This window comes from Pinus tabuliformis, chromosome Q (assembly GCF_031772625.1).
Source record: "Pinus tabuliformis cultivar Carrire ecotype Pingquan chromosome Q, CPIR1, whole genome shotgun sequence".
Classification (NCBI taxonomy): Eukaryota; Viridiplantae; Streptophyta; class Pinopsida; order Pinales; family Pinaceae; genus Pinus; species Pinus tabuliformis.
In genome coordinates this window covers 459,119,920-459,192,008 of record NC_142296.1, presented here as the reverse complement: position 1 = coordinate 459,192,008, position 72,089 = coordinate 459,119,920, and the positions used below count along the sequence as shown (strand labels likewise).

Below are 72,089 nucleotides of genomic sequence, written 5' to 3'. Positions count from 1 at the left end.
TGATAACCATAAAGTGCCATAAATGGGGTCATTTTTGTTGCTGTATGGAAGGAAGTGTTATAACACCATTCAGCTAGAGGCAACCATTTGACCCATTGTGTCTTATCATATACAAAGCAACGAAGATATCCTTCCAAACATTTGTTTACTATCTTAGTTTTCCCATCAGATTGAGTATGATAAGACGAGCTATGAGCTAACTGATTACCAAGACAAGAAAATAATTCTGTCCAAAAATTTCTAGTGAAAATGGGATCTCTGTCACTTACAATAATCTTTGGGTTTCCATGTAGCTTTTGAATTGTTTCCATAAATGCAGTAGAAATTGTACTGGCTTTAAATGGATGTGATAATGCACAAAAGTGTGCATACTTGGTAAGTCTATCAACTACCACCATGATGACACTTTTTCCCTCAGACTTGGGTAAACCTGTGATAAAATCCATTGAAACCTCCTCCCAACGTTGGCTTGGAATGGATAAAGGTTGTAGTAGACCCGGTGTCTTAATTGTTTCAACTTTATTTTGTTGGAAAACCAAACATTCCGCCACAAACTTTTGAATATCTGATTTAAGGCCATCCCAAAAAAATTCCTTCTTAACCCTGTGGTAAGTTTTTAAAAATCCTGAGTGCCCTCCTAAGGGAGAAGTGTGCAATTCCATAAGAATCTTTTGTTTTAGCTGGGAATTCTTACAGAGGTATAAGCGATCTTTGTACCATAACGAATCATTTTGCCAGCTAAATGTATCGGACGTACTGGAATCTTGTTGTAGCTTTCGAATAAGTGCCGAGACTTCTTCTTCATTCTTCCATTCCTCCCTTGCTTCACTTATCCAATCTGGTTGGATAATAGAAATGGCGCATAACAATGCTTCCACATCCTCATCCTTTCTTGAGAGTGCATCTGCCACCACATTTTGCTTCCCTTTTTTGTAGATGATTTCAAAGTCATAACCCAACATCTTTGTGACCCACTTTTGTTGCTCTTCAGAGGATAATCTTTGTTCTAAAAAGTATTTAAGGCTATCATGATCCGTTTTTACCTTGAAGTGTCTTCCCATTAGGTAGGGTCGCCATTTCTTAAGTGCATGGAGTATTGCCAACATTTCCTTCTCATAAATAGCTTTTCTTAAAAACTTTCCCTTGATTGGACGACTTTCAAAAGAAATGGGTCTTTCATCTTGCATTAGAACAGCACCAATTCCATTTCCTGAAGCATCACATTCCACAATAAAGGTTTTTGTGAAGTCCGGTGTAGCTAAGACCGGTGCTTGGCACATTGCCTCTTTAAGATGTTCAAAGGCCTTTGTTGCTTCCGAGTCCATGAAAATGCATCTTTCTTCAATAATGTTGTTAGAGGTGCTGCTATTCTCCCATAATTCTTAACAAACTTGCGATAATACCCTATCAACCCAAGAAATCCTCGCAGATGCTTTATGGATGTGGGGATTTTCCATTCCTTAATGGCTTTAATTTTGCTAGGGTCTACCTTAACTCCTTCATGAGATACAATATGACCCAAATATTCCACCTCTTGGACTCCAAAGAAACATTTGGATCTTTTTGCATATAATTGTTTCTCCTCCAATAGTTGTAGCACCCTGTCAACATGTTCAACATGATCCTTCCAAGACTTGCTGTAGATTAGTATATCAGCAAAAAATACTAGCACAAATTTTCAAAGGAATGGTTTGAAAATTGAATTCATCAAACCTTGAAATGTTGAAGTTGCATTGGTAAGGCCAAAAGGCATGACCAAAAATTCATAATGACCCTCATGAGTTCTAAATGTTGTTTTCGGAATGTCTTCAATCTTCAATCTGATTTGATGATATCCCGAACGAAGATCCAACTTGGTGAAGTAAATTGATCCATGCAATTCATCCAGTAATTCATCAATGACAGGAATGGGGAACTTATCTTTAATAGTGAGCTTGTTGAGCTCCCTATAATCCGGACACATGCGCCATGATCCATCCTTCTTGTGCACCAATACTACTGGAGCAGAGAAAGAACTTTGACTCGGTTGAATTATACCAGCCTCTAGCATTTCTGCAACCATACGTTCAATTTCACTTTTTTGGACATAGGGATATCTGTACGGCCTGATGTTTGGAGGAACACTTCCTGGAATCAGATGAATGGCATGATCATGATCACGCATAGGTGGGAGACCTTTGGGAGTCTCAAATACCCTGGAATGATTGTCCAGGACTTTTTGGAGATCTGGAGAAATAGATGATTCCGATGTGGAAACATCTAGCGAACATAATTGTGCAATTACACCTCTTTGCTCCTTTTTAGAAGCTTTGTCATACCATTAGAGCTGATTATCTTTCCTGGTTTCCCTGCAATACCCCTTAATTCAACTTCCTTTCCTTCTGTAGAAAATTTGATGAAAAGTTCTTGAAAATTAAAAGCTATTGTACCCAAGGATTGTAGCCATTGGACTCCTAGTACAACATTAGCACCTCCCATTGGAATGGAAAGGATTGGGCTAGTCAATACATATTCTCCCATGGATAACTTGATATTATGGCACCTTCCAGAGCAATTTATTGTTCCTCCATTTGCAATCATCACTTGACACTTTGGTACTGGATATAGGAAGCAATTCAATTCTTTGCTACCCTACAATGAATAAAATTGTGGGTGCTTCACGTGTTTTGAATGTAATTCAGAGTCTACAAAAAGACCAACTTCAGATCATATCTCTGAAAATATCGCGCGAAAAGCTCTGAAATTCGGACCCAAGGTTCAGTGTGATTTCTTCTCAAATGGGTTTTTTTTGCGACTTCTGAAACGTCATAGAAAATGCCACGATGACCTGTTTGGAGCAGCGAAACCCTCGAATCCAAAGCTCTGATACCAAATGTTATGAAACCAGCTCAAGAAAAGATAGATCAACGCCTTAGAATTCAGCCTCTTCGAGGGGGCAACCTCCTTTACATTACATAAATGAACAATTCTTGGATGATTCAAATGAAAAAACCTCCTTTCTATATATAGGAGTCTAAGGAGTCACAATATAATCTAGCCGACCTAACAATAATAATATAAAGCCACAAAAATAACAATAGAGGGATTCTATGGGGCATAGAAATAACAATATGGGGGTAATAGGGGCACAACAATATAAATAAGGGGTATAACTACAATATTAATGGGGTAATCACTAGTATTATAGGGACCCAACACTCTTCCTCTTCTTGTGTCTTGGGACACTGTTCAAGAGATAACCTCACACCTACAGGAATAGGAACCTTCGCTGGTTTACTATCCTACATATTAAACCTCTGCAATATTGTCTCAACATACTTCCTCTAGTTTAACTAGAGATTCCTCTTTGCCCGATCTCTTTTAATTTCCATTCCCAAAATATAGTTTGCAGCACCAAGATCTTTCATGTCGAATTTGGAGGAAAATTGGGTCTTCAAATCCTGGATAACTTCTTTGTCATTTCCAACCAACAACATATCATCCACATACAAGACCAGATAAATAACACAGTCACCAATTAATTTAAAATACACACAGTGATCTGCTTTGCTTCTGGTGAAGCCAATTCCCTGTATAAATGTATCAAATTTCTGATACCACATCCTTGGTGACTGTTTTAACCCATATAGAGACTTCTTTAACTTACATACCAATTCTTTCTTACCCTTCACCGCAAAGCCTTCAGGTTGCTTCATGTAGATCTCTTCTTCCAGATCCCCGTGAAGAAATGCTATCTTCACATCCATTTGTTCTACCTCAAAATCAAAAGCAGCAACAACAGATAAAAGTAATCTAATAGAAGTTACCTTGGCAATAGAAGAAAAAATATCACCAAAATCAATTCCCGGCACCTGGGAATAACCTTTTGCTACCGACCGAGCTTTGTATTTCCCCACTTTTCCTTCTGCATTTGTCTTCTTTTTGAATACCCATTTGCTACCAATGGGTTTCCTTCCAGCCAGCAACTCCACCAGATCCCAAGCCTCATTTTTGTGCAAAGATGCCATTTCATCAACCATGGCCTCTTTCCAGAGTTTTCCATCCTCTGAATCTACTGCTTCCTTCATAGTTCTGGGATCATCGTCAGTAATAGATAAAGCAAAATTTGAACAGAAAGCAGATGGACTATACCTTTCAGGCTGCCTTCTTTCTCGAACTGATCTTCTCACAACCGGAGTTTTTGGCTCTTCATCTTCTGATTCCTCCTCTGTTGTAGAGTCTGATTCTTCCTCCTTTAGCTCAAACTCTATCTTCTCAGGTTCCTTTCGTTGGACTTCATGTTTAATAACATATTTCACCTCTCTGAACACCACATCTCAGTTGTACACAACCTTCCGTGTGACTGGGTTCCAAAGCTTATAACCCTTTAAACCATCCTTATACCCAATAAAGATGCACTTTTCAGATTTACTATCCAACTTGGTTCGTTTCTCCTTTGGAACATGTACATATGCATCACATCCAAATACCCTCAGATGGGAAAGAGAGGCTTTCTTACCAGTCCATACCTCTTGTGGAGTCTTATCCTCCAATGCTGATGAAGGTGACCTGTTGACCAGGTAACATGTAGTATGCACTGCCTCTGCCTAGAATTCATGTCCTAACTCAGCATCACTGAGCATGCTTCTTTTCCTTTCCATCAATGTCTTATTCATTCTTTCTGCAACTCCATTTTGCTGAGGTGTATATGGAGTAGTCTTCTGCTGTGCTATACCACACTTCTTACAGAATTATTCAAATTCCTTTCTGCAAAACTCTCCACCGTTATCTGTCCTCAGCACCTTTATCTTCTTCTCTGTCTGGTTTTCCACCAGAGCCTTAAATTCTTTAAACCTGTCAAAGACTTCAGATTTCTTCTTAAGGAAATATATCCATGTATTCCTTGAGAAGTCATCTATAAATGATACATAGTACACAAACTTACCTAGTGATGGAACCTTCACAGGTCCAAACACATCACTGTGCACAAGTTCTAATATCTGTTTCGCCCTCTTACTACCAGAGGGGAAACTCACCCGATTCTGCTTCCCATATACACAATTTTCACAGAAATCAAAATCCAGAGAGCTATTACTCATACCTTCTACCATACCTTTACCATGAAGTATCCAAAGGCCCTTTTCTCCAATATGTCCAAGCCTTTGATGCCACAACATGGTCTTCTCTCTAGAGACCACTAGATTTTCAGCTCCACTTTCAAGAACCAGAGAACTATTGCACCCATCAATAACAATGCTACCTTGCAGCTTGTAGAGAGTTCCATTTTGAACTCCCTGCATCAATACTAATGCTCCCTGAACCATCTTGTAGGTATCCTTCTCGAACACTATTTTTACACCTACATCATCCAACTTGCTTACAGAAATCAGATTTCTGGCCAATGCAGGAATATGAAAAACACCTGGAAGTGTTCTAACCCTTCCAGCTTGCAAATTCAACTTAAATTTTCCACATCCAACAGTTTTTGCCTTCTTGTCATCCCCTAAGAAGACATCACCACCGTCATATTTCTCATACTCACAGAACCACTATCTATGGGGAGTGAAGTGAAAGGAGGCACCTGAGTCAATCAACCATGCCTCATGATCTACATGTGTACTTGAAGAAGCCAAGTACACATCCCCACCTTCATCTGAGGTGGTTTTCGCCTCTGTAGAAGGAGCCTCATCAGATCCCTTTCTTTTGTCAGGAGCTTTAGATTTACAATCCTATTGAAGTGGCCTTCCTTTCCACATTTCCAGCACACCACCTTTACAGGTTTTCCTGGAGATTTATATCTCCCTCTAGATTTAGATCTCCCACTCGATGACTTATTTTTGTTTCTGTTCAAGCACCATCCTCGTACAGACAAGGCATCACCATTTTGGCTCACCATATTTTTCCGTCTCATCTCCTCCGTCAGCAAGGCTGAGACTATTTCATCAAATTACAAAGTAGTTGCATTGCTACCTATTGCAATAACCAGACTATCCCACGAATCTGGTAGAGAACACAACAAACTAATGCACTTATCTTCATCTAAAATTTTAATATTAACAGATGCTAATTGACTTACCACAGTATTAAATGAATTCAGATGCTTTGTCACCGAGTCTCCATCTTTCATCCTCAGGTTATATAGTTTTTTCCACAAGAACAATTTATTCACCAGAGACTTAGATTGGTACAAAGTCCCTAACTTGTCCCACAAAGCCTTCACCGTAGCTTCCCCTGATACATTCAGCAATACCGAATTTGAGACACAATCATATTGTGCTCTTTGCCTTCCAATCCAACTTCTTCCATTCTTCATCAGACACTCCCGTTGGTTTAGTACCCGGATCTACCGCGATCCACTGATCTTTATCCACCAACGTATCCTCCATCTTGAGTTTCCACAACTCAAAACTTTGACCATTAAATTTCTCGATCTCTATATTTCCACTTCTTGCCATATTCTTTCACCACTAGAATCGATCTTGCAGATCTCCCACTGAATAGGGTCTACCATAGGCCCGAGTGAAACGCCTTAGCAAAAAAGGCGTCCCCTTGAAGCCAAAACTACTCTGATACTAAATGTAGGTTTTAACCCCGTACAGAAATTACCTGCATACAAATTCTAAAATGCAGAAAATAAATAATGCGAGAGCAGAACACATAAAACACATATACACAGAGATTTTCCCCTGGATTCCAAAACTGGGACTACCAGCTTCATTTTTCATTATGTTCATTTCAATGTTATAATACATATTTATATATGCAGAAGCATCCAATACCATGGACCAAAAACCATCGCGTCCAATACCATGGACAGAAAACCATCACATCCAATACCATGGACAGTAAAACCATCGTGTCCAAAAAACATGTGCGAAAATCATGCACAAAACCATAGGTGGGTCCGCCCAACCTAACATATGGTCCAAAACCAAAATTTTCCGGGGCGCTGCCTTGGACCCCATAAAGTGGGGTTATGGGTGCCACTCAAACCCCCTGTTAACTACGTGGAAAGAATATAACACAACCCAATAGCCGGTTGGGCGAACATCCGTGCAAAACAGTTTCATGCATGCGACAGCAGTGAGATAGCAACAAAAATTGAAACAGAGCTAGGACAAGCTAGTATATATGAAAACGACAACAAGCGTTCAAAGAAATCAAGCATACAATCCTCGCACAAGTGAAAACACAAAAAGAGACAAAATTGCAGCACAAGGCATGGGAACCGGGCTTACCCCAAAACCTCTGAGCTGAATGTGCCAACTGCTCCTAGATGTGATGTGGGATGTCAGAGTTGCAAGGTTGTGTGAGGAATGAGCTCTGCAGCATCCAGTTGATGAGTTTTGATAACATCGAGGTTGTGACACGCATGCCACGAATCTAGGGGAAGCGACCCTCGGTGGGAGGTTTTAGAATTGCTCCTTGCATGTAACCTCCAACTACTAAACATAGATCCCTGAAACAAGGGATGTCTTTGCATGCTTTTGTTTAGTCAATTTAGTATGTCCTAAATTGCTACATTAATTATCAATCCGGGAGTCATAAACTGATGAAGTGTGGTGCACTATATGTGCAAGACAGCCTTTTTCTTACTTTTTATCGATTTTATCTTGTTTTTGGGGGTTTTATCTTGGTTTGTCTCCTAATGCAAATGATAATCCTATTTCTAAGTTTTAAGAATACTTTTAGAAGGCAAGTTTGGGTATAGATTTTAAGGCAATTATGTCCTCTATAATGATTTCCAGAACTTAACACCTCAGAAGGTCTTAAAACATACTAGTGATGAAGTTAATACTTGAACAAGAATGAAATGTGCTGCTATTCAAATCAAACAAATAATGAAGTACTGATCATGAAATCATTATCTCTGCTACTTATCTAAATATAGAAAGAAAAATGAGTTAAGCTACTGCACTCAAACAAATCAAAAACTGCAAACTACTAAAAGTAAAATCAATTCACTTCATTTATAGTCCGATAGCTCACTAAGTAGTCTAAGCTATGGCTCTGGAGATAACATCAATAATATGAGGAATTGATATCTAATTGTAGAAAAGTAAAGCTAAAATCAAATCACATCATTCATAGTCCGATAGCTCGCCAAGTAGTCTAAGCTATGGCTCTGGAGATAATGTCAATGATATGAGGAATTTGATATCTAATTGCAGAAAAATAAAGCTAAAATCAAATCACATCATTTATAGTCCAATAGCTCACCAAGTAGTCTAAGCTATGGCTCTGGAGATAACGTCAATGATATGAAGAATTTGATATCTAAACTAACTGACAAAGCAAATGAATAAAACTGAAACCAAAGCATAACTGAAATTGAAAAGCTAAGAAAAGAAAAATCAGCAGAGAGGCTAATCTCATGTCACTAGTTATCATAAAAATTGTATGAAAATACCCGGGCCTAGACTATCCTGAAACACACACTGATTAGTGTTAGAAACAATATACAATTCTTGAAAAATCATGTACAGGACAGTAATGTTAACATCATAACTACCTTATGAAATATACACGGGTGAACAAATTATGAAATATGTACAATGGAAACAAGGAAACAATACATAAAAACTTTACAACAATAAAGAAAACAAAACCTTAGCCTACAGGGGCCCTCTGCATGGCCTTGCTCAACACACTACTAGTCTAGAATTACGCTCACACAGTCATATAAAACAAAGTCTTGTTATATTGCAAAACAGAGGAAGACTCCTCTCGTTACAACAGCAAGTCCAGTTCACGGCACAATACAACGAATAACAGCAAAATGACATCAAAACTAACTAACTCTACGTGTTTGCAAACACGTTATTTATAAGGGAAATTACATAATTGTTTTCTTATGAAACACCTTCAATAGAGGACACGTAAAAAGACAGCATCCGTGAGTTTAGCATGATGGTTGCCGAGATCATTCAATATATCAAAATATGGCTGTTGGATTTGCGTCTTGGAGGCAATCTACAACTATCAAAATGAACCCAGGGATCTAGGAATGGCCTCAGACCCTTCACGTGTTGAAAAACAGAGACCTGTTGCCATAGGACTCCTTCGTTTGACCACCGTTTGACCACGACTTTCCTTTATGAATCTGGCTAAACCAATAGGACCTGATCCATGTCCAGATCATTCTTGAACTACCCACGTGCCTCGTTTTGCTTGATGACACCTGTAATATAGAGATCAACAAAAACAGCTGCGGAAAGTTGAATCAGTTGCGGAAAGTGGCTGCATTCCGCAGCTAATGAGCAAAATCTAATTCAAATAGCAAACACAAAAACATAGTTAGAAAACCACTTAAATGCTCTTTTAGAATCAATATGCAATGATCTTTGATAGCTTATGAGGTACTGGTGAGGGGAAAAAGTCTAGGAAAATGTGTAGGAGAGATGTAGTTTCAGAGCTCAACATACCCCCACTGTGAAGGTGTTGCATGTCCCCATGCAACCAAAACTTTGACCATCCTCCTTTCAGTTCATGTGTTCTGAGACCTCTACCAACACATCCAACCTTCTTTTCTTCTTTCTTGGGACCACTGTCATCCTCGGTTTCCTCATTAGGCACTTGAATTTGAGGTTGATGAGAGCTATGCTCAACCTCCTGCTGTTTTTCTTCAATTTTCTATTTTTCTTCTGCCACAACCCAAGATGAAACATGGTGTTGTCGTGAATAATCTTATCCAACCTGCTCTGTTCTCTCAATGTTTCATTTTCTCTTTTGATGTGTCTATTTAGGACCTCCAGCTCAAAAACTTCCTGTTTTAGTGATTGGATTAGAGCTTCCTGGGCTGTATTAGGCTGGGCAGATGACGTGCCTTTATCTGTGGCATTTTTCTCCAACGTTTCAATATAATCATACATTTCTTGCTGGGTTGGATCTATTTCAGGTGTAGTCTTCCTTGGGCTGTCCCCAAAATCTGGTTGAGAAGCACTGATCTCAAGATCTGGCTGAGAAGGACTAATCTCAGAATCTGGCTGAGGAATAGGAGTATGGTGTGGGCCACGGCCATGAGGGATTGTTGGAGGTTTTTTTGATGTTTCCCCTCCTAAATCAATGAAGCGGGGCCCTTTAGTTTGTACTTTCCTCAGTTTTCCTTTAAGTCTGGAGCTCCTCCTTAAATTTTGTGAGCTAGTGTGTTCTTTCTCCACACTCTGTTTTTCTTTCCCTTTCCTCTTTGCTGTAGCTGATTGTTTCTGAAGATAAACTAGTCTTTCAGAAAGTATTTGGTGGTCCTCTTCTGATGAAGGTTCTGGGGTTTGACAGACAGCTTCAATGTTTCTTTTCCCCTTTAATTTTCTTTGTTTCCTATCCTCAGTTCTTTCCTTCCTACTTTCTGGCAGCTTTTCTTCCTTATTAGTTTCTTTAGCTATGTTAGTAGGAGTGTCCTGAATTCTCACACTTGTTTTCTTTCTCCTACTTTTCCTTGCTGAGCTGCTCTCGGGTGTTTCAGGTGGATCTTGAAAGAAGTTTCTAACCAAAAATTGTTCCCAGGTGTCCTTCTTTTCCTTCAACTGTTTTTCAATCAAAATTTTCACAAGCTCGTGATGGTACAAGTGGGGTTCTATGTCCTCCAGATTCTTTTGGACAGTTATGGACATCTTTTTCAGACTATTCAATAAAAAGTAAGGCAAATTAATAGTTTGATTTTCTAGAAAATTCATTAGCAACCGGGTGTGGTACATATACATGGACCCAAACCATCCCTCACATGTAATAAACTTCTGGATTATCAATAATAGACTAGCCCACTTTTCTTCTAAAGCAGAGACAGGGATTCCACGTTTGAAAATGGTTATATCCATACCTGGATTGCGTAAGATAACCCTCCAGGCCCTCTCGTCAAAGCTTTTGTTTTTGAACCACCGTTCCCTCTGTTGCTGAAAATTTAAGGTCTCCAACCTCAACTTCCACGCCATTAAAACACCTCGCAAATGTCTTCGTAACTTCTTTGTTGTAGCCTCTGAATTTCTGGATGAACTGTAGCCATCGTGCCTTCCTTAGTATGTTTTTCAAGTAGGGATACCCCTCCATGAATTTGGGCCCTTCCGGTTCTGATCTTAGCAAAAGACCCATTCCTACCTTCTGCCTTAAAATACGTCTGAGTGAATAATGGATTGACGGGGGTGAAACGGCTGTGTTAGCAAGGAATGGCAAAGGTTTGTGGAGAAAAACCAGTAATCGTAAAAGAAAGAGTAGAGAACAGGTAATGAGAATGAGTTCACGGGAATGTAAACAGGCTGGAAATAACAATCGGGATAGTATGGGAATAGAGTGAGCTTAGCCTTTGAGATAGACAGCTATAGAATAAGCGTGAACACGTTCTCAAAATGGCCGCGGAATGTGTAGCGGGACAGAGCCGTGATCAAATAGATCATGTCCTCATAATTACCCGGTTCAACAGGTGGAATGCCAACGTACAAATAAACACGAGTTAAATTCGGAGGCGGATCATGAGGCCGTTAAAAATTAATGCAAGGTTCGTGGAAAAATCATGTGAAGGTCATGGAGTGGTTATGGAAGCTATCAATGCTAATCATTACATATAATGGAGCTGTGGTTTCATAACTATATAGAATGTGCTTTTTTAAACTGCTATTTGAAATAAATCTTGCTCATACCTTGGAATTTTTGCCACTTTCGTCCATTAACCTTTGATTAGCTGCTTCCTGTTGGTGCTTTAGGTGCTTTATACTTCAAAATATTTTCCTCTGTCATACCTTCACTTGGTTCTCATCATCATTTGGCTAACATCTGACTGTCAGTGCTGAATAACAAAGTGTTAGTTGCGGAATCAATCAACTGGTTGCGGAATCAGTTTCTAGTTGCGGAAACTGAATTCAGCTACGGAAACTGAAACAGTGAACATATGACTAAATAGAGATGGATGGAAATGAATAATGACTGAGTGAATGATATAGGAAAACTGGTCATGAAAGGAATTTTATTGGCGAAATAAGATGATGAAATGAAATGAAATGAAATGGAGTGAAGTGAAATGAAGTGAAATGACATGAAACTATGAATACAATGAAGAAAGATTTTTTTTTTTTGGAAAATATAGGGCATCAGAAGTTTCTATTTTTCGCCCTGTATTTTCTGCATAAGACTGCCAATCAGTGATTGGTTTTCAGGCTTATACAAATTATTATTATTATTATTATTATTATTTTTTCTAAAATAGAAAAGAACAAGGACTAGACTGGTGGAGAAGAAGGATTCTTCTTCACCAGCCTTATTGCAGAATTATCTTGAAAGATTTTGACAAATTCCTCCTTTGAGAGTGGCTTATGATAGATCTTTAATCTGTGGCCATTCATAATAAGAGGAGTTCGATGTTCATCAATGGTTTTGATTCTTACTGCTCCATTGCTAAAGATTTTGTCAATCTCATATGGCCCAAGCCAATGAGTCTGAAATTTTCCTTTGAAATCTTTAAACTTGGAATCAAATAGCAATGCCAAATCTCCTTCTTGAAACTTTTTCTCCTTGGTGTATTTGTCATGCCACTTAGCTCTTTGATATTGAACTAGATCAGTTCTTAGGATTGCTTCTTGTATGATCTCATCTAGATCATTCAACTGCTCCATTCTATGCTTTTGGGCTTCTGATAGATCCATTCCCCACTGAACTACCATCTTGAAAGTTTTGACTTGGAACCCAATGGGGAGTAGGACTTCTTTCCCATAAACAAGTTCATAGGGAGAATGTCCTGTTGTATTCCTCCATGTAGTTTTGTAGGCCCATAAGGCTTCAGGAAGCCTTTTTGCCCAATACAGCCCCTAGAGCTGTATCTGAAGCATCTGTAGAAATATGGAAAGGGAGTTTTCAATTTGGTCCTCTCAAGATAGGCGCTTCAGATATTCTTGTTTTCAAAGTTTCAAATGCTGATTGGCAATCAGGACCCCATTTGAATTCACAGTCTTTTGTAAGTAGTTTGAAGAGTGGAGAAGCTATTTTGGTGAAGTTTTCTATAAATATTCTATAATATCCAGTAAATCCCATAAAACTTCTAACATCTTTTTGACAATTTGGAATAGGCAACTTGGAGATGACTTCAAAATTTGATCTATCAACTTTAATCCCATCCCCTGAAATAGGATGTCCCAAAACAATACCTTCAGTAAACATCATAAAACATTTTTCATGGCTTAGTGAAAGGTTTGTTTCTTTACGTCTTATAAGAACTTTTTCCAAATTTTCTAATGCCTCTTCAAACGAATCAGCATAAACTGTAAAATCATCCATATAAACCTCTACACAATCATGGATTAGATCAGAAAAAATTCCTAGTACTGCTCTTTGGAATATTGTGGTTGCATTAAATAATCTAAAAGGAAGCACTCGATAAGCAAAAGTTCCCCATGGACAGGTAAATGTGGTCTTATCCTGATCTTCAGGTGCTACCTGAATTTGATTATAACCACTAAAACCATTCAGAAATGAAAAGTACTTTTTGCCTGCTAATCTATCTAATACTTGATCGATAAAGGGCAAGGGAAAGTGATCCTTCAAAGTTTCTTTGTTCAATTCCTTGTGATCAATGCATACCCTCCATTTACCATTCTTTTTGGGTACTATAACCAAAGGAGAAACCCATCGGCTATCTGAAATTGGGTAAATGAAATTTACATTGAGTAGTTTTTGGAGCTCTTCTCTCACTATCTCCCTAAGATTTGGATTCATCCTTCTCTGAGGTTGTCTGATTGGTCTACTATTTTCCTCGATATAGATATGATGGATGCAAGTCTTAGGGTCAATACCTTTCATATCAGTATACTCCCATGCAAATGCAGTAGAATGTTTTTGCAAGATTTTGGTTAGCTCTTCCTGTTGTGACTTTTCCAAATTTTTGTTGATATTCAGTGATTTTCCTCGAAAAATCTCAATGGTAGAGCTACCAAACTCTTCCATAGAGTAAAGAGACATTTGTCTTGATGACAGATATTCAATATCAGAATCTAACTGAAATTGTGTGTGGTCATATTCTGAAGATATTTCAAAATTTTCTAATGTGTTCAAAATTTGACTATCTTCACTAATTTCAGAGATAGTAAAGACAGGTTGTGTAATATCTTCATCATCGACCCATTCATTGTCTCCTAATTTTGTAATTGTCTTTGCTGGAGGATACAAATTGAATTTGTTTGTTGAACTACCATCAGAAATGTACATATCTCCAGATCTACAACTAATGAAAGCATCAGCTGTGGCTAGCCAAGGTCTTCCTAAGATGAGTGGATGCCCTCCTAAATTACTCTTGGGAGTCAAAATCATGAAATCTACTGGATATTCCCAAGAATTTAAGGAAACTGAAATATCTTATAGTACACCATCTGGTTTGATTATTGATCTATCTGCAAGTTGCAGTAAGGTGGGTGTAAAAATAAGATTAGGAGGTTTAAGTTGTTCCATAGTCTGTCTACTCATAATGTTGATAGCAGCCCCTAAGTCAATCAAAGTGTTCAGAATTTCTATCCCGTTTATATGTGTCTTGACAATTGGACTACCTAGATCTACATACTTCTGCATGGTAATTTTTCCCATCATGATATCTACAATTTTTCCTACCAGGTGGATTCTTCTTGTGTCCCTTGGTTTCCTTCCTGGTCTTTTAAGACTCAACTCCTTTATTGTTTTCGCTAGAATATGAATCTCTCGAATGGCTTGTAGCAAGGGAATCTTGATACAGGCATTCTTCAATTCATCTAGAAAATCATAGTCAGGTAACAAGATTTGTTTTTCCACCCCTTTTATCAATTTGTAATCTTTCAGGGAAAGGAGGCATGGATGAAGATGTAGGTTTCTCAACTATAGGAATTGTGGGGATTGACTCTTTTTCTTTTTCTTTTTGAATGATTGGGTTTTGAGGAGATGCTTCCTCATAACCTTTATTGACTTTAAGAGAATCCTCCTGAGAAGTACCTTGCTCTTGAACATCTATAGAAGGTTTTATTAAAACTCTACCAGATCTGAGTTGAACATCATTAAGAGGAACAATCATATAGGTAGGAAATTGTTGTCCTTCTACCATGTAAGCATTCTGAGGATTTTTGTTGTTGGGATTTGGTAATGGCTGGGCTGGTAGTGGATTTGTCTTTTGTTGAAATGGAAGCAAGAGTTGAGAATTTGGATTTTGTTGAGAAGGTTGTTGTTGTGGGAATGGTAATGAAAGTTGTGGGTTTTGATTTGGAATTAGTAGATTTTGTTGATTTGGAAAAGATGGAGGATATTGATAAAATTGAGCAAATCTTCCATAAGGATTTGTGTCCCTTGTGCCCATGATTGGTATGGATTTTGAGGTTGGGACCAAGGTTGTTGCCAATAATTCCAATTTGGCGGAAGCTGAAAGTTCATAGGATTGTTAAACCCTTGATTTTGTGGCCCCTGCCATGGTCTTCTTGAAACAAAACAAAGGGACTCTACTGAATTTGGATCTTCCTGAAAGACAGCTTTGAGTCCAGGAATTTAAGGACAATCCTTGGTCTCATGGATTTCTGAGCAAATCATACATGTTTCTGCAACTTTTGCATCCAAGGGGCATTCCCTTCGAGCATGTTTCTTTCTACATTTTGGACAAAAGATGGCCAAGGCATCAGCTTCTGCTTTCTGCTTGTTTTTTATTTTAAGCGTGTCTAGTTGTTCACTAAGGCTCCCTAGAATATCAGTTTTGAACTCATCAAGCATATTGCCAATCTCTACCCTACTTACTCATCCAGTTGCAGATTTGTTTACTCTAATAAGAGAACGATCTCTCGGCCCTTTTCTAGTTTTAGATTTTCCTCTTGAGAGATGGACTGCTATGTCATGAAGTGGAAGTTGAGAAATATCTCCCTTCCCCATCATGTTTAAAATATCTATCCATTCATCTCTAATGGCTTTCAATAGAAGGGCCTTCAAGGTTTCCTCATCTAAATTACTCATTTTTGCTCTCTTTAAGTTGTATTGAAATCTTTCAAGTAAATCCTCCAAGTTTTCATCTTCTCTTTGCATCGACCCCCTCCTCCAATTTCATTTACTACTTCCTCTATCATGATAGTTTCCTCAGAGTCCTCTGGTTCTTCTATTAATGGTGAAAAAGGAAGAATTTCTCCCTCCTCTTCTTCAGGTGATTCTACTTCTTTGATTACAATATGTTCCCCTGTAGAAGTGAAGAAAGGTTCTTCTCCTAGATCAGATTTAATAGATAATGTGGGAGAGTCTCCTAATTCGGCTGTTGCCCCTTGAATTCCAGGAATCCTAAGGCTGGGAGTATGAGTCGGAGATGATGGAGGTGTATCTTTTCTATGCCTTGAATTAGTTGGAGTTGTGAAAATCGAAATTTTGGCCCTAGCTATAAACCTTCCCCTAGAATCTCTTGCTCTATGCATGTCATTTTTTTATCCCTTTTTTTTTTTTAATTTTTAAGTCGAGCTATTAATTCTCTTTCTGATCTTCCAGGTCACACTAGGTGCAAGAAGAGATCATAATCAAGAAATTATTGAACTAATAACTCTCTTTTCTGATCCTCCAGATCATGCTAGGTGCAAGAGGAGAGCATACTTCAAGAAGTTATCAGTTTTTCCCTTTTTTGTTGTAAGAGATTAGCTACCTAGTTACACTTCCCTGACAACGGTGCCAAAATGTTTAGTCAATTTAGTATGTCCTAAATTGCTACATTAATTATCAATCTGGGAGTCGTAAATTGATGAAGTGTGGTGCACTATATGTGCAAGACAACCTCTTTCTTACTTTTTATCGATTTTATCTTGTTTTGGGGGGTTTTATCTTGGTTTGTCTCCTAATGCAAATGATAATCCTATTCCTAAGTTTTAAGAATACATTTAGAAGGAAAGTTTGGGTATAGATTTTAAGGCAATTATGTCCTCTATAATGATTTCCAGAACTTAACACCTCAGAAGGTCTTAAAACATACTAGTGATGAAATTAATACTTGAACAAGAACGAAATGTGTTGCTATTCAAATCAAACAAATAATGAACTACTGAGCATGAAATCACTATCTCCACTGGTTATCTAAATACAGAAAGAACAATGAGTTAAGCTACTGCACTCAAACAAATCAAAAACTACAAACTACTAAAAGTAAAATCAATTCACTTCATTTATAGTCCGATAGCTCGCCAAATAGTCTAAGCTATGGCTCTGGAGATAACGTCAATAATATGAGGAATTGATATCTAATTGCAGAAAAATAAATCTAAAATCAAATCACATCATTCATAGTCCGATAGCTCGCCAAGTAGTCTAAGCTATGGCTCTGGAGATAATGTCAATGATATGAGGAATTTGATATCTAATTGCAGAAAAATAAAGCTAAAATCAAATCACATCATTTATAGTCCGATAGCTTGCCAAGTAGTCTAAGTTGTGGCTCTGGAGATAACATCAATGATATGAAGAGTTTGATATCTAAACTAACTGATAAAGCAAATGAATAAAACTGAAATCAAAGCATAACTGAAATTGAAAAGCTAAGAAAATCAAAGTCAGGAGAGAGGCTAATCTCATGTCACTAGTTATCATAAAAATTGTATGAAAGCCTAGCCTATCCTGAAACACACACTGATCAATGTTAGCAACAATATACAATGCTTGAAAAATCATGTACAGGACTATAATGTTAACATCATAACTACCTTATGAAATATACACAGGTGAACAAATTATGAAATATGTACAATGGAAACAAGGAAACAATACATAAAAACTTTACAGCAATAAAGAAAACAAAACCTTCGCGTGCAGGGGCCCTCTGCACGGCCTTGGTCAACATGCTATCAGTCTGGAATTATGCTCACACAGTCATATAAAACGAGTCTTTTTATATTGCAAAACAGAGGAAGAGTCCTCTCATTACAACAACAGGTCTAGTTCACGGCATAGTACAATGACTAACAGAAAAACGACATCAAAACTAACTGACTCTATGCATTTGCAAACGTGTTATTTATAAGGGAAATTACATAACTATTTTCTTATGAAACACCTTCAATAGAGGACACGTAAAAAGACAACATCCGTGAGTTTAGCATGATGGTTGCCAAGATCATTCAATCTATCAAAAAATGGCTGTTGGATTTGCGTCGTGGAGGCAGTCTACAAATGTCAAAATGAACCCAGGGATCTAGGAACGGCCTCAGAACCTTCACGTGTTGAAAAACATAGACCTGTTGCCGTAGGACTCCTTCATTTGACCACCGTTTGACCACAACTTTCCTTTATGAATCCGGCTAAACCAATAGGACCTGATCCATGTCCAGATCATTCTTGAACTACTCACGTGCCTCGTTTTGCTTGATGACACCTGTAATATAGAGATCAACAAAAACAGCTGCGGAAAGTTGAATCGGTTGCGGAAAGTGGCCGCATTCCGCAGCTAGTGAGCAAAATCTAATTCAAATAGCAAACACAAAAACATAGTTAGAAAACCACTTAAATGCTCTTTTAGAATCAATATGCAATGATCTTTGATAGCTTATGAGGTACTGGTGAGCGGAAAAAGTCTAGGAAAATGTGTAGGAGAGATGTAGTTTCAGAGCTCAACAGCTGCCTTGGGAGAAGGAACCCATGCATGAAAGTTTATTTTTCTCAGTCCTGGAGGGAACTGGTCAACTCAACTACACATGAAAGAGACTGTTCAACTGCCGGAGAAAATTGTGCATTTCTAGTTGGGAGCTAGGGTGGCTGCCCAGGAGATTTACACAATTCCTGGGTAGAGTAGCTGTCTACTGCCCAGATTTGCGCAAATTTTGGGCTGAGCAGCCTTGCTAGGGAAATTTGCGCAAATCCTGCTGGGAGTTTTGTCAGGTAGGATACGCAATCCTGGATCCTAGTAGGCTACCAGAGAGGATTACACAATTTCTGGAGGGAAGGCTGGTTTCCCTCCATAAATGCGTAATTTTAAAGGGGAAGTTGCTCAGCCTGCAACTGGACCAAGTCTGGGTGAACAACTTGTGAGAGGAATGGATCAAGTTGTGACCGACGGGATGCCTTTGTGTACGAAAGACACTGAAGCTTTTGAACTTGATGAAGCAAGGCAAACTGCTATGAAGGTTGGAAGGGAGGCTCCAAAATGAGGCTAAGGAAAAATTTTGGAGCGTGGTTGTAGCTGCTACAACACTTGGCGACACACTAGTAGAACTCCAGCTCTCTAAATGGACCTTGTTCGTGAAAAGCAAGTTCAGGAAGTATTGTTCAGTTTTCAGCTCATCTTGGTTTCACACTAACTTGATTGTAAGAAGTAGCATCTGCCAAACCCTTGGTCGATTGACACACATTCCAAGCCAAGGCAAAACATTTGTTTCGATTGGGGTTGAGGGGTATATAGGTGCACAAGCAGTATAGTTGTTAGAGTCTTAGTTTCATCTCTAGTGTTGCTGCACTTCCAGTAGGCCTAGACAATACCCTAGTGGAGTCACATAGGAACACAAGCATGGCTCTACTGCCAACGAGCTTGGTTAGTACACCGATGGAGTTACTTGCATCACCTCCCTACGCAAGAAGCATTTCTCTTCTTTCGCCTTATTCATTTTTCATTTTTCATTTTTGACTTTTCATTTTTTCATTTTTTCACTGTGCATAACACTTATTCATTTCAAAGGCAAAAGAGGGATCCCGAATTATTGAGAGCAGAAGAGGTTGTTCCAGTAGAGAAGTATTTTATTGTATCTCTGATGTGCATGTTAAGGTTTTCCCCCTTACCTTACTCTACTTGACTGAGCTGACAAGGGTTAATCCAAAAACAATCAAATAGAGAAGGTGACACTAGTTAGCATGCAAGCATTGTGTTTACACCAAGGTTCACTTCGAACAATATGTATTTTCCTTTGACATATCATGGACTAAAAGCAACAAGCTTATCATACAAAGGCAAGATGATAGATAACCAAGTAGTGATAGCTGTACAAGGCCTCTTGTACTTTACCCAGCTCACTTCAAGAGTCATACATGGTTTCATGCAAAACTAACCTATGAACTAAACAGTCGAATGAACTAACAATCAACAAAGAAAAGCGAGAGTAGAAGCAAAAATTAAAGCAAAGCAAGTAAACAAAAAAGAAAGCAAACAAAGCACGCAAGCAAACAACTAAAAGAAAACAATACTCCTACTCCTACACTAATGGTACATGGACCTGATCACGTGAAGTGATACTTCCAATGCAGCCACCGACACATTGGTAGACCCATGTTGGTGAAGGCTTGGCCTGCGAGCAACCCATTAGTGTGAACTAGCAAGTAAGAAAGATATAACAATGAAGACAACCACACTTTGTGATTCAAAGTGCCCACGGGACATAAGTGAGTGCATGTACATGATGGTAGTCCACGGACTTATCATGGTGTTGTGTGACACTACGTGAAACTTTGAAGCATAAGCACACTCTTGACTGTGACGTGCAAGCAAACGAAAGAAACAAAGATAACTTGTGTCACACACGAGTGCTTGCAATGTAAGACTCTCCAATGCATAAGAAATGGGATCGTGTAGTTCGAGTGGAGGAAGTAAAATCTGAGCATTATATTGATCTTGAGTGCATACAGATGAGCGATGAGGAGCCTAGAGTGTTTGAACAATTTCCTGATCAGAAGTGAAACCAACCACAGGACAACGATGGCCTAACATAACCATCAGCTCAAGTTGTAGTGCCTAGATGGTCTATGGGGTTTCGACTTCGTTAACGGATGGATCTTCGTAGACTAGTGGCTTAGATGGATTAAGAATGAGTGAATCAACATCGTGATTGGATGATGAGGTGAAGAGATCACAACAACCAAGATCATAAAATTCAGGATGTTCGTCATCATCCTCATGGTTTGATGTATCACACAGAGAGGTAGATGAGGAGGAAGGATGTTCACCCTCTATGTTTTCGGAAAAAGCAGATGAAAGATCAAGTGGATTTCCAATGAATGATTGGTCCTATCCGTTGTTGGATGATAGGCTAACATACGGAGTGTCCTGCGAAAGATCAACAATGGGTGCATCCGTGGATGAAGACACACATGCGAAATCATGGATGGCAGGTTCACCAACAATGTTAGGAAAGAAAGGAGGGGGCTCAGACGGAAGGGGGTCATCCTTTGTCGAGTGTTGATGCTCAAGCTCCCACTCATACTCTTCATGAATGTGTTATAGACATTTTTGGGCACTGCAACCCCAAGCATAAATTTCCATAAACCAAGGGTTCCTAAGTCCCTAAAGGTGTTGTTCCAACCCATAAAAGAAAAAGGTCAACTGATTACAGCATCTCCCAGAAGTTCTCCATGAAAAACTACTCAGAACTGGTCAAAACTGGACCATTTCACCTGCTCCATAGACAATGTGTGTTGCATCCCACCTAAATACACACAGTAGGTGTGTTGCATGTCAAAAAGCCCTTCTATGGGGTGCGATGGGCGAGAAGGGACAAATGGCAAGGTCAATCCGCAAGGTGGAGAAGCATGGAATCTTCCAAAAACTTCTCCTGTGACACTTGCCTCTCTGAATTCGACCAGGGATGAGTAAGAGATCATCAATCTCCAAGTGGAATCAAGAACTATCAGAGGGGAGACACTAATCAAATCTCAAAAGCTGACTCACCTCCCTTGCAGACATCTATATATGGATCCCTCATCCCAGAGATCTAGAGGCTGGAATTTTGTATCTTGTAAAGAAGTGCTGCTGGTTTATTGGTGCAATATCATAGTGTTGGGTGATCTAAGCTTTTCATGAGGTGAAGAAGGGCTTCTTGCTGAGAGGATGATGCTCGGTCAGAACAATTGGTTGTAGTTCTCTTGGCTCTTTCTTGATTATCAATAAAGCTATTCAAGTTTTCCTCCATACTCTTGTATGATTTATGTTCTATGCATTTGTATGGTCAACTTACATATGATCCTATATTGTTTATGATAATAGATCTATGTTCTCGTATAGTGTTATGCTGCTTTGATTCTACAGGTACTCTGTGAAGCTGAGTACACAAGAAAGCAAGTAGCAAAGGACTATCAGAAGAGAGAGGAATCGAGCAAGGAACCAAGCGCAAGACAGAGGTTGGTCTCCTTTATTCTTCTCTCATCTATCTCTCATAAAGGAAAACGAAAGTAGTTTTAGTTTTGCTTGTTTCTAAGGTAGCTACCAGCCTTAGTGGGATTAGCAGCTCTGCATAGACACTATACTGGCGACTCTGCTGGGGAGCGAGCAGATTGTTTGTTCATCTACATTTGTTTACTTTATAAACTTACAGATGGAGCCTGAAGTCAAGCCAGCTAGCCTTCGAACTGCATTTTCTATGCAAGTGAAAAGTAGATCAACGCTGCTTCAGTCAATCTCCGGGTTTTGTTTATGAATTAAACAATTGATTTACAAGCTCTCTAATTGCCCTTGTGGTGGCTCTAGTAACCTCCTTAGATCTACCCCTATGATTGATTTACTGATTACCACTTGCTCGGCCAAAATCCCTGAACTGAACTGCAAACTGTGACCCGGAACCCAATCAAAGTCTCATCCCTGGTCCAGCGCACTGTCTGTTCTATGAACTTCAAATGCAGCACACTTCCCGAGTGTAGTAGGTGCATTGCATTTCAGTTTCACTGTGTTACAGGTGTGCTGATCAGACAAGGCCTTGTTCCTAAATTTTGGTTTCTGTGTTCACTCTTTTCAGATCTATTCAGGAGTTTTGCTGCCTGTAGTCAGTACACCTCTGTTTGAAACCCCTTTCCTTGCTGTTATTCCGCCTCCATTGTGCAAAGAACTGTAAATGTTTTTATGTATTTTTTGAGTCATTTTTCAGTTCTCCTTTACAAAGAAGTAGCGCAATTGTACTGTTGTTTCTTGATTTGAAAGTGTCGCAAGTGTCGTTTTCAGTCATAGAAGAGAATCTGATTGTTCTTGATAGTCGATTACCCTGTTACTATTGTATTCGATCTGAATTAGTAGTTTTTCTAGTGTCGAAAGCAAGTTTTCAATTCCAAATCGCAAAGTGTTGTCATTGTCCTCATTTTGTCTTGAAAAGAAACTTGTTAGTAATTGTCGCTTTGAAAAATAATTTAGATTTGCGCATTAGCTTTCTTTTTATCATTTACACATTAAGAAGGCTGAAAACAAATACATGCATGTGCATTTGCATTTAGACTATTTGTTGGTTTGATTTAGGACAGTGCATATAGTGTGTGATCTTTGCTCTTTGTTGAAAGAACGCCATCTCTCTTTCCTTAGTAGCTAGGATTTTCATTTTCAAAAAGAAGACTAAACGACTGTTTATCATCTTAGATTGCATTTTAGGAATTGTACATCTACATCACGCGGTGAACCTAAAAGGCAAATTTCTTAAGCAAGATCAACTATAAAATAAATTTAATGAATCTAAAAACGCTTTGGAACTTAACACACAACATCTAGAAGTCTAGGCTAGAGATGTATTCCAGGGTCGTAAAGCCTGGTAACTGTTGTTTTCACTGTTGGTTGGGTGATTCCTCCACTTTGAGATGATAAGTGCTAGTACGGACTTGTGCTCCCACGTACCGTCGAGTATATTTTGGGAGACCACAATAGGCTTAATCCTTTATCCATAGGAAGCCGTGTCTACCGCCCTATCGATCGCAATGCACTAAACACAGTGTTAGCGCTTGGAATTCACCTAGGCTGAGATAGACAAACTCTCAAGGCTACATCAAACCATTTCACCTCGTAGCTAGCCCTACGAGGTATGAGAAGGCTTTCTCAGGTCAGATTTGATAGATCTTATAATATAATTAGGCTGACCAATTAGGATCAAAGATATTAGGCTAGTAAATTGATAAAGGGGGGTTGATTTAAAGATTTTTGGTTTTTTGGTGGCAATTGGAGGGAGTGCAATTTCAGGGTGCGGGGATTGAGCACAGTTTTTGCAGGGGGATCTTTGGGGCAAGGTAGGAACTTGTGCTGATGCGTTTGGCTTGGATGAGTGATCAGGGAAGAAAGAGAGGAGGTTAAAGAGGGAAAACAAGGACTTTGAATCCTCTTTAAACAGTGGAAAACATAGATATTGAACAGAATTAAAAGCTGAGCATGGCATGCATGAATTCAAACTTTATCACTTCATCTTGTTCAATTAGCAGCAAAGAAAGAGAGATGTAACACATAAACAAACTTACAGTAACAATTAGAAGACACACCATCAACACAATGATCCACAAGAATCCACAATGAAGTCTGCAAAACCCTGGCCTTCCTTTCCTTAAATTGCAGAAGTAGATGTACAATACACAATAATGCTTTCTCCCACAAGAGTCCAACCATCAAAATGAGAAAGAGAAGGCATAATATAGAAGGTCAAACCTCTTCCCCCATCTCTAGGGGTCGAGCTCAGCTTCCTAGGAGCTGTTACAACTAATTCTAAATCAGTCACTAGATAATAGGCCAGCACAACAACTTGCCTCTAAAAGTTAGGAAGCCTATCCATGCATTAAATATTAACTATTTACATCAAAGAAGCTTCTAGAAGAGTAAAGAAAGATAAAGCCTATCAAAGTGCCATGAAAATATTACATTCATCCATCATCTACAAGTAAAAATGGTCAACCATAGTCAAAACAGTGTTTTTTGACCGAAAATGGCAATTCTGGCAAATCTGGAAGTTCTGGTCGCGCCCTTGGAAGTTCTGGTCGTGCCCCTTTACAGCGGTTTTTGAGTGGGTTCCACTGGTCCAAATCAGGTGCAAGATGGCTCATTGGAAAGCTTGGCCTATCTACTTTCCATCCCAAGTGGAATTTCTGAATTTGGTGTTGATTTGACCCCTCAAAAACCATTTCTCCCAAGGTCACTTTCTGCAACTCAAAAAGTGGGCAGAAAGTCATTTTTTAGGTGTATTTTGAGCTTTTGGAGGCTCAAAACTCAAAATCAGGCTTCTCCCACGTATTGGTAATTTTTCTCTTTGCATGCCCTTTCCAAAAATGCCAAGTTTTCAAAATTCCGAGCAGTCCTCCAAAATGGTCTCACCCGGGGTGAGACCATTCCAATGGCCTAAACCTGTAAATTGCACAAAAAATTCACAAATGACAAAATTTTCTCCAAATTTCTTGAAATTTGGGCTGGGAGTCCCCAATCAAGTACCATGCTCAGTCAAAGAGGCTTTGGCCAAAGTTTGGAGTGGATCGGGCGTTTTCCTTCGTTTTTGTGCTTTAGCCAACCGTCCTTGGAGCACCTTCGTTCTCGCCGGTATTTTTGACATTGCTCTCAAACCATGACACCTGTGTAAAAAGTGAAAGAGGTTTTTCTTCCTTGGCATGTTGTGGACAAAAACCTCTCTCAGTTTTGCAAAATTCATCTTTGATTGATCAGAAACAGCTTTTGAGTGCAACTTGTCCCGATGTGTGAAACAAGGGATTTTGTCGAAATGAAGCGGAATGAAGGGGACAGCAGGCTTCTAAATTCTTGGGGAAATTTTTGGGAGTGGGGAGGGATGTTAGGAAGCAGGGGAAAGTGGAATCTCAGAGATTGAGTGAGGGGAAGGGGTCGAAAAGGACAAAACACAGGTCAAACCTAGAAAATTGCCAAGTTGTAGCTAGAAACTAGGGTTTGTGGAAAAATGAGCAATTTGGCGGATCTAAGGGATGGGAAGTGTTTGATAAGGTACTTTAAGGATAGGGGAAGGTGTATGAACATCTGGAAACAAGTTTTGCCGGTTATTTAGCCGCCCAAGAGAAATTGCCTTTCAAAACCCTAGGAGAGGGAAATGAGCTTTCCTAGGCACAACTGAAGCATGAACATGGTGTAAAATGACCCATTAGACACTGTCATGACGATGACAAACCTCTGAATGATGATAAGCTCAGCTGAATGATGACATGGACTGACATTTGGGCAAACCCTAGACCTAATGGCTAGTGACCAAATTTTGCTTGAAGACTTACTGAAATGACAAAATTTGACCTTGACACTTCAAAATCACTTTGTAAGAGCATATTTGATCACTGTAGGAAGGCTGGAAAGACTGACACTAACATTGGCTCCAATGGGGATGGTAGCTCCTTGGAGGTGCCAAGAACCTTAGACCTCTGGGAGAGCAGACCAGTGCCTTACAATCATTGGGCAATGGAGTCATTATTTCGGCAAACAACACAAGACTTTGACTCATTTATTGAATGATAAATTGACTGAAACTTAACTGAAACTTGACTCAAACCGACTCAATGGCAAACTGAAATAACTTGAAAAAACTCACTCAACAGACCAAACACAAATGACTCATGACTGACTTAACTAAAACAAGAACTTACAAAGCTTGTTGAAGGGCAGCAGTCCATCAAGATTTGAAATCATGATGACAACCACCTGTGTTTCTTACAAGACAATATACATCAAACTATATCATAATGCCAATGTAACCAATCAATCAAATGCCTTTTTGACTGATTCTCCCAATCAGATCTCATGAGCAACAATAGATACCGGTAACCGGGCATCCAAAAACATAGCTGACCATGATCTCCTTCATCACTGAACACTGCAATAAACACTATCACTGCTGGCTGCAACAAACTTGCTAGAGGATCGTGAAAAACATGAAGATTTGCCACTGCCACCTCCTGCTGAAAGATCAAGGTGTCCTTTGCTTCAAACTCTGATCTTCCTTCATCATGTGCTTCAGTAAAAGTATGCTCATGGGCTTCAAAAAATTCTGAACAAGTAGGTGAGCAAATCTCCTCTTGAAATAACATTTCAACACATGAGACATATGAAGAAGAATCTGAAAGGTAATCCTGTATGCTATAATCTTCGGTGGTCAGACAATATGGTAGGTGATCTTCATATGATATGACAGCCGGATTCTCATTACATTCTTCAATCATAAGGAAAGAAACTTCAGCTGATTCTTGAGGTGCAAAAATGACAGTTCTATCATCTATCATAAATTCATCCAAAGAAAATGTTTCACTTACTTGAATGAAGATCTCATCTTGCCTTTCATGAACTGACTGAATTACCTCCTCATGCAGGCTCTGTTCTAATGGCATGAGAACATTTGGATCAAAAACTTTGTCTATGGTCTCAACAACAAAGCCCTCCTTTTCAGGATTCAGCACAAGGTATGCTTGGTCATCACAATCTGAATCTAGAACCGAAGTAGCTGTCCTGTCTTCTTCAATCTGCATGCTGTCTTCTTCTGTGGGCAGATCTGAAATAAGCTTTTCTCTTTCATCAATTTCAGCCATATGGCCATCTTCAACCTGCTGATCTGCGTTAACTTGAGCCGGAACAAGACCTCTCAAAAGTAGATCTATCTCATCTTCAGATAGAGGAGATAATACCTTTTGTTTTCTTTTGTTCACACAGTGAGTGTCTTCATTGATTTCAAGTGAAGGAGAAGATAGATTTTCCTCATACTTTTGATCCATTTCATGCAATTCCTGTTGACTGTCAAGATGCAAAATTGTTTCATTTCCCACCGTACTAAGATCTTGGTCCTGCTGCAAATTTTCACGATCATCTCTATGGGAATCCACTAGGTTCTCTTCATGTTGCTGAAATGGATTCTCATACAATGCTTCCATGATCTCTTCATCCATGAAATTATCATCTTCATAAAACTTCTCAAGGCTTTCAATAAAACTATATGCATGCTGGCAACAGTCTTGAACTAAATTCAATGACGGATAAGAGTCCTTATATCGTTCAATGAACAAGACATGAAAATCCTTTAAACAGTAAATACAAGCAGGCGGCAAACTTTCATACCATGATTGGGCTTCACCTTCCAAAGTGGCCAAGAATATCTTCATCAAGCAATCCTCAGGAAAATCGATCTTGAATTTGCGAATATGCATATGAAATCTGACTAGATGTAAAGCAGCATCCTTCTTACCATCATCATTAAATATAGGCAAATTCCTTGACCAATCTACCTTCGGAATTTTATTTGGAAAACCGGGGATGTGATCTCGGCTCAAGGGAGCATATCTTCTTGCGATTAGGTCCATCATGAAAAGCTCAAAGCTACTGATCTTTCTGCAGTGAAGTCACCATGAAGCACAGGTTGCTGGATTCTTCAGTGAAAGGAGTCGCCAAGTGAATGATTTCAGCCTTTCAAGTGTCTGATCGTTGTCCACTATCAAAAATCAGATCTGAACTTGATACATGTACTGGGGTGAAATGCAAATGAAGTGGTCGTATTCACAAGCTCACGGAGATTGACTGAAGCAGCGTTTATCTACTAACGCTGATGTAAAACAAGAGCGTTTTCGAAGGCTTCTGGCGTAACTTCAGGCTCCGTCTAAGACTTGCGAAACTCACACATCAACACACAAACAAGTTTGTTCTCCCCAGTATGGTCGCCACTATGTTAGTGCTTGGAATTCACCTAGGCTGAGATAGACAAACTCTCAAGGCTACATCAAACCATTTCACCTCGTAGCTAGCCCTACGAGGTATGAGAAGGCTCTCTCGGGTCAGATTTGATAGATCTTATAATATAATTAGGCTGACCAATTAGGATCAAAGATATTAGGCTAGTAAATTGATAAAGGGGGGTTGATTTAAAGATTTTTGGTTTTTTGGTGGCAATTAGAGGGAGTGCAATTTCAGGGTGCGGGGATTGAGCACAGTTTTTGTAGGGGGATCTTTGGGGCAAGGTAGGAACTTGTGCTGATGCGTTTGGCTTGGATGAGTGATCAGGGAAGAAAGAGAGGAGGTTAAAGAGGGCAAACAAGGACTTTGAATCCTCTTTAAACAGTGGAAAACATAGATATTGAACAGAATTAAAAGCTGAGCATGGCATGCATGAATTCAAACTTTATCACTTCATCTTGTTCAATTAGCAGCAAAGAAAGAGAGATGTAACACATAAACAAACTTACAGTAACAATTAGAAGACACACCATCAACACAATGATCCACAAGAATCCACAATGAAGTCTGCAAAACCCTGGCCTTCCTTTCCTTAAATTGCAGAAGTAGATGTACAATACACAATAATGCTTTCTCCCACAAGAGTCCAACCATCAAAATGAGAAAGATAAGGCATAATATAGAAGGTCAAACCTCTTCCCCCATCTCTAGGGGTCGAGCTCAGCTTCCTAGGAGCTGTTACAACTAATTCTAAATCAGTCACTAGATAATAGGCCAGCACAACAACTTGCCTCTAAAAGTTAGGAAGCCTATCCATGCATTAAATATTAACTATTTACATCAAAGAAGCTTCTAGAAGAGTAAAGAAAGATAAAGCCTATCAAAGTGCCATGAAAATATTACATTCATCCATCATCTACAAGTAAAAATGGTCAACCATAGTCAAAACAGTGTTTTTTGACCGAAAATGGCAATTCTGGCAAATCTGGAAGTTCTGGTCGCGCCCTTGGAAGTTCTGGTCGCGCCCCTTTACAGCGGTTTTTGAGTGGGTTCCACTGGTCCAAATCAGGTGCAAGATGGCTCATTGGAAAGCTTGGCCTGTCTACTTTCCATCCCAAGTGGAATTTCTGAATTTGGTGTTGATTTGACCCCTCAAAAACCATTTCTCCCAAGGTCACTTTCTGCAACTCAAAAAGTGGGCAGAAAGTCATTTTTTAGGTGTATTTTGAGCTTTTGGAGGCTCAAAACTCAAAATCAGGCTTCTCCCAAGTATTGGTAATTTTTCTCTTTGCATTCCCTTTCCAAAAATGCCAAGTTTTCAAAATTCCGAGCAGTCCTCCAAAATGGTCTCACCCGGGGTGAGACCATTCCAATGGCCTAAACCTGTAAATTGCACAAAAAATTCACAAATGACAAAATTTTCTCCAAATTTCTTGAAATTTGGGCTGGGAGTCCCCAATCAAGTACTATGCTCAGTCAAAGAGGCTTTGGCCAAAGTTTGGAGTGGATCGGGCGTTTTCCTTCGTTTTTGTGCTTTAGCCAACCGTCCTTGGAGCACCTTCGTTCTCGCCGGTATTTTTGACATTGCTCTCAAACCATGACACCTGTGTAAAAAATGAAAGAGGTTTTTCTTCCTTGGCATGTTTTGGACAAAAACCTCTCTCAGTTTTGCAAAATTCATCTTTGATTGATCAGAAACAGCTTTTGAGTGCAACTTGTCCCGATGTGTGAAACAAGGGATTTTGTCGAAATGAAGCGGAATGAAGGGGACAGCAGGCTTCTAAATTCTTGGGAAAATTTTTGGGAGTGGGGAGGGATGTTAGGAAGCAGGGGAAAGTGGAATCTCAGAGATTGAGTGAGGGGAAGGGGTCGAAAAGGACAAAACACAGGTCAAACCTAGAAAATTGCCAAGTTGTAGCTAGAAACTAGGGTTTGTGGAAAAATGAGCAATTTGGCGGATCTAAGGGATGGGAAGTGTTTGATAAGGTACTTTAAGGATAGGGGAAGGTGTATGAACATCTGGAAACAAGTTTTACCGGTTATTTAGCCGCCCAAGAGAAATTGCCTTTCAAAACCCTAGGAGAGGGAAATGAGCTTTCCTAGGCACAACTGAAGCATGAACATGGTGTAAAATGACCCATTAGACACTGTCATGACGATGACAAACCTCTGAATGATGATAAGCTCAGCTGAATGATGACATGGACTGACATTTGGGCAAACCCTAGACCTAATGGCTAGTGACCAAATTTTGCTTGAAGACTTACTGAAATGACAAAATTTGACCTTGACACTTCAAAATCACTTTGTAAGAGCATATTTGATCACTGTAGGAAGGCTGGAAAGACTGACACTAACACACAACATTCAGAAAGATTGACTGCCGTACCGTAAAAAGTATTCTGCAGTTTTGCAATTTGTTTGACAATCCCTCTATCTAGATTTCTAGAGAAGTCCCTTTCGTTCCTTTTTAGACTCCTTAATGGAAAAGGTCCATCTGAGCACTTGTCACTTCAGGCTCATTAAAAATCGAAGGCGACTAGAGTCATCTTTTGTTTTTTCTCGACTCTTAAAAATTGAAAAAACAAGTTGTGTCAAAGCGTCTAAAATTTATTTTAAACGGAATAATTATCACCTTTCCTACGTTGGTCTTAGGTTGAGGAAAATGGAGTCCACCAACCAAGGGGTTCCCCTTGGAGGAAATCCTAGTCCCTTCTCCTCTTAGGGAGATGTTGGTGCACCCCATATGGCCACATTGTCACTTCCAGGATTGACAATTGGTTTGCCCGTATGGCTTTTCTCAACCTCCGTCGTTCAGAACACCGCGATTCCTGAACAATCGAGTCAGCAACTAAACGATTCCAGAGTTACCCCCCAACCCTCTACTTCATCCAATTCTTCCTCTCCTCCTTCCTCTTCGCTTGATGAAGTTGGTAAAGCCGAAAATCAAGTACCTGAGAAGAAGAAGGAAAAGAAGAAGAAAGAGAAGAAGAAGAAGGAGCCAAAGGCGAAAAGGGGCAACCAAGTATCGTCTAGCGAAAATCCACACACTGCACCGACCAGGCCTAAATCGCCATGTGTCATTTGCAAAGGAGACCACTATCATAGAGATTGTCCTTGCATCCCTCGGATCTTGAGGGACTGGCCTCCTCGTTTGCACAACCTGGTGTCGTCAACCTCTGATGATCATGTTGAAAATACACCGTCAACTAGTGAAAGTGAAGCCCCTGGACAAAAAGGAAAATGTAAATTTCCTTGTAAACAGTGTGAAGGTGATCACGCCGTCCACCGTTGTCTCTTCTTAGATGAGGCTAAAAGAGTTTTGGACGACCGTTCGGTTTCACCGTTACCGCTTCCTCCTGGATATAAGAAACTCTTGCCGAGTCCGTCACTAGTTGAAAATCCGGCTGACACGCCCTTGTGGTCGGCCGAAGAATCTATCATTGAAGATAAACCATCTAAATCCATACCAAACGAAAGTCAAAAGGTCGAGGCGGCAGTTGACCCGGTCTTGCCTTCAGAGGTTCCATCTTCATATGATATAGTCACCGAAGAGAATAAGGATGACACCGTCCAAATTCTTTTCGTAAGCACAAACTCCGATGAACATGGGGGAAACTTACTCGTTCCTTTACTGCAGGAAGGAAGTTCGTCAGAGTCGTACCCGGTCGTCTATTCGGTCCCACCTCCAAGCAACCTAGTTGTTTCCCTTGACTGGAATCTACTAGGCAGACCCCGTTTACCGGCTAGTGTACCATTTCGAATCATTGCTCAAATATATAGAATGGTCATGGCCGGTACCATCATAGATGAAGGGGCTCCTGTGAGTATCCTTTCCTCAACTGCTTGGAAAGCGCTTGGTTCGCCATCGCTTTTGCCTGAAATGAGAAATCTAACAGGCTTTGACAAAGGAACCAGTCGACCGTTAGAGATCCTTCCCAATGTGTCCATTACATTGAGGGGGGAAATCGTTCACATGAATGTAATGGTAGTCCAAGGACCCCTGGATTATAATCTACTCCTTGGACGAGACTATATTTATTGCATGGGAGCCATTGTCTCCTCACTCTTTAGAGTAATGTGTTTTCCACACGAAGGAAGAGTGGTCAAGCTCGTAGACCAGCTTTCATTCCCTGGTTCACGCATAGCAAATAGTCATATACCATCCCTGAATGGTCTTTTCACGCAAGGAATGTCTCATCAATCCCCAGTCCGTCCACCTGATGAGCGTGAGTGATTCAGGGGACATGACTGAAACCCATGGGGCATGCACCCTAGTCTGCTTCGGCAAGAGAACCTTGGGTATAGGGTTGATTTCCGCGAAGGATATATGACTAATCTGGGGAACCCGTCCTTACAGGAAAATGGGAACAGACTGGAATAACATACCTTCGTTAAGGTTATGCCGGGTGACACCACTCCCCTTTGCCTATTTCAATAGGCATCGCCAAGAAAGAATTTTATCCGCTACGCGGATGAAACTTTCTCGGTAACCTGGAAATTTTTCGCTATACCTGGGGGCATGCAAACCTTTTGGCGTGCAAGCGAAGAGTGACTATTTATTTTTTAAATTTGTAGGTCCTCTAACCCTTTAAACTCGTAGGATTAGTCGTTTCCTAACTTGCATAAAGAAAGGATCCGGAGCAAAGCTTTGTAAGGTGCAAGCTCCACAAAAATGGCATCTTAGATGAGACATACTTATTATACAACTCGATCGAGCAGTTTTAACGCAGACTTCATGCTCATTAAAAAATAAACATAAGCAATGAGCAAGTGTTTCCCCCAACGTTTAAGCTCATTTTAAAATAAAAAATGAACCAATTTCCGGTAAATAACTATCGTGAATGTAGTACTTCAGCCTTTGAAGCCTTGGTCGTGTTCTCATCATCACCTCCACTCTGTATTGGCCGATCATTCACCTCCACTTGATTGTTTACCCCTTTTGAGGAATAACTGCGAAGAGTGATCCTGTTAGCCATCCTTGTAACACTGCCGTGATTGGAAAATTCCAAACCTTACCTGGAATCAGCTGCTACCGGAATTTATCACTCGTTCCTCAAAGACGAGTCTCCTTTAAGCTCTTTTCAACTGACTCGTAAAATATGAAAAGATTGCCGAGCCATTGGCCTCTTTGGCTCCTTAAAGTGACCAGAAGTGCTATCCCTCCTTTATATTTTAATCTTTTTGGACCTGAGAGATTATTACACAAAAAGATCGAGCGCTTGTTTTGTTCGGCTCGTTAAAAATACCGAAAATTCATCCCTTCTATATTATTTTATACTTTTTCGGACTTAAGGGATTAGATGACGAAAAAGGATTTTTGGAGTTTCCTTTACGTCCCTTTTCAGACTCTCTAAAATTGAAAAGGACTGAGTTATCTTTGTCGTTAAACTCGTTAAAACCTAATAGCGACAAACTTGTCCATAACAGACAAGAATGAGTTTCACTATCTTTAGGCTCGTTAAAACATAGCAATGGGTTTGCCCGAAGGGCAAATTATAGAACAAGCATATGTTATCCTCCTCAAGCTTGACAAAAATAAAGAGGTACTAGTCAGCAATGACTGGGGAAAAATTGGGAAGAAAACTTGAAGAAACTTTGTTGGTAGCAAGTCGCTCTTGAACATGACACTTTCACTCCGCATCCAAGTCGGGTTGGGTTGTTCCATTCACTGGTCACATCACCATGGTTCCATCACACCATCCACATTTGGGGTTAATGCTACCAATCCATCATGTCAGTGTTGCCGATATGTTCAAGAGAAGTCACTCAGAGAATTAACCTGTGTCTCACCCACTGCAATACATTTACGCTCCATTCTTTCATGATCGCCACCCTGAACCTTATATCACCAAATCGTTTTCACCTCCATTAAAATCATTTGCTCCGTTCCGTGTCATTGATCTGGGATTCATTAAGGCCCTCCTCTAATGGATCGCTTCTTGTCGACATCAGCTCATTATCCAAGAAGTCGATCTAGGAACAACCCTTTCAGTACTTTGAAGCTTGCATGCCTCAATGGCAAGTTTCTCACTTCTGACGACAGGTTTATATCAATGGCCTTCGATCGAAAGATTTTGCGTGGCGTTCGACGCCAAGTCCCTTATTCACACCATGTGAATTGTACTGCAGTACCTTGAGGATCATTATCATTATCGGTGATTCCTCTCGTGCCTGTTAACAGCTTACATCATTGGCTGGTAATCGGGCGATGTATTTCCATGTTCGACTCCGGAACATCTCTCACATGGATCGACTTGTATTTTGAGTGAAGATCGAATGCGATTGAAGACCCCAGATCTAGTTTCATCCATCCGGGCTGCGATATATATTCAGGAAAATAAAGACATCAAATGTACATCCTTGCTGCACAGATAATCATCCAATCTAAGGGATGATGGCTCTACCAGAATCATCAGTCTACACTCAGACGATTGTCTCTCATGTACATGAAAAATGAATTTATAAAGCTGAGCATGGGAATGCCCGCCTCAGCTAGATCATGAAAATATTATGAAGATAATGTGTTGTATTGTATCTTATTACAGGTCTCCTTCCAGCTTGAAAGAACTTCGGATCCTCATGATAAAGCATTTCACCCGACATCAAAAAGATTAATGACCTCATGCTTTAGGGGGCAACTGTTATAGACATTTTTGGGCACTGCAACCCCAAGCATAAATGTCCATAAACCAAGGGCTCCTAAGTTCCTAAAGGTGTTGTTCCAACCCCTAAAAGAACAAGGTTAACTGATTACAGCATCTCCCAGAAGTTCTCCATGAAAAGCTACTCATAACTGGTCAAAACTGGACCATTTCACCTGCTCCATAGACAAAGTGCATTGCATCCCACCTAAATACACACAATAGGTGCGTTGCATGTCAAAAAGACCTTCTATGGGGTGAGATGGGCGAGAAGGGACAAATGGCAGGGTCAATCCGCAAGGTGGAGAAGCATGGAATCTTCCAGAAACTTCTCCTGTGACACTTGCCTCTCTGAATTCGACCAGGGATGAGTAATAGATCATAAATCTCCAAGTGGAATCAAGTACTATCAGAGGGGAGACACTAATCAAATATCAAAAGCTGACTCACCTCCCTTGCAGACATCTATATATGGATCCCTCATCCCAGAGATCTAGAGGCTGGAATTTTGTATCTTGTAAGGAAGTGTTGCTCGTTTATTGGTGTGATATCATAGTGTTGGGTGATCTAAGCTTTTCATGAGGTGAAGAAGGGCTTCTTGCTGAGAGGATGATGCTGGGTCAGAACAATTGGTTGTAATTCTCTTGGCTCTTTCTTGATTCTCAATAAAGCTGTTCAAGTTTTCCTCCATACTCTTGTATGATTTATGTTTTATGCATTTGTATGGTCAATTTACATCTGATCCTATATTGTTTATGATAATAGATCTATGTTCTCGTATAGTGTTATGCTGCTTTGATTCTACAGGTACTCTGTGAAGCTGAGTACACAAGAAAGCAAGTAGCAAAGGACTATCAGAAGAGAGAGGAATTGAGTAAGGAACCAAGCGCAAGATAGAGGTTGGTCTCCTTTATTCTTCTCTCATCTATCTCTCATAAAGGAAAACGAAAGTAATTTTAGTTTTGTTTGTTTCTAAGGTAGCTACCAGCCTTAGTGGGATTAGCAGCTCTGCATAGACACTATTCCCGGTAACAGAATGACAATGCATGTTGGTTGTGAAACACCAACTCCATCAGTGGGTTGTTCCTCATTCACAACAAGTGAAGAGTCTGGAAAGGATGAACACAAGACAACATCGTCCAAAGGAACACCCAGGTGTGAAGACAAAGGTCATAGAAAAGAATGCATATGAGGACTCGAAGGACTCACAACCACATCTACGCGAAAATTGAGTGAAGTGATGTTGGGAGGGTGTGAAGGATGAACAGGTGTGTGAGCATGATCCTCAACATGACTAGGCAGTGGTGGAGCTGTTGAATAAGAGGAAGGCCGACACTCAGTTGAGACAGTGCTCGCTTCCATATGATATTGCGCAGCTCCATCAACGAATAATGTTGAGTGAGGCTTGATTTCAAACTTTCTCTTGGGACGGCCATATTTATTAAGGAAGTATTCAAACTGGTCCCAAAGATAAGAAAATTTCATCTGGCTCCTCAGAGCTTGAAACTGCAAGTCATGGAAGCGCTGCCAAAAATCAATAACGGATTCATGCGAAGCCCTCTGTTGTTGTAACAGTTTCTGGTCAAGATGGTCTGGATGAAAATGATAGAACATGTCTTCAATAAGATCACATAAGTGCTCAAATGAGTGCACGGTGTCAGTCGGTAGGCTAAGAACCCAACAAAATGGAGATTTGCGAAGTGTGTATGCAAGCAACAAACCGGTCTGTTCATAAGAAAACTCATCTTCCACATGAATCATGGAAAGAAAGTTATGTAAGTGCTCAGGCCAGGCCACTTCGCCTTCACCATCATACGTGTGAGTGGACAAGAGATCGAAAAGCTTCCCTAAGATGGAGACATCTTCACGATTCGAAAAACACCTCAGGGGAAGAAGAGTGCAAGACTCCATGAAAGATATGCAAAGGTTCAAAACTAGATGAGAGGACATAGCTTGTCATCAGGCCCTCCTTCTAGCGCCATAAATGTTGACGGTGTTGGACCCACCAACATGTCAAGGGGATCTCCCTGGTAAGAAGACCCAATCAGACCTCAGACCATTTGGTGTAGGATTCCCATCAGTGGGTAGTAAGGTAATGCCTTGACTACGATGTCGCATAGAGGCAAGTAAGATAATATTGTCAGTAGTAAGGGTGTGACTGATGCAGTGATTCAAGGAAGGTGTACGAAAGGTTCTAACACTTCAAAGGGGGAAGGAGGTGAAGGTGAGTTCCAGGTTGAAAGGGATCAGTGCCAACTCAGCTAGGAACACACAACACAAAGGACATGCATAGCTTCTGGCGGAGAAATCCACTCGGATGTGACAGTCACATCATATAAGGTAAGATAAGGCGTACAACACTCACGGATCAGTCCGAGATGAGTGCGACGGTTGTTATAGCAAGGTTCAAGTGAAAGGTCTGTCTGATGTCCAACAAAGCAGTCAACATGGATGTTGATAACATTAACAACATATGCAACACATTAACAACAAGATTCATATAATTGCATGTGAATTAGTTCATACACAAGTACATAAGTTAAACAACATATATCATTAAAGCAACCAAAGCAGTCCAACTACAATAACAACATATGCATGAAAATGTGTTGTCTCTTATTATATAAAGAAGTGTAAGTCAAAATCATACAATACATCCATGTAAACCTGCTAGCCCCAGTAGTGGAACATTATAGCCACATCCGCCTGCTCCTCCAAAGAGATGTACTATCTTCGCGTAGTGGAGAAGCCAAGGCACGTTATAATACTGTCCAAGCCTTCTTCAAGATAGTCTTAATAGAAGTTTGGCTGACCAAAATCTTTTACAATGAGTTATGAGGGACTATTTATAGCAAAGGGTGGGGTGACCCTTGACATTCCCCTTTGTGATAGTTCAACTGCTCTCATGACTCTTCACCTACTCTATGATTGTTACATCCAACCATTGGCACTTGACTTACACTTGACATGACTCAAAATTACAATGCACATGTACTCATGTGAGACAACATGGCTTTAGCAAGCCTTGCAAGACATCACTGACACTTGGTCTGCTGCGATGAGACCAACTCTTTGACATGCTTGTGATGGTGAAGGTGGTGAGTTGATGCCAAGCTTGGTCGTCTGTGATGGTGTGCATGCACCTCATGGTGACATCTTGCTGAAGCGAACTCTTGCCTCCATTGCAACCAGTGCATTGGTTCGCCCCCTTCATCCAACTCGTCTACTAACATGTGCATGGTCTTCTTGGGTACGGTTGAAAAAACAACACACTAATGCATAGTGTCCATGTTTATCTTCAAGTGTGTGCTGGTGGTCATGCGCATCAACTTGTCGAAGTACATGTTCAGCCCCAATTGGACTTGCTTCTTGTCTTCGCCTTGGTGAGTGTGTTGAATTGGTTGGATTGCATGCATGCGCTCAATGACATGCATTTTGCTGAATCCCTTGCATGCGATCAATGACACTACTCACCATGTCTGCTCCGTGTCGGCTATTGGGATGGATCCTTAACTTGTACGGGCGCAGTTTCATCTGTGAGTGCATGTTGCGCCCACTATTGTTCCTATTCCATTTATAACTCATTCGTCTGTCTATGCAGCTTCATGTTCTTACTGAGTTTCCATTTCAACACATGCAACTCCTTCTTTGTTCCATCTTCTGCCGTTGCGCGATCTTCATGTCATGTTGTCACTTCATATCTGGAGTCTCCAAAGTTGCTTTCATCATCAATGGACCTGCTTGAGCTTGCAACCTTGTTTCGTCTCCATGTTGTCAACAACCCTCCTCTTGCATTCGTTGCATTTGGTATGCTATCTTCAGTTGTTGTTCATGATGTTGTTCGTTGTGATGCTGCTGCTGTCATATCTTGATGTAATTGTCTACGAACAACCTGATGTCTTCGTGGGTAGACAATTCCATGGACACTTGATCGACTACATCCCCAAGTGTGCTCTGAACGGTGTCTTCGTCTTTGCTCTCCTAGAAACCATTGTACCTGTACTGTTGAGAGGCAGATGAACACCTGGGATACCTGGAGACATGGCAACACTCATGGCAAGCAATCTGTCAGTTGAAAACCAAAATGAACATGAGAACTAACTTGCAACATACCTGGGTACATGATCATGAAGGTTGCGCAATTTCGGCTAGGAGGTCGGGAGACCGATTGCCAAGACTGAACAAGGCACAGTCTGGCCTCATGGGAGACTAACTGACCACTGGAACTGCGGAAGGCATAGTCCAGTCTGACCGTTGACTACTGGGATTGTGCAATGCACAATTCTAGCTGGGAAGGACTGCTGGGATTGTGCAATGCACAATTCCAGCTGGGAAGGACTACTGGCCTAGTGATAGATTTGCGCAATTTCTTGGGCCAAGCAGCGATTATCCTCCAGAAATGTGAAAAACAGTCCTGGAGGCCAATGCTGGGTAGGAATGCACAAATATAGAGAGGAAGGTGAGCCTTCCTTTCCAAGATTGTGCAATGCAGCCTTGGTGAAGGCAGAGCCCGGGCCAAGGTTGGCCCGACTCACCGACAGACAACTGAAAGCAAGTAAGTCAGTGAATGCATGGCGACACTAAGTGATAGAAGAAGTGATTAATAGTGCATGCAAAATATGAATGAAAGATTCAACAAACAGATCAACATGCATGTGGGTGAGGTAGTTCACCGGTTGGGCAAACGTCCGTGCAAAACAGTTTCATGCATGTGACAACAGTGAGATAGCAACACAAGGCATTGGAAGCGGGCTTACCCCAAAACAACTGAGTTGAATGTGCCGACTGCTCCTAAATGTGATGTGGGATGTCAGAGCTGGAAGGTTGATGTGAGGAATGAGCTTTGCAACGTCCGGTTGATGAGTTTTTATAACTTCGAGGTTGTGATGTGTATGCCACGAATATAGGGGAAGCGACACTTGGTCGGAGGTTTCGGAATTGCTCCTTGCATGTAACCTCCAATTGCTAAACATAGATCCTTGAAACAAGGGATGCATTTACATGTTGCCTTAGGAGAAGTAACCCATGCATGCAAGTCTATTTTTCTCAGCCCCGGAGGGAACCGGTCAACTCAGCTACACATGCAAGAGGCTTCTTGACTGTTGGAGAAAAATGTGCATTTCTGGTTGGGAGTTGGGCTAGCTGCCCAGGATATGTGTGTAATTTCTGGGAAGAGCAGCTGACTGCTGCCTAGATTTGCACAAATTCTGGGCTGATCAACCTTGCTAGGGAAATTTGCACAAATCCTACTGGGATTGTTGGAAGGCAGGATTGCGCAATCCTAGAGCCCAACAGGTTGCTAGAGAGGATTGTGCAATTCCTAGAGTGAAGGCTAGTTTCCCTCCAGAAATGCACAATTTTGAAGGGGAAGCTGCTCATCCTGCAGCTGGACAAAGTTCAGGCGAATAGTCTGTGAGGGGAATGGATCAAGGTGTGACCAACAAGCTGCCTTTGAGAAAGACACTGAAACTTGTGAACTTGACAAAGCAAGGCAAGCTGTTGTGAAGGTTGGAAGGGAGGCTCCAAAACGAGGCTAAGGCAAAATTTTGGAGGGTGGTTGTAGCTGCTACAACACACTTCCATTGCACTCTTCTATCATTTTCCATGTACCTTTTATGAAGTTGTAAACACAAGTGATAATTCTGGATTTTGCGAGCTTTCGCCAGCAAATGAGCTTGCGGACGCTAACTTTTTTGTCGAAGGTGATTGTTGTATACAAATTCCTCTAGGATTCGGACACCGCAAGAAGGGTCAAAATCTTGGACTCATGGGGAAAGAGAGAGTTAAAACCAATAACTTATACTTCTCATTGCACAAATGTGTTAAGAACCCTTGGAAGCACGTGTTTTTTTTGGCAATTCGAGCAAAGAGATGAATTTTTCTTGACTATTTTGGTTGTTGGTGGTGCGCAAGTCCCATTGAATGGCCTCTTATTCTATGTTACATAATATAGTCTATGGTGTCCATCCCACCGAACCATGGACAACACGAAGGGCCTCTTGGACGTGACCAACAAGGCCTTCAGCCATGTGACCTCAGAGGCATCGAGATTCATCTCGAAAGGGGAACTTACCTCATCAATGAACCTCTGCATCGTCCAAGTGAGGGGCCAAAATATTCTACATGGTCTTTGCATCTCCCATCCCCAAATGCGCATGAATGCAGTGTAGTGTGGTGCCTATTTCAAGAATGCTTGAAGATCACCCGCGAGCCGAGAAAAGGGGAACAAAAACTAGAATATAAAGCAAGCAATTCTGCAGTAAAGTTACTTTACTTAAATAATTGATATAAATGAAATAAATCATGAAAAACCTATGATATTAGGAACTGTTTTATAATATGGACATAAAGAGAAGAATTTTGATTGTCAAAGTGTGCTTGCTGAGGGGTTCTTGTCAAGGTGTTCTTGATGTGGGGGTGCATGATTCTAATGTGGCTTACTGGGGAGGATTTTTTCCATTGGATTCTTTCGATTTATCATCAGGGGATTGTCTATTGTATGTTTCGAACTGCCTCATGTCCTTGATCATCTTCACCATTTCTTGCATTCTAGGCCTCTGATCAGGCACTATAGCAACACAGGCCATGGTAATCTTGAGCAACTGGACCATATCTTCTTCTATGTTTTGGTATCTCATTAATTCCATGTTGAAAACCTCTATGTTTTGGTACCTAATTAATTCCACGTCCAAAACCTCTATTGTACACTCCTCGCGAACCACAGATTGTACCCATCTTGGTAAATCGATGCCCTCGTCATTAAGAGATGTGGAAAATCTGATGTGTAGGTTAACCCAATAATGAAATATAAATCAAAGTAGAATATTATAACCTACTTCTACTATGAATTTGCGAAGGCTTAAAGATCGAGCTGAACAATATAACTAGAAGAAGAAGAATCAATGCACAATACACATGAAAATAATTTGGGGAAAGCCTCAGCTAAAAACCCCATTATCTGTATTATCATACAAGGTGGAAATACATAGGCATTATATAAAGCCTTAGCTGTCACAACTAGCCACCTCTCAGTACAATCCTCACAGATGCTCACAGGCAATCCTGGCTTCTCTCAAGCCTTCCTCTCTGCCCTCGAAGCTCCTATTTCCTTGCATTGTTCCTCTGGGATGATTCTCCGTCAACCAAGTGGAAAACTTATTCACCCAGTGGTTGATCACTTGATCTCACACATTGCCAGAACTGTGCAATCCTCAAGGAATGATTCCTCCTGCATGCATGAGTTTTCTTGATAGGAAAACACATGCAACTGATAGTACATTGTCCTTGACTTTAATCTCAACTAGGTATTTCTCAGAATAGACATGCATGAGTTTCTGATGAGGGAATCTTCAGTTAATTGGAGTACACTAGTTGAGTGCATGCATGCATCAACTGGCTGTTAACTCTCTATTAGTTCCTCAAAAAGTTTGGAACTAATTTAACTGGACTTAACTTAGTAAACTAAGTTAACTAATTACAACTCAAATATAACTCAATCTTATCTCCTTAATTTAAAGGATAACTCTTGCATGACTTCAGAAAGACTTCTAACTTGAATTTATCCAACTAATTAAGTCAAAATAACTTAATTAATTATTTTCAAGTAGTTGTTAAGACTAAATTCGATTTTAATTCACAATTTAATTCAAGGGCAAATTAAATTGGAATATTCTTGTTGCCACATTTCAACACTCCCTCTCAGCAAAAAAGGGATTATCTACCACCATGATCCTATCTCTATGGAACTCGAATTTACACTTCGACAATGCCTTTGTCAAAATGTCAGCATCTTGCTCCTCTGTCGAAACATACTACAACAACATGATCCTTCCATCATCAGCAGCTTGCTTTACCTTGTAAAGCCAACGGGAACTCACAACTGACTTGTTCTTCGGTCTCGGAACCATGTCCCAAACACTATTACGAACTATGTAGTCATACTCCTCCACCATAGCATCAACCCAAATCGGCTACTGCACTGCTTCCTCAACGGAAGATGGCTGGGTCTCAGCACATTCCCCAGCAAGGGCCATGTATCCAGTGTACCTCTCAGGTGACCTCCTCTATCTGCACTGAGAAGATGGTACTCCCACATTCTCTCTCGCATCCTACAACAATCTGTCAGCTTCTCTTGTGCGCTTCTGTCCATTTTTGGAAGACTCTGCTTGAGTGGATGTCTCCACTTCTTGAACCTACTCTGTATCAGTCTGAGGCTCCTCCTCCTTATATACCAACAATTCCTCCACAACTTGTAGTTTGAGCTCCCTCTCAAGGGAAACTTGCATGGCCTTCTGCTCATCAAACTTGAGACCTCTACAAACCACTGTCCTCCGACTGGTAGGCAAGTACACTCGATAGTTGTGAGGTGTATCAGTGTACCCCACAAGTATCCCCAACTATGATGTCGGCTCAAGCTTCTTCAGTGCATCCTTTGTCCCACGGCAATATACCGATGAGCCAAAGATCCTGAAGTGAACTACATCTGATCTCTTACCATAGAAAGCTTCTTCTGGTGTCTTCATCCCAAGTATGCGATGTGGGCTTCTATTCTGCAAATGACCGCTATGTTGCATGCCTCAGCCCACAAGTGAAGTGGTAGGCCTTGGTCATGCAGCATTGCCCGTGTTGCCCCTACAATAGTTCTATTTTTCCTCTCGGCCACCCCATTTTGCTGTGGGTTATGAGGTTTCGTCAACTATCATTTAATTCCTTCCACTGCACAGAAGTCCTTAAACTCTTGAGAGACATATTCTCCACCATTGTCGCTTCTCAAGGCCTTGATCTTCTTCCCTGACTCTTTCTTGACCAAAGCTTTGAACTCACAAAACTTTGTGAAGGTTTGGTCCTTCTTCTGCATGAAATAAATCCAGCATTTACGAGAATGTCATCAATGAAAATCACATAATACCTTTACTTCACTGTGGATGTCGTCGAGAATGGTCCACACACATCAGTATGAACTCGCTCTAAGATAGCCTTCGCTCGACTGTCTCAATCATGAAAGGAAGACTTGGTGTACTTTCCCAAGGTATAACCTTTGCATGTGTCAACTTGCTCAAGTTTACCTTTGGGAAGTCCTGTAGATATTTGCTACATTATCTTCAAAGCCCCATGATGCAAATGGCCCAACCGCCTGTGCCACAACTCGCAAATGTCTTGGCTTTACACCAATTCTGATTTCATACTCAATGCTGCACAATCATCTACCTCTAGTTTATAGAGATTTTGCACCCGAATCCCTATCCTCTTGGCCTGACCCGTGGCTATGTGTCTTAAGAACACCTTTCCTTTACTGAAGATAGCATCATAGCCTTTGTCCTCCAACATCACAACCGATGCCAAGTTCTTCTTCAGTCCAGGCACATACATCACATCTGTCAAGGTGAGAGGAGCTCCATGCTCCCTCTGAAAAGCAACTGTGCCCACTCCTGAAAAACTATACCTTCCATCGCCACCCATCTCTATGCACATCTTGAGGTCTTTCTCCTCCAAGGCACTAAATAAAATTTTATCACCGGTCATGTGGAATGAGGCTCCACTTTCAAGATACCAAACAAAACCCATCATTGATGACACCATGCATGCGATGAGGGTAGTTTCCATTTCGAACTGAGGCTAATGCCTCACCTTCCAATCCTTTCGAGGATCCCTTCTTGGACTTCTTCGATGGGAAATTAGTCGCATAATTTCCCATCTCGTGACAATTAAAGCATCTCACTTTAGACTTGTCACCCATCTTCCCTCCATGAGAAGAATTCGATTTGGAATGGGACGCCTTCCCCTTCCCTTTCCTTGCCTTACTTGCTAAGGTCATATTTTCTTCATCATCATCCTTGGATGAAGGACCATCTCATGTGCTCCTCATGATCTCCTTGTGCATGAGATCCTACCATAGTCATTCCCAATCCGGTAGTTTCTCCCTTCCATTCACAGAGTCCTGGTAGGTATTCCAGCTCTTTGGAAGGCCAAGGAGAGCGAGGCTCACCATAGCATCATTGGTAGTATTTATTCCCACACTGCTAAGCTCATCTCTGCAGGTGGTGAGCTTGTTCAAATATGTGGAAATAGTATCGCCCTTCTCCATCTTGATTCTTCGAAGCTTATCCTTAAGCGCCAATTTCCTCTAGTCGCTACTGTTCTGGTAGAGGTCCTTTAATGTCTTCCACATTGAAAATGGAGTATCCTTCCCATGGAGACTTGAGACAATATGGTCTCGAACTCCATCAAGGATGATCCGTCTCTCCTTCACCACACACTTCTTCCACTCAGCCAACTCTTGTGCATTAGCTGAAGTTGGCTTTTGGATTTCTTGATCAATGAATTCCTTCAAGTCGTTGTCTTATAATACAGCCTCCATTCTATCTTTCCATGCTATGTAATTCGAGCTACCTTCCAAGGCATACTTTATGCCTTGAGTCCCAAGCCATAGAACGCCATTGGCCAACCTTGAAGTATGATAAGAATTCGATTTGCACCTGCAACCTCGAACTTCAAACTTTAAATTCTCTTCTCAGTATACTGTTCACAACTCTGATAAACTTAGCTCTGATACCATGTAGAAAATTTCTACAAAACTTTCTCTGATACCATGTAGAAAATCTGATGTGTAGGTTAACCCGATAATGTAATATAAATCAAAGTAAAATACTATAACCTACTTCTACTATCAATTTGCAGAGGCTTAAAGATCGAGCTAAACAATATAACCAGAAGAAGAAGAATCAATGCACAATACACATGAAAATACTTTGGGGAAAGCCTCAGCTAAAAAACCCACTATCTGTGTTATCATGCAAGGTGGAAATACATAGGAATTATACAAAGCCTTAGCTCTCACAGCTAGCCAGCTCTCAGTACAATCCTCACAGATGCTCACAGGCAATCTTGGTTTCTCTCAAGCCTTCCTCTTTGTCCTCTAAGCTCCTATTTCCTTGCGCTATTCCTCTGGGATGATTCTCCTTCAACCAAGTGGTGGAAAACTCATTCACCCAGTGGATGATCACCTGACCTCATACACTGTGAGAACTGCGCAATCCTCAAGGAATGATTCCTTGTGTATGCATGAGTTTTCTTTATAGGAAAACACGTGCAACTGATAGTACATTGTCCTTGACTTTAATCTCAACTGGGTCTTTCTCAGAATAGACATGCATGAGTTTCTTATGGGAGAATCTTCAGTTAACTAGAGTACACTTGTTGAGTGCATGCATGCATCAACTGACTGTTAACTCTCTATTAGTTCCTCAAACAGTTTGGAACTAATTTAACTGCACTTAACTCAGTAAACCGAGTTAACTAATTACAACTCAAATATAACTCAATCTTATCTCCTTAATTTAAGGGATAACTCTTGCATGACTTCAGAAAGACTTCTAAATAGAATTTCTCCAACTAATTAAGTCAAAATAACTTAATTAATTATTTCCAAGTAGCTGTTAAGACTAAATTCGATTTTAATTCACAATTTAATTCAAGGAGAAGTTAAATTGGAATATTCTTGTTGCCACATTTCAACAAGAGAGGCATCGTTGGCAGCCATGCCTATGAGAAGTTCTGGGAGTAGAACACCAAAGCTGTAGACATCGGATTTATGCATGACCTTACGAGTTTCTATGACCTCTGAGGCTCTATAACCAGTGATGTGATTCGTTGCTGCTGCAACGCTAAATAATGGAACTAGGCCAAAGTCTAAGAGGCATCCATCCAAATCGGACGTTAACAGAACATTGGATGACTTTATGTTTCCATGGGTGAATTTTCCTCCGCATTCTTCGTGGATGTGGGAGATGCCCCTTGCAACACCCAAAGCAATCCACATCCAGAGGTTTTGGCCACACTGAAGATAGGAATCGAACCATTGAGTTGATTGTTGGCCACACTGAAGATAGTCAAGTTCGGGACATTGAGATTGGGTATGCTTCCACTCAGTGAATTGTTCTGCAATAAGAGACCAGTGAGATGCGTGAGGTTATTCAAGGAAAAGGGAATAGACCCATTCAAATGATTGAAGGAAAGATCCAGTCGATTCAAGCGCCCCCATTGAGACAGAAATGGAGGCAATGGCCCATAAAACAAGTTATGTTGAAGATAGATGCTTCTTAGAGCCTTGGCATTTGCAAGATCTGAAGGCAGAGGACTGGTGAGAAAATTTGATCTCAGGGAAAGAACTTTGAGCTCCGTGAGACGCCCCATAGTGCCAAGGGGGATCTGTCCAAAGAGTCCCATGCCCGACAATCAAACTTCCCATATACGATCCCTGTTACTATTGTAGCTCACTCCTACCCAAGTACAAGTTGAGCTATTGGCATTCCAGTTCAGCCTTTGGCCATGGGGAACCTTGCTGATAAAATCAAGAAGGGCCTGTTTATCGCCCGTTGGCTCCCCTTAACCACGACCACTACTAGCATCATCAAGAAATCATTTAAAAGTTGCCTTGGATTCCCCATCTGTGACCAATACATCATAGCAAGCCAAACACAAAGACACGCACTTGCTTCTGTTCTTCTCTCCTAGTCATGCTTCTGTAAAATGCCCAACAAACCCACATTGCAAAGAAAAAATTGCCATAGACGGGTAACATTGCATCTCAGCAAAGCTCTGATCTGCTCGATGATAAACACCAACAAGTTGAGAGTTTGACTTCTTGGAACATCGAATTGCCATGTGTTATGATAGCTGTTTCATGGGGCCGCAAATATGGATCGACAAATATGAGAAAGAATATAATAAAGTGAAAACAAGGGCCCACTTAGACTACCTTGCCAATAACACCCTGACGCTGATGACATTATGAGATGGATTGCTAGCTCACCAGTTTATATTTAGCCATTTTTTAGAGTAACGGTTCCTAGCAATTGTAGATGTCAACTATATCTACTAAGGTTCGACATGTAGAGATTAAATCCCTGGAGTAGTTAGAAAGTAGATTCTACTTACAAATTCCCCGAGAACCAATATCGATAATTGCTATATCTAGCATTTCACGTCCTTTGGCATTATGGTCAGAAACCAAGTAAATTATAGACATTTCAGCTATAGAGTTAATTGAATCTTCAAAATCTTGTAATCCCAATTCTTTCAACCACGAAGGTAATTGATTTTTTTCTAAAGTTGTTTTCTCAATATATATTGTTGTATAACTACATTGGTACTAGTCTGGTTTGGGACTTAACTATTGTTGGGTGGGAAGTAAGCTACAAGGAAGAGTTCAACCCCAACGCCAAGGGTTGTTACACTGCCATTATTCAAAACAAGAAGAAAATGGCAGCGCATGAAGAAGTTGTTCGTAATTCCTTCAAAATTGGAGAGGTGGGACTTATGACTAGTGGAATCTCGTAGGAGGACTCATTGTGTGACCTAGGAAGGGTAGCTAGGCTCTAGGACCTTGAAGGAGATCAATCTCGCGCCTTGGCAGAAATCCGGCTCTAGCGACACCTTGTGGCAGAAAAAGGTAAATAGCTAAGTGTGAAGAGTGCCTCATGGGACTTGCATTGGAAAGTTTGGCAGAGCTCATCGCATCCATTGAACATTGGGCTTTATTGGTAGTAAGATGGTCTTCCCAAATCTTTCCTTTAAATCTTATATTCCTTCGATGTATCTTTACACCTTTAAAAACCATTACTAATTTAAAATAAATTAAAATCATATCTATGAATAACCTAACTTCGTCGAATGGCATAACAGTGAAAAAAGGGTCCTAATACCGCCGGAACGCCGTGGGAAAATAGCGGCGTTATACGACCGGAATATCGTTGTACAGAGAAAGCGAAGGCAGTGATACAGCTCCACGGCGTTTTGTTGGTGAGAAGTGACACGTTGTAAATTAAGTGGCTTTTGACTGACGGTGATGGTCGGTGGGAGCCGTCCCCAGAAAGAACACCGAAGTGGTTAAAATATAAAACAAAATTCAATAACCCACACGATAAGCTGTACGAAAGTCCTCGCTTGAGCATAATAATTAGGCAAAAGCCACGACTTTGACGATAAATTACTACAGAGATTCCAAGTCTATACCAAAAAAATCGGTATTCATTATTTTAAAGATTAGGTAACCCTTTACTTTTTAAAATACATTTTTTTTTAATTTAAAAATAAATAAAAAATAAAATAATATAATCACATTTAAAGTTTATTTAATTTAATTGGATTAGTTATCAGGTTTTTTTTGAATCTGCTTTGTAATAAATTTCCTCTAAAATGTCTAATTTCAACTTTATAAAAGTCACCCTTCTTAATTTACTGGATTTGTTAAAATTTTATGGAAAAAGTTTTCTCTCAAATTTCCTTTTGATTATTTAATTTAACCCTATAAAATTCAATTTTTTTATTTAATTGGAAGGTCAAAATTTATATTTGATCGACTAGGGTAAGTCTGATACAATTTTTAAAATGATTATTTTGTATTTTTTCACCATTTTTATTTTATTGGATTTTTTTTTTCATAATTTTATTAAAAATTTATAGAATTTTCAAGGAGATTTTTTACAAATTTTCTTTTAATTTTTTTTATGTTGTTCATAAATTTAGGAGATTGGCGACTGTTATGTCCATGAAATATTTGTATCAGGAAAATCTACTCAAAGGGATGACTTTTTGTTGGCTCAACTATGGAGCCTGGCTCCGAGGATATCATGAGAATTAAACTCATGACTTCTCAATTCTCTTTTATATAAATTCTTATTTAGTTGGAATTTTGGTAAAATTTTAAAATTATTTTATTTTAAATAAAATTTTAATGTGAAAATCCCACAGGGCATAGAGCAGATAGTGACTGGGTGTTATATTAAGGTACTTCGTGGTGTAAAGGTCACCAGTTCAAAATTTCGTGGGAAAAAATTTAGCCATGCTAGCTAAGGTCAAGTCAGATCCCTAGGTGGTTTTGATGACTTAGATTCCCTTGTGTCACGGCCTCAAGCTGTGGTCGCCAAAAGACCACCGTGGGTGTTGTGCGACACCGAAAATATTTGATCGCAGTTATACAACTACTCTAACCCAGACTATGCCTACTTCAACACTTAGTCAATTTTTCCATTCCAATCTTCTTTATTCAATTATTATAGCAACGAAAATAAAACTTCAATTAACATTCAATAGTTCGACAATTCCGCGATATCATAAAACCAACAATGTGAACATAAGTATATCCGATGTGTCATGCCCCCAAGCCTACGGTAGTCTTTCAACCGTGCCGGCGAGGTGCAGCACCATCAAACACTTTCTTTTTAACAATACTCGTGCACATGGACTACGCCTAATTCACTTGTCCTTACTTAGTTTGTGTTTCGCAACCAAGTAAAATGCATTTATCCTTTATACTTAATGAAGCCCATACTCATTCATTATCCATATGCACTTAAGTAAGAACATCAACAATTGCAACCAAGTATAAAGGGAGGGGCAACTCCCGAACAGTCTGCCCAACAATAATATATTATAACAGTTCTTCAATAATACATCATCAAGTATACTTGGCAAAACTCCAAGTCTATACTTAGAATAATTTACAATCAAGGCAAAGACAGCCTTTACAATACATGTGCCAACCTCATACGGTAGGAGGGTGCTCACCCGAGACACCAAGAACTCCTCCTTTAAGTCCTGCACAAATCCACCTCAAAACCGTACCTCAACACCTACACTTGACTCCCGGTAAAACTGCGCACTTCTACTGTAGAGCGCATGAGTTATGCGCACTCTACCTTATCTCTGCGCCTTCCTTTTACCCCTGTCCAATGCGTAGAAGAGAGAGATGCGAAGTTGCTTGTTCCAAATGAGCTCTGCGTCCTCTAATATATACGCATGCCTGCTCAAATGTAAGGGGTGTCCAGCCTTAAGGCCGACCCCATAAATCATGTTATAACGCCCATAACATAGCCAAAGTGTAAGTCGGCTTTGCTCCATCGTGCAAGCCTCTCAACCAAGGTATAAACCTTTCGCTCTTCTTTCATTTTCGCACTAAGTATCATGTGCTCTCATATATCGTCGCATTTTATTGTCGCATAAGGTTCGGAGGTTCGTCGCACTTCGTCGCCCAAGGAGCGCCCGCCCGTCGCACGTCCGCCCGCTCGTCGCACCCGTGTGCGCCCGCCGTGCCGCGCGCCCGTCGCTCGCCTGCCCGAGTTGCGAAGACCTTACATCCTCCTCCACCTAAAATCGTTGTCGTCCTCGACAACATACCATCTCGGTAGCTCTCCACCAAGATCATCATCAACCATGATGTCGACTCCTCCACATAAGGCAAACATCCCTGCAACATATGTAGAATCCCATCTCCATCATGCTCCACCTTAGCAACCAATTGTCACCAAGATACTCCATACTAATGTATGTCATATATCAGATGTCCATGATCATCGACCACTCTGTCACAATCTCCCCATGCTGCTCTCCACCATGGAAGGTTGATCCCTCCAACTCAAGCTACATGTCCACCGCAACAATGTGTCAAACTCCATCATATCATCATCACCATGTGCAAAACTGCCCATGCTATGTCAACAAGTGCTAACACACCTCAACCATGTGTCAACATCTCATCTCAACAATATATCAGTAGTCATCTCGATCCATATGTCATCATGTGAACCTCTGTCATGATACTCCAGCATAATGCCAACACATCTCTGTACACTTCGCGACCCCATGTCTGAACTAGTTGGGTAGCTAATCCAACCATCATGCCCAATCCATGAGAGTGAACATCCTCATGTCCTCATCAGTTGTTCCTCAAACATCTGCCACATCCTCGACTCATCAAGAATCTACAATCCATGCTCAGGTCCATGGAAACTCCATCCATCTGCAACATGTCATGATGCTTGATGCTAAGCCATCCCTGCATCATCCATCGTACCTGCTCAACATGTTTAAGGACTCACTGCCATGAGCAGCTAACAATGAGCCCCATCTTCTCTTTTCATCTAAGAAAATGTAGAGGGAGTAGAGCCTGAAGGCTCTCCCTCACTAATCAACTCAATCCATCTGTCAGGATCCTCAACCTCCATCCTTTGTAGATATGCCTCCCGGTCTTCCTTCTGGATATTCGGCCTCACATATACCTCATCAACATCATCATCATCATCATCCACCAGCTCTAGCCTTCTTGACAAATCCAAGATGCTATCTGAAAGTGATCTAATGACCAATGATTGCTCCACAAGCTTTGCCTCAGCAGTGGACAACCGCTTGTTCACTTTCTCCTTATCCTCCATTTGCATTCCTCCTAATTTTTGATCAGGTTTTGTCACACCAATGGTTGGAACACCAATGGGTACATCTTCCCTTCCATCATAAATGTAGAGTTTCCTCAAATGTGGTACAACCATAGCCTCAAATTGTTTCATGAATTCCATCCCCAATATAGCTTCATAGTCATCAATTCGCACTATAGTGAAGTCCACCTTCCCGGTCCATTCACCAAGTGTAGTGTCCACCTTCTCAGCTATACCAAGAATCCCCATAGGAGGAGAATTCACTGTCTTCATTTGTGCCTTTACCGGTACAAACTTCAGTCCAATTCTTCTCGCAGTATCTTCACTCATGAAGTTGTGAGAAGCCCCACTATCCACCATAGTGAGTACATCAGCACCTCCAACCTTCATCTGAACATACTCCAATCTGTTCCTTTCAGGATCTCTCCTAGAGACCACCTCCGTAGTAGCAGAAGCACCAAGTATCTGCATCATCCCTACAGAAGCACCTTCATTCTTTCCATCAGATTGTGCAATAGCAGCCACCTTTGGTTTAGAAGGACAATTCTTCACCGTATGTGGACCAGCACAAATCCAACACTTCAAAGGTTTCTTCATCTTCGAACTATCATCCGATTTTGAAGCATCTTCCTTCTTCTTCTCTTTCGGTTTCTCGGACTTCTTCTTCCTATCATCAGAAGTCTCATCATAATGTTCCACCAACCTGTCAACAACAGCAAAAGCTTCTTCAAGTGTCCTAATCTTCTGCCTCTTCACTTCATTGCGTGCCCAAGGCTTCAACCCAATAATGAAGTTAAACACCTTGTCCCTCTTCACCATGTCAGGAAGTTCCAGAGCTGCACTTGCAAACTCCTGCTGATATGCTTGTAGGCTTCCGGTTTGTTTTATGTACTTAATCTTCGTCCTTGCTTCCCATGTTTCATCCTGAGGACTGAAATGAGTCTGCAAAGCCTTCTTCATGTCATCCCACGAAGTAATGTCATCAGCACTACCATTGGCAATCTGATCTAACCTCCTTCCCCACCACATCTTAGCATCCTTTGTTAAGAACTGAGCAGCTACCTTGACCTTTGTCTCATCATCAGATAGACCCAACCATTCCAAGTATTGCTCCATGTCCCATAGAAAGTTGCCAAGGGTCTTTGCATTCCTTGTGCCATCATAAGATTCCGGTTCCTTGACTTTCATATGAGGTACTCCTCCACCTGAGTTGTGCCTCACTGCCTTCTTCAACACCGCTATCTCATCATTGGCTGTGTCAATAGTTTTCCTCAAGTTCACGACCTCTGCAAGACCCTGATCCCTTGATTCTTCAACCTCTTTGACCCTTACTTCAAGTTGTGTACACATAAGATCAGTGTACTCATACTGTGCTCGGAGTTCATCATGTTGTACTCGGAGTTCTTCGAGCTCTTCTTTTGTCTTCAAGTTGATCTCTTGCTCCTTAGCAAGCAAGTCCATCTTCTTATCCCAAGAAGTCTCCAAAGCCTCCATATTTTCAATCACTTTTTCAATGAACCCAAGAGTAGTATCCTTCATCGTATGACTAGATCCAGCCTGAGATTCAGTTGCCATCTCTAACAACTTCTTGCTCTTTTGCAATCTAGTTTCAACCATTCAACAGTTTCACCAAGTTACCTGCAATCAGAACCAACCCTTGTTCCACTTTGTGTGAAACGGTTTCCTTCCAAGGAAAATTTTAAGGATGGAAAATTTTCTTGAAGTTTAAAACATTGGCGAATCTCACTAATCCCTAATATGCAAATTATAAATGTTTATTGATATATTTGTAAAATTAATCAAATTTATAATTATTTTATATATAGTCTCTATATAATGTTGGCGATTTTTAAGGTAAAATAATCTTATATTCTGTGGGCGAATCGTCTTTTATAAAATTGGAAATTGGCGAATCTTTTTTGTGGAAAAATCATGGAAAATTAGCCCACTGGGCGAACATTTAAAATTTTCCAAAATTCCTTCACCTGCAGTACCTTGTCACGAGCAACCTTGCTCAACAGCTCTAGACCGAGCTCTGATACCAACTATCAAGGTTGGTATCAGCTTTTCGTCAAGCTTCTTCAACCCTGAATCAGCTCTGATACCAACTGTCAAGGTTGGTATCAGCTTTTCGTCAAGCTTCTTCAACCCTGAATCAGCTCTAATACCAACTGTCACGCCCCCAAGCCTACGGTAGTCTTTCAACCGTGTCGGCGAGGTGCGGCACCACCGAACACTTTCTTTTTAACAATACTCGTGCACATGGACTACGCCTAATTCACTTGTCCTTACTTAGTTTGTGTTTTGCAACCAAGTAAAATGCATTTATCCTTTATACTTAATGAAGCCCATACTCATTCATTATCTATATGCAATTAACTAAGAACATCAACAATTGCAACCAAGTATAAAGGGAGGGGCAACTCCCGAACAGTCTACCCAACAATAATATATTATAACAGTTCTTCAATAATACATCATCAAGTATACTTGGCAAAACTCCAAGTCTATACTTAGAATAATTTACAATCAAGGCAAAGACAGCCTTTACAATACATGTGCCAACCTCATACGGTAGGAGGGTGCTCACCCGAGACACCAAGAACTCCTCCTTTAAGTCCTGCACAAATCCACCTCAAAACCGTACCTCAACACCTACACTTGACTCCCGGTAAAACTGCGCACTTCTACTGTAGAGCGCATGAGTTATGCGCACTCTACCTTATCTCTGTGCCTTCCTTTTATCCCTGTCCAATGCGTAGAAGAGAGAGATGCGAAGTTGCTTGTTCCAAATGAGCTCTGCGTCCTCTAATATATACGCATGCCTGCTCAAATGTAAGGGGTGTCCAGCCTTAAGGCCGACCCCATAAATCATGTTATAACGCCCATAACATAGCCAAAGTGTAAGTCGGCTTTGCTCCATCGTGCAAGCCTCTCAACCAAGGTATAGACCTTTCGCTCTTCTTTCATTTTCGCACTAAGTATCATGTGCTCTCATATATCATCGCATTTTATTGTCGCATAAGGTTCGGAGATTCGTCGCACTTCGTCGCCCAAGGAGTGCCTGCCCGTTGCACGTCCGCCCCCTCGTCGCACCCGTGTGTGCCCGCCGTGCCGCGCGCCTGTCGCTCGCCTGCCCGAGTTGCGAAGACCTTACACGATGGGAGGGAGAAACTCCCGAAGCACTTTTCCCATTGCTTCTATTAAACTTCAAAGTAATGTTACAATAGATTTACAAAGGGCCAACAATGCCCAAACTCACATGCTTCCCAATAACAAAGAATGGTATTTGTTGGCCCAACCCAATGCACTTACCCATAATGTAAAGTTTCGCAACTCACAGCATGCCCAACCTAAAGTTGGCGCCTTGCCCAACAAAAACCCCAAACTTGGCACCACAAGAAACTCTGAAATCTAACTCTTTGACCTCTACCAGAAACAAACTTGCTTGGGTGATCCCCACCTCTTTCTACGATATGTCTTAGCTACGATCCCTTTATGCGATGTGCGCCACTCCCTGTGGTTTTGCGATATCGCATTTCTTGCGACTCTACAATATTGCACTTTCTACAGTTCTGTGATATCGCACTTCCTGTGACTCTTCGATATCACACAAACTTAAATCTCTGCGATTTCGGTGCTGCCTCCTCCAAGTGTTGAGTTCTTTCATTTATACATGTCCTTGCCCCTTCACTTTATGTGGGTCGACGCCCCTTCACTACTTGAGCCGACCTTTCACTTTTATGTGGCCACCCCTTTGGTTGGCAGACACACCCCTGCCTGGGCATTCCGCCTGCCGTGCTACCCACGTCGCCTCCTATTGTTGTTGTCGTGTCGCACACTCCATATCATGATGCCTACTCGCTCACCTATCATGTCACACTTCCCTTGGCTGCTACGTCCTATCCGTCACATCACACTTGCCTTGGTCGTTATGCCTTGCCCATTGCGGCGCCTAGGCACCCCACCTTGGGTACAGGTGCATCCATGGGCGCAGGTCGCCAAATCAGTACGTCGTTATGTCATGTTGTTGAGTGGGCATGCCTGCTATGCCTTGCCCGACAACTCACCTCGTGTGGGTGCGCCCCTCCAACTCGTGCATGTCACCCCTTTGTGGACTCGAGCGCCCCTCCTCCATGTGGGCGTGCTCATCACATAGGAGAAATCGTTGTGCCTCCAAGTCAATTTTTCACCACCAAGTGAGCATGGCTTGTCATGGGCGCTCGTTGGCCTTGGTGCCAACTCAGGGCCCTGAGATCCTCCCCCACTTCAAAATGGTTGTTGCCCACGACAACACTATCTCAACAAACTCTATCGGCAAGACAACCTATCGCAAAGTGCCACCAAATCCAATGTCAACCGTCCCTACCACATGAACTCCTTTCCTTCATCACATGAACCTCCATTAAGGTTCATGGCTCCATGTGGGTAAGGCTCCTCAATGTCATAGTCATCAACCATAACTCATTGCAATCCTCCACACTGCCCCAACTCACGGAAGGCTGCTCCCTCCAACTCAACTGCATGCTTTGGTCGCAACTCATATCATGCCAATCCACCACATATCGTCATTATGTGAATTGTTGCTGCCATACTCCAACTCAACTCAAACACATCTCAACACATTGACATCCCCCATGTCTTGAACTAGTTGGGTGATTAGTCCAACCATCACGTCCAAATCCATGAGAATGCACCTCCTCATGCCATCATCAGTTGTTTCTACAACACTTTGTCACATTTTCAACTCGACAAAGAACTCTTCTCATCTCCACACATCAACCCTATAACCAATGCTCATCGTGCCATATCCAAGTCCATGAAGAAAACTCCATCTCATCTATGATATACTGCTCATCAACTCTATCAAAGGGGAAATTTTGCACTTGCCTCGTTGTCTTGTGCATGTGCTTCTCATGCTCATAGACCAACATCCTCCATGTCCATCAAAATGGTTAAGTCTCATCAAACTCAACCCATGCCTAATTTCTTCCACCAAGGCACCCTCATTGCTGCAACCACTAGCCAACTCCAAGGTGTCGTCTCTATCGCATCCATAAATTCACTCCTCACGAACACATCGCACACTGTGCCCAAGGTATGCATCCCATACTGCATCAAATTCAAGTTAAAACTGACTTCATATCCTCAACAAACCAGATAATCCAAGACCACTATCATATGAAGTCTTCATCGACTGCAACTTCCTTCAAGTCATCATAAGCTCCTATGAACCAACTTCATCCAACGCTTCAGGAAAGCACACTTATCTCAGTCGCAAGTCCCATTACATGTTTCCTATACCTTCTTTTTCACATGAACACTCCCATAGGCTTCCATGTCTTCAAAACGACCATGGCCTTGTTGTTCGAATGCACCCATCATTCCCACTAGTCCATCTGTAAAATATCTTCATGTGGCATTGACAATTCCATCCTACACACCATCCTCACATGGCACTTCTGCTTGATTCCCATATGCGACATCTTTACAAGCACCCTTGCTTGATGTCCCTGCATGAATTTTTCCATGCCATCTCTTCAACTCGATGCACATTAATTCAGTTTCCCAACTCGTCCACTTCAGCAGACCCAACACAACCTCAACCATCACATCCTTTCCTTCAATTAGGGTAGCGCCCTCGGTCGCCCTACCTTCATTGTCATCACATGTCCCTTCCATCATCACTACCTCCCCCACTAAAGTTTCGCTAAAGACTTCTCCTTAGAGGCTCCAATGATGAATTCCACCCAAATATGCATCATATTGCCTTTTTCACTCGGTGCACCCTTGCTTCTTCTTTCCATGAGTCATGCCAAGCACTTAGACAAATCTTCATTCAACTAAGCATGAATCACTCACCGCATAAGTTCATCACGTTCCACCCTTGTCTCAGGCATTCACACCATCTTCTCTAAGGTCGAATATTGTCAAAACAAGTCCTAGAAAAAACCAAAATCATCCATCACATAACTAAACACAAACATACCTAAGTCATCCATTACACGTTCCTCCAACATAAGGGGAACCATTATACAACTTTCATTAAAAACTTCATATTTCTTCCAAGGCTGCGATATGCATGAATTTGGTACAACTTCGGAAAGCTTCATCTTTCCAAATTCTTCCTCTTTCGTCAGCACATCTATAATACTTGTTTCTTCTTGCTCATCCCCATAGTCAACCACTTCCTTCAACTTCTGCGACATGCCCAAATCTGGTTCAGCTATGGTACACATCGTCCAACCAAACTCTTCCTCTCTCGGCACCATGTTCACAACACTTACATCGCACTTGGCCTTCAGACCAACTTCCTTTCCATTCATCGCAACTTCTTCTTCTTCTTCACAATCTACAGCTTCAACTTGTTCAAACGACCAACCAAGTCGAAGAATTTCCCTTCTAACATTGTCTTCCAAAACTTCAAGTTCTTCTCACAATCGTGTCCTCTCTTCCTTCATGCGGCCCAACGTATTCATGAGCTGCATAAGTCTATTGCAACCCTCTTTCAAACCTGCCATCATACTACCCAAACTTCAACCTATTCACAACCTTGATCACAGTTCTTCTTCCAAACTTCTCCAAGTGCTCACCTTCGCAAAGTAGGCTTTGATAACAAATATCATGGACCCACACTGTGATCACCAAAAGGCCACTGTGAGAGTTGTGTGACATCGATGATATTTGTTCGCAGTTATATGATTACTCTAACCCACACTACGCCTACTTCAACACTTAGTCAATTTTTCAATTCCAATCTTTTTTATTCAATTATTACAGCGGCGGAAATAAAAATTCAATTAGCACTCAAGAGTTCCATAATTATGTGATATCTTAAAACCAACAATGTGAACACAAGTATATGCGACGAGAGGGAGCAACTCCCACAACAATTTTCCCCTTTCTTCTATTAAACTTCAAAGTAATGTTACAATAGAGTTACAAAGGGCCAGCCATGCCCAAACTCATGCATTAGCCAAGTACAGAGAATGGAAGTCATTGGCCCAACCCAATGCAATTACCCAAAATGTAAAGTTTTCCAACCCAAGGTGTGCCAAACATAAGGTTGGCACCTTTCCCAACAGAGACGCCAAACTTGGTGCCACAAACAACTCAAAATCCAACTCTTCAACCAATGCTATAAATAGGCTTTCTTGGGTGAGCCCCACCTCTTTCTATGATATGCCTCAACTGTGATATGTTTTTTTGATGTTTTCCCCTACCTATAGTTCTGTAATATTGCACTTCCTGTGACTCTGCATTATCACACTTTATGCGGTTATGCGATATCACACTTCCCGTGCCTCTGCAATATCGCACAAACTTAAATCTATGTGATTCTAGTGATGCCTCCTCCAAGTATCAATCTATTTCATTTATACATGTCCTTTCTCCTTCGCTTTATTTGGGCCAACACCCCTTCAATACTTGAGCCGACCTTTCACTTTTGTGCTGGCATGCCCCTGGGTCGACCTGCTTATGGGCGGGCGAGCGTGCCCTTGGTCCAACTTGCCTATGGATGGGTGGGCGCGCCCCTGCCTAGGCGTTCCACTTATCGCACTGCACACAACACCCCCTGTTGTCGCTTTCGTGCTGCACACTCCATATCGTGTTTCTTTCTCGCTCACCCATCACGTTGCACTTCCGTTGGTCGCTATGTCCTGTTCATCACGTCACACTTCCCTTGACCACTGCGTCTTGCCTATCGTGGTACTCAAGCACCCCACCTTGGGTGCAGGTGCGCCCGTGCTCATGGGTCGTCGAGTCATTCTTTCGTTATGTCATGTCGTTGGGTGGGCACAGGTTGTCAAGTTTCTCTAACATTATGTCATGTTGTTGGGCGGGCGCACCCATCGCGACATGCTCATTATGCCTTTCCCGACACCTTGCCTCATTAGGGCACGCCTAGGATGTGAACCCCTCCAACTCATGCATGCTGCCCCTATGTGGACCTGGGCACCCCTCCTCCATGTGGGTTTGCTCGTCATGCCTCCAAGTTGGTTTTTCACCAGCAAGTGAGCATGGCCTGTCATGGGCACTTGTTGGCCTTGGTGCCAACTCGAGGCCCTGACACCTTGGGCCACAACTACTCAAACCACATATTAGGCATGTCAGTGATCTCATAACCCACATAACCTAGCAAAAAAAATTAATTTGAAAAATTAAACACTTTTCCTTGTACATATAAAACTCTCATTACATTAACAAAAAAGAAAATTCATTATTTATTTATTCAAAAATTAATAGATTAATAATAAATTATAATAATTTTTCGAAAGTAATTATCCATTATTTTAAAGGAGAAATAAATTGCATTCAATCAATCTAAATATATCTCTATTTTAAACCAACCTAGATCCATTTTTACTTCGGATCTACCAAGCGCCAAGAGGGATCAAATCTCTTTTCACTCTAAAATAGGTTTGCGTCTCAAGATATTCTCAATGCGTGGTAGATCTGGAGTTATGGATCTAGACTGGTTTAATTCCCCCCTTTAAATAGGCTATATTCCACATGAATGCCACGGGTTCTCATAAACTTGGAGATCATAAACCACCAATAACTTGAACAAGTCAAGTTTACCTTAACTACCCAAATAATACTAATAATAATAATAACAAGAACAACATTGTAGATTTTTTATTTTTTAAAGTTATTTTTGTTTTCACATGAACTTATTTTATTTTTTGACCAAATCAAAATGTTTAAAAAACATTTTATTATATTACATTACCACATCTCTACCATATTAGTGTGAAGAGTACCTCTCTGCACAAGAAATTAACAAGATGAGGTATCATACTAGTTTTTTATGCCCTAAATAGTTCTGTTAATATTTGCTTAAATAATTTTAGTTAGTTAAATATGGTTTAAGTGTATTTGGATATTATCTTAGAACTAAATCCCTTTTAGTTGCTTATATTTAGTGTCTACGAAGTTAAATGTTTTATTAAAAGAAAATGTTTAAAATATAGTAAATTAAGAATGGCAAAATTTTTAAACACATTTTTTTTATCATGTAAAAAATAATAACAATATCTTTTACATATTTAAAATTTAAAAGTAAGTTAAAAAGTGGACAATCTCAATTTTTTTTGTTAAATGCTTTTGTTGTCCAAAAATTTAGGAGGAAGTTACAAATTGGAGAAATTTAATCATTTTTTTCTTCAAAATTCTTATCCAATTTTTATTGAGAATTATAATTCTCTCTTATTAATAAGAATTTTTGTTAGGTAAACTTGACTCGGGATAGAGTCAAAGTTGACTAGGTTAAACAGTGATGGTTTTGGGGCACATGGTATTGTGCACCCATAGTATTCTGCCCATGGTATTATATGTAATGGAGCTTATAAAAGGCTCAAAGGAATTCATTGTAATGCAAGACCTAGAGGTGAGCGGTGAAGGCTCACTTGGTCGGATTGGCCATGGTTTTGGCCAAGGATAATGAAATTTCATTATGGTTGGGTTTTTCCCCAGATTTGGGGTTTTCCCAGATAAACATTTGTGTTTATGTGTTTATGGTTGTTGCTGGTTATTTTCTTATATATATTCCTCTCCGTAATTATTTATGTTATGCAGTAAATTTCCTAACAACTGGTATCAGAGCTGTATGTGTTTAGTCCTGGAATGAAATGCTGAGTTATTTGCAAGATGCATGGCACTTTAGCTATCACTGTATAACATGCCCATATCATGCTCCTTACCCAATTCACCCATAAACCTTTGTAACCAAATCATTTCTTTACTAGCCTCTGTAGCAACAACATACTCTGCTTCTGTTGTTGAAAGTGCAACAACACTTTGGATTTTTGAAACCCAACTAACAGCTATTCCACTAATAGTAAATACATATCCTGTAGTGCTCCTCCTGTTATCTCTGTCACCTACCATATCTGCATCAACATATCACTGTAGGGAAATGTTTGAACCACCAAAGCATAATGCTTGATTTGTCGTACCTTTCAAATATCTGAGAATCCATTTCACTGCCATCCAATGTTCCTTTCCTGGATTGTTCATGTACTTGCTTACAACTCCCATTGCATGTGCAATATCAGGCCTTGTGCAGACCATTGCATACATTAAGCTTCCAACTGTCGATGCATATGAAACTTTAGACATATAATCCATGTCTTATTGGGTATTTGGGCACATTTCCTTACTAAGTTTGAAATGGCTAGAAAAAGGTGTACTAACTGGTTTTGCATTGTGCATGTTAAATCTTTTCAACACCTTTTGTATGTACTCATTCTGAGACAACGTTAATTTACGATTTTTCCTGTATCTAGTTATTCTTCACTCAAGGAATTTGTTGCTGGGTTTGAAGAATGTTGATTTGGACTTCTGTGAGAATTGCATTTATGGAAAACAGAAGAGAGTTAGATTTCTCAGAGTTAGGAAAGAAATGAAGAGTGAAAAATTAGAGCTTGTGCACATAGACGTATAGGGACCTGCTCAGGTATCATCTCTCGGTGGCTCTCGTTATTATGTTACCTTTATTAATGATGCAACTAGAAAAACTTGGATTTATTGTATTAAGAATAAATATGATGTATTTGATACTTTCAAGAAATGGAAAGCTTTGGTTGAGATTAAGACAAGAAAGAGATTGAAGTGTCTTAGATCAGACAATGGAGGTGAATATTGCAGCAAAGAGTTTGATAGGTACTATTGAGAGAATGGAATTCGCAGAGAGAAGACAGTTCCAAGAACACCACAAGAAAATGGTGTGTCAGAAAGGATGAACAGAACAATCATGGAGCGTGCAAGGTGCATGAGATTGCATGCAGGATTTCCTTTACAGTTTTGGGCAGATGCTGTAGATACTGTTGTTTATCTAATAAACAGAGGGCCTTCAAGTTCCTTGGATGGTGGTGTTCCAGAGGAAGCATGGACAAGTAAAAAGGTAAACTACTCCTTTTTAAAGCCTTTTGGTTGTGAGGCCTTTGTCCATATTGATAAAGAAAATAGAACAAAGCTTGAGGCGAAGTCAAAGAAATGTACCTTTATTGGATATGGTGTTAATGCTTTTGGTTATCGCTTATATGATTACGAAAATCAAAAAATCATTAGGAGCAGAGATGTAATATTCAATGAAAAGGTCTTGTATAAGAATCAGTTGCACGAAAAGAAGCAAGAAAAAGAAAATAAGGAATATGCAGTTCTTGACGAAGTCATTGAAAAAGTAAAGGTGCTTAAAAATAATAATAATCAACAACCACAACAACAACAACAGGCACCCCAAGCACCTGAAAGTGGTGTTAGAAGATCTACCAGGATAAGTAGACCCCCTGAACGATACTCTCCTTCATTATATTATTTATTGTTGACTGATTCTGGTGAACCCGAATGATATGAAGAAGCAATGCAGGTTGAAAGCAGGAAGAAGTGGGAGGTGGCCATGGAAGAAGAGATGGACTCAATGCATAACCAGACTTGGGACCTAGTCAAGTTTCCTGCAGGAAAAACTACATTGAAGAATAAATGGGTTTACAGGTTGAAGGAAGAAGATGGAGGAAAACAGAGGTACAAAGCTAGACTTGTGGTGAAGGGGTTTGCACAGAAGAAATGTATTGATTTTGGTGAAATATTTTCTCTTGTTGTTAAAATGACTTCAATCAGAACTATTTTAAGTCTAGTAGCAATTGAAGAGCCAGATATTGGCTTCAAAGGGATTCTTTGATGCTAGGGGTTTATAGTGCCTGATGAGATCAATGCAGCCTTTCTTTTACAAATCTGGGTCTGAAAATAATGGTGGAACAATCTTACACAAAAGAACCTCAAAGAGAATGTGCAGAAGATAGTGCCGGCCAGGGATCACAGTGCATTGGGATATTTATCGGTGCTGGAATCTACGAGGGCTCGCAGTTGGAGCGATTTGATAGAAGTTTTTGAGAAAATCAAATTGAGAAAGGATAGATCAAAATCGCAGTAGCAATAAAATAAAAATAAAAATTAATGAAGTCAAATTTATTGCATGTAAATGGGCATACTACTGTAAGACCTGGTAAAGCATGTGTACGCCTCGGTGATCACCGGTAAAGTTTGGGTTAGACCTAGGTGATAGGGGGGATGTTAGGTTAACAATACCCCGGGTAAAAACTCTGAGGGGGGTAAGAGATAGAGTGAACAGGATTGTCTCACTTAGCAGGTTTGGCTGGAGTTAGTCAAGGAACCCCAAGTCAAGTTTAAGGGGGGAATTGTTAGGTAAAATTGACTCGGGATAGAGTCAAAGTTGACTAGGTTAAACAATGATGGTTTTGGGGCACATGGTATTGTGCACCCATAGTATTCTTCCCGTGGTATTATATGTAATGGAGCTTATAAAAAGCTGGAAGGGCTTCATTGTAATGCGAGACCTAGAGGTGAGCGGTGAAGGCTCACTTGGTCGGGTTGGCCACGGTTTTGGCCAAGGATAATGAAATTTCATTATGGTTGGGTATTTCCCCGGATTTGGGGTTTTCCCAGATAAACATTTGTGTTTATGTGTTTATGGTTGTTGCTGGTTATTTTCTTATATATATTCCTCTCTGTAATTATTTATGTTATGCAGTAAATTTCCTAACAATTTTGTCTCTAAAAAATTTAACCAATTAAATTTTAATTAAAAAAAATTATCTATATTTTTTCTATGTGGTTCATGGACCTCGAATATCAGTGTCTGTTACGTCCACAAAATACTTGTACTAGGAAAATCCACTCGAAGGGTTCATCTTCCTATTAGCTCAACCATAGAGACTAACCTCGATGGTGTTGAGAGAATTGAAATCATGACCTCTCAATAGAAAAGGTGTTTTAATGACATGGAATTATCCCGGGCCATATCCTCTAGGTGAGGCCTACTGGTCTAGCCACGCTTGCTTGCCCCTCGATGAGCACGATCACATTGTCACAACTTGGCAAGTCAATAAAAAGACCAATCATAACAGACCTCAATTAAGACACGAGTGCAACTCAACAGATGGCCCAACCAACCCAATTGTGTAGGGATACTCAGAATAAGCCAACAACCAACAATGACTATAAGTTCCCCCTCTCCACAGTACCAGAGGATCAATAGTTGTGTCAGATCGCCTGTAGGTTGCCTCACCAAACACAAAGAACTACCCACCAACTTGATACAACACCATCTGAAAAATGAAAGCACAAGGGTAAGATTAGAGGCCTGCAACCTAACCAATTAACACAAAACAATTGAGAGTACATAAAGTTGAATGTAGCAAACTAGACAGGCTAGCAACAAAAAAAATCCAATAAAGGAGTCGAAACCCAATAATTAACCATCAACAAACCAAGATGAAAAATAAGAAACAAAAAATCCAAAAGCCTAGGATTACCTCAAAATTCCACATGATGAAAATGAAGGTGCCCAACCATGGTCCAACACTAGAGAGGTAACCCTTCAAAAAATCCCAATCCATGCCAAACTGAGCATGCAAGGTTAATGCTTCCTTATGCTAGAGGCCTTGGATTTTTGGGCCTGCTTATTCCAGCCTGAGATACCCATGAAATAAAACCACTCAAACCAGAAATTTCCATCATAGAAGTTGAGAACCAGGCTTGCGGGGATGCTTATAAAACTTCCTTGTAGCCCTTGGAGAATCCACGCTACACTCATTAATAGACAACCTGGGAGAAGAATCAAGAGACCTAGCTAGAGTTGGACAAGCCATGAGATATAACATTAACGTCACATGTATGGTGCATGGGGAGGACATGCCATGCCACCGCCCCTCCTTATTGTTCTTGGATTCATTTGAGTGATGGGCACCCCAAGCTCCCCATATCCATTATCATCCACCCCCATCGAGGTAAAAAGTAAATTATCAATTTTTTTTAAAATTCAAAAGTTTCTATTAGTTCAAATCAGATATACATTGTGAAGAGCATATTGGAAAAAGTATATGGAATCAATACTACTATATTTGTTGGCCAGAAGATAGTAACATAACCACATTATCAAAAGACAAGGAAAACTAGAAAACCACATACATATAGCTCAATGTGACCAAATACCCTTAGGATCTGAATGCAACCGAGGATTATCCCTGGTTTGAGGAATTAACCAGAGCTGGATTGTACATAATGGTTCCTGGTGATGAGGGAAGAATAAAATCACAATGCACATGTCCTTCCATGTGTTCTAATCGGCCTTCCAGACCCTCCAACATTTTGGAGATCCTCCTCTATCCACATTGTAGAGTGGTGAATCAATCTTGAATATGCCATTGGTTTCGTTGTAGGTCATTCATGAAACTAACGACCATGTTCTGTCAGCATGCTAATCATGTCCAAACTGGTCCATGAGTAAGGTGATCTGTTGAAGACGATTATATAGTGAATCAAATGGAGGTGGCAATTCAATTCTGCTAGGGGACTATGCTAGATTCAGGTCCAACTCTTCCCCCATATCCTGACTGTCTAGGTGGTGTTTTTCCCTTTGGCCACATGGCCCTAAGCCTTGAAAAACCTTTCCATGCCGATGTTGCATGAAAACAGTGCTAAATATTTCACGCCAATTTTAAGAATCCCTCAACGATAAAATCCAACCCCTCCAAAGCCCCCTGGTTATCGAAACCTACCCAAACCCAATACAACCCGGGAACTAAAAGAAATGACCCCACATGTTACTTGTTAATCACCATCTAAAGGCCCGCCTCCCCTGGCCTGTCCCTAGGAATCCTCCTTGAGCATCGACTCTAAAGTTTTCCACCCCTTCAGTCCCCCACCAAGACAGAGTTTTCTTCCTCCAAAATCGAGGGTATAATAGTTGAAGAGGATTGTTGAGGAAATGAGTCCTTCGATCCACCCCCCTCTAACCCATAGTATTCTACAACTTAAATAGGGATGAGGAAAAATATAAACCCTCAAGAATATGTGCAAGATATCCGTAAAGTAGGAAGAGAAGGCCAAAATACGTTATATCCTCTAACTCCCTAAAATTACGCTTAGAAAAAAAGAAGCAAGATGCTAAATACGAAAAAATATTAAGAGCCTACCAAAAGACATTGTCTCCTTCTCTAGTGCCCATAACACTAGTAAGAAGGGTGTTTTATTCTCCTTAACCACCAGGGCACATAATATTCTACCTCCATAATCGACTACAATTCCCTAATACAAACCCATAATATTAACAAAATTGAATGAAAACCATCAGTTAAAGAAAACATAAACCAACCATGCTACTAGGCCTAGTAACTTTACCAAAGAACTAAAGACAAATGTGCTTCCCAAATTTTCCACCCCTTCACTCGAGCCATGCCTCTCCCACCCTAGTAAAACCACAAAGACACAGAAGATGGACTGGGGGAAGCACCTCTTGCCTAGGTCCCAAATTCACTTGAAATGAACTGGTGAGGAGAATTTGATGACATCATAGGAGCTTGTTTGAAATCATTTCCAATCCTTAGTATATGTGGAGCAGGGGTTGGCACAGAAAAAATTCCACCCTGCATGACCAGACTTCCAAATGCTCCCACCACCTTAACTCCCATGCCTAAACTTAGGCAACGCCACCCTATATATCATGCTCTTCCATATATTTTCCCCTCCTTCTCTAGAAGGATCTATGTGCTCTTACAACAAAACACATGTTTGAAACACATCATTAATCACCTTGCCAAGTGGAGGAGGGTAGTGGGGTCCCCTCTTTTAGGGCCTTGAGTTAGTGAGAACCTAAGAGAGTAAGAAAACCAAGAACGTGGGTGTGGGCATACCCATGAAGTGCGACGGGCATGTAAAGAAGCGTTCAGTTAAATGCAACTCGAGTGGAGGTGTTTAGTTAAAGGCGACTTAGGTGGAGACACATTTGGTTAAAGGTGATAGGTGTGTGGAAGTTTTGTCAAATGCGATGGGTGTGTGGAAGTTTGGTTAAAGGAAACGGGCATGCAAAAGTTCGGTTAAAGGCGACTCAGTTAAGTGCGCATGCAGACAAGGGCGTTCGGTTAAAGGTGTGCGATGGATGAGTTGGATGAATGAAAAGTGCGACGGGAAATATGGGCGACTAGGCAGTGCGATGGGCAGGCACATGCAGATGAGCGGGGTGCCCACTTGATTGACCGAGGTTCAGCTCGAAAACTTAACAAAAGTTGAAGGAACATGTATGGGTGACACAACAAGTTGGTTGGTTATATGTATGGGTGGGCCGACCCTTGGTAAAATAGGCAAGTTGGGAAGCATATATATTATAGGAATAAGCCACTCGTTGAAGACATCATTGAAGCATCGCACAAGTTCAGAACACAAATAGGGAGGTGAGCAAAGGCGAGGGTAGCCGCAGCATGGGAAAAGGTGAGGCTCGTTGAATCAGGCTGCAGGCTTGTGTATTGTAGGGCAGAAAATTTAGGGTTCCCATAGTCAGGTGCTGTGGGTAAGCTTGTTACACGACATACGGGTTGAGGGCCGCAGTGCGACAAACTAACCAGTCGAGCCAAGCAAGTGTTGGAGGACCGCAGTGTGGGTGAGGTACAAGTGTGCATAAGTGTTGTAGGCCGCTACATTATTGAGTGGAAAATGCAGGTAGGACACAGGCTATTATATAGTGAATAGGTGAGTCGTAGGCCGTTGCATGGTAGACAGGTGGGTCGCAGGCCATGTTCCAATAAGATGCATGATTGTGTACACTATTTCCCCTCCCATTTTATATGTTTGTACACTGTTTATTGATGATTTATTCCCACTGCGTAAGAATATAAATGTAATTGAAGTGAATTCCGCTACATGATAACGCACAGAAGAAAATTGGTTAAGTGTGAAAGTTAGGCGTAGTTTGTAAACTCAAGTAGTGGGAATCGAATGAGTTAGGCGGTGCCACATCATGCCTATGTGTGGTTGGAAGACATCACTAGCATAGGGCTGTGATAGTTGATATCAGAGGCTTGATTTGTGAAGGCTGGTTGCTTAGATACATCTTCCCACTAAGTGGTCAATTGGTATTAGACACTGTTTTGTAGAAAGGGGGCTTTGACAATTGAAGTAGGAATACGACAACAATGGTTGCAGTTGGTATTGAAGTTTGGCATTGTATAATTGGTCACAGTGTGACATTAGGAAGTTTGGTAGGGGCAAGGCAGCAAGTCAGGACCGATCTGAAAGATGAAGTGTATGGTCTTGACACGTTCTCAAGCAAAGCTGATGGAAGACAATGTAGAGGAACCAGTGACAGGTGAAGTTAACATGAACGCTGAGGTAGTTTTCATGAACAAGGTGTTGGATTGTATAGATAAAATGTCTTCAAAGATGGATACATTGAAAGTTCAGAATTTTGAACTTAAAGATAAGTTCACGAAGCGGGAAGGGGACCATGGAAACCTCAAGGCACGATATGAATATCTTGAGTGCTAATATGGATACATTGCGAATGAAGTCAAGGAATTTGAAGCTGAAAAGGATTAGACGAGATCATGAAGTTGCAGAAGAGTCTTGATGAGGCTCTCAATGAGATTACAATCTTGATGAAAAAGGTTGGACAGGGACCAATTGGAGGCACTGCCCATATTAAAATCAAGGAACCCAATTCTTATGATGGGGTGAGGAGCGTGAAGACACTTGGGAACTTTTTATGGGATATGGAGCAATACTTGGAATGCTTGGGGCTTCCTAATGAAGAGGCCAAGGTGAAGGTGGCTGCTCAATTCCTTACAAAGGATGCCAAGATGTGGTGGAGGAGGAGAGTGGATCAAATTTCTCATGGTGATGCTGAGGACATCTCTACTTGGGAAGAAATGAAGGAAGCATTACAAACTCACTTTAGCCCACAAGATGAGACTTGGGATGCAAGGACAAAAACCATGCACGTTAAGCAAACAAAGAGTCTGCATACCTATTAGCGAGAGTTTGCAAGTGTGGTATTAAAGATACCTGACATGATGGAGAAATACAAGGTCTTCAACTTCATCATTGGATTGAAACCTTGGGCATGCAATGAGGTGAAGAGGAAAAAGATCAAAACACTTGAGGATGCATTTGCTGTAGTTGATATGCTGGTGGATCACTATGATGAAGGGATCAGAGAGAAGAAAAAGAAGTCTAATAAGTCGAAAGAGATGTCTTCAAATGAGGATGGTGTGAAAGTAGGTGGAAAACTGAAAGAAAAGAAACCTTTGAAATGTTGGTTGTGTGGAGAGGACCACACAGTGAAGAATTGTCCTTCAAGACTGGTGATCAGGTGCTCAAAATTATGCTCAAAAGTAAAAGTATGAGAATTCTGTTAAACTTAGCTTCAAATCGAAGAACTCATCATTTTAATTTCAACGGTGCGAATGACACTCAAATCCAAGCTTGTATGCAGAAGTTAAGCAAGTCAAAGTTCAGATTTGACTTGCTTACATGGCAGGATTGGATGATGTGGCAAGGTCCTTTAGCGAATGAGAAGGCGCCAAGTGGCAAGCTTTCATTGGCCCCCGCATGTCATAAATCGCAATCGCAAGTAAGTCGGTGTTAGAAATCAGCCCCCGAGCAAGGAAGGGTTGTGATGCGATAAGGTAGGCAGGGAGGTTTTCAGAATCAGCCTTGACAGGTATTGTTGAAAAGTGTGCAACAAGAAATGCTTGTTGAGAGTGCAACAAGATGATGGAGCTTAGTGAAAAGAGTCGCCTTCACTAAGTGGGCCCGCAGGCTATTTTTGGCGCAAGTCTATTTTTAGACTATGTCTATTTTTAGACATATGGATCATGTCTATGTTTATGGATGATTGATCAAGTTGGGAAAAATAGATGTACTTCTATTTTTGATGAAAGTGTGAGTGATCACAGTGTGAGTGATCAAGTCTATTTTTAGACTGGCTGTCAAAAATAGAAAAGTCAAATATTATTATCTCACAATAATATTTGGACTATAAACTTAATCTTATTCTCTTGGAGCACTTCAGTTTGAGCTACGGAAGTGGCACATGCAGCTGTCAGAAGGAAATTCGTTTTTCTTATGAGTCAGTTGAGTTGTTGCATGCATGACTTCAGTTAGAACTCAAGTGAGTTGAGTTTAGTGGACTGGAGGTACAGTTGATGGAGTTGTGTTCAGTTTAGCTTTGTTAAACTGGTTGTATTTAGTCTAACTGATCAATAGACTAAAGATGAGTTGGGTGAATTAGTTATTAATTAATTCACAAGTTATTAACTCATAATGCAACTAAAGAATACATCAGTTAACTTAGTTGCATGTCAGTGCATGTTCAGTTCAACAGGGACAAGTGGTAGAGAATCAGATTGCTATCAGTTGTGACTATAGTTGTGCACCAGATCTTGCACAATCAAGGGATTGAGTATGCCAATGAGTTTTCTCACGTATTTGGCCCGCATTTTAGCCTTTGCTCACGTCCACAAAGAGTGAGTGACTATTTTGCAGGTGAAAATCGAGTTTGGGAAGCTATTTCTCATCAGTTCTTGAGCAGGTATTGAGCAGTGGAGGCAGGCAAGCAGTGGAAGAGATTTGGAGATCAGATCTGAGCTGTATTGTGTGTAACAGAGGTGGAGATACTTGTGAGAAGTATTATGCTGTGTAATGTTACATGACTCAATCATTAATATACAGATAGTGTGGGGTTTTTAGCGAGATGCTTTCCCCGTGATACATACTGTGTTAATGTGTGAATGCTCTTGATGTTTTATTGTTATTGATGCTGCTATATTCTTGATCAACGTAGAGGAGCTTATGTATTGTGTATGTTTTCCACATTAGTACATGATCAGGATAATCTCCATTGAATATGTGTTAAATTATTCAAAATTTCTACATGGTATCAGAGCTAGATAATTGTAGAGAAGGTTTCTACATGGTATCAGAGCTAGATAATTGTAGAAAAAGTTTCTACATGGTATCGGAGCAGCTTGATTTGTAGAAGATATTTTTACAGGATATCAAGCGAGGATTGATCATCAGATCTACTATTCTCACGAATTCTAGATCGGAAGCAGTTGAGTTTTGTGCTGGTGGAATTCAAATTTA

General features: G+C 40.7%; 1 pseudogene; it reads right to left on the bottom strand.

Annotated features, from left to right (window-relative positions):
* Positions 1 to 41,375: 41,375 nt before the first annotated feature.
* On the bottom strand, positions 41,376 to 53,723 carry LOC149220184 (uncharacterized; annotated as a pseudogene).
* Between the last annotated feature and the right edge of the window lie 18,366 nt (positions 53,724 to 72,089).